This window comes from Quercus suber, unplaced genomic scaffold (genome assembly GCF_002906115.3).
Source record: "Quercus suber isolate HL8 unplaced genomic scaffold, Cork oak 2.0 scaffold_341, whole genome shotgun sequence".
Lineage (NCBI taxonomy): Eukaryota > Viridiplantae > Streptophyta > Magnoliopsida > Fagales > Fagaceae > Quercus > Quercus suber.
In genome coordinates this window covers 549,707-621,795 of record NW_027069793.1, presented here as the reverse complement: position 1 = coordinate 621,795, position 72,089 = coordinate 549,707, and the positions used below count along the sequence as shown (strand labels likewise).

General features: G+C 34.1%; 4 protein-coding genes across 7 annotated transcripts; 2 read left to right on the top strand and 2 right to left on the bottom strand.

Moving 5' to 3' along the window:
• The first annotated feature begins 15,279 nt into the window (after positions 1 to 15,279).
• Positions 15,280 to 16,328, top strand: LOC112011834 (indole-3-acetic acid-induced protein ARG7). Its single transcript, XM_024044173.2, has one exon. It carries the CDS (start codon positions 15,454 to 15,456, stop codon positions 15,808 to 15,810), a length of 357 nt encoding a protein of 118 aa, XP_023899941.1. The 5' UTR covers positions 15,280 to 15,453; the 3' UTR covers positions 15,811 to 16,328.
• Positions 16,329 to 21,586: 5,258 nt separating this feature from the next.
• On the bottom strand, positions 21,587 to 25,891 carry LOC112011856 (UDP-rhamnose/UDP-galactose transporter 2). Of its 2 annotated transcripts, none has more exons than XM_065759781.1 (7): positions 25,756 to 25,891; positions 25,146 to 25,655; positions 24,710 to 24,894; positions 24,332 to 24,532; positions 22,745 to 22,906; positions 22,266 to 22,608; positions 21,587 to 21,866 (listed from the first exon to the last, which is right to left on the bottom strand). In XM_065759781.1, exons 2-7 carry the CDS (start codon positions 25,273 to 25,275, stop codon positions 21,808 to 21,810), a joined length of 1,080 nt encoding a protein of 359 aa, XP_065615853.1. In that variant the 5' UTR covers positions 25,276 to 25,655; positions 25,756 to 25,891; the 3' UTR covers positions 21,587 to 21,807. The 2 variants fall into 2 exon arrangements, with proteins under 2 accessions (XP_065615853.1, XP_065615852.1); XM_065759780.1 differs by lacking the exon at positions 21,587 to 21,866 and adding an exon at positions 22,010 to 22,117.
• Positions 25,892 to 40,746: 14,855 nt separating this feature from the next.
• On the bottom strand, positions 40,747 to 51,607 carry LOC112011813 (chaperone protein dnaJ 10). The gene is made up of 10 exons (XM_024044150.2): positions 51,270 to 51,607; positions 50,384 to 50,443; positions 47,971 to 48,053; positions 47,648 to 47,807; positions 44,033 to 44,159; positions 43,268 to 43,426; positions 42,589 to 42,767; positions 42,413 to 42,493; positions 42,158 to 42,316; positions 40,747 to 41,266 (listed from the first exon to the last, which is right to left on the bottom strand). The coding sequence occupies exons 1-10, from the start codon at positions 51,354 to 51,356 to the stop codon at positions 41,168 to 41,170; spliced, it is 1,194 nt and encodes a 397-aa protein (XP_023899918.1). The 5' UTR covers positions 51,357 to 51,607; the 3' UTR covers positions 40,747 to 41,167.
• An 8,096-nt stretch (positions 51,608 to 59,703) lies between these two features.
• LOC112011829 (peroxisomal nicotinamide adenine dinucleotide carrier) lies at positions 59,704 to 71,346 on the top strand. 3 transcript variants are annotated; one of them, XM_065759786.1, is made up of 13 exons: positions 59,704 to 59,844; positions 59,956 to 60,106; positions 60,196 to 60,309; positions 60,384 to 60,458; positions 63,059 to 63,189; positions 63,459 to 63,513; positions 64,206 to 64,358; positions 68,172 to 68,240; positions 68,321 to 68,428; positions 68,629 to 68,697; positions 68,928 to 69,058; positions 69,218 to 69,249; positions 70,741 to 70,841. In XM_065759786.1, the coding sequence occupies exons 2-12, from the start codon at positions 60,017 to 60,019 to the stop codon at positions 69,234 to 69,236; spliced, it is 1,014 nt and encodes a 337-aa protein (XP_065615858.1). In that variant the 5' UTR covers positions 59,704 to 59,844; positions 59,956 to 60,016; the 3' UTR covers positions 69,237 to 69,249; positions 70,741 to 70,841. The 3 variants fall into 3 exon arrangements, with proteins under 3 accessions (XP_065615858.1, XP_065615859.1, XP_023899936.1); XM_065759787.1 differs by having other exon boundaries at positions 59,709 to 59,844; positions 69,004 to 69,058; positions 70,741 to 70,890; XM_024044168.2 differs by lacking the exon at positions 69,218 to 69,249 and having other exon boundaries at positions 59,715 to 59,844; positions 69,004 to 69,058; positions 70,741 to 71,346.
• Positions 71,347 to 72,089: the final 743 nt, after the last annotated feature.

The window sequence follows — 72,089 nt, the reverse complement described above, 5'->3', positions numbered from 1 at the left end:
ATTTCTTTTATAATTTCTTTTGCTTCTTTAGGGCTCAAACATCTTAAGGGGTCCCTATCGCACCCTTTTTTGAAAATGACTACATTGTGCAAAAAAGTAGCATGTTGCCAACCTCTTAGGCTTGTATCTTTTGCTGTGTTTTTGCAGCAGGACGCCTTCTGTCAGGTACAGCATGAATGAGCTTCTCCAGTCTTCGCTGATGAACATAGTGTAATTTTCCTCTCTGTCTGCCGCAAGCTGGCAGATCCCACACTGGGTTTGGACTTGATCTGCATCTTTATCCATACTTGGCCGATAAAAGTCTGCCCTCTGGAGTCTGCGGTAAAGGCTGACTTCCTCGCAAGATCCGTAAGTCTTGTCATATACTTCTTTTAACTTTCTTTGGGCTTCCGCCTGCTGCACGCACCTGGACAATACACCACCCGGCATCCTGCGGTACAATTCTTCTCTCACCAGGACATAGTCTTTCAATACTTTTAGTTTTGCGTCATTTCCTTCCTTCGTCAAAGCTTTTTTATGGGGATCTGCTAGTCCCCTTCGCACTGTTCTTCTTTGAATCTTTCTTTCAACCTCTCAATTATGGACTCTTTTCTCTTGCTGACCTTTACTCTGGTGCTATCCCCTTCAAACATTATTTGCAAACCTAGTGCGGCCAAAGTATTGGCAAACCGATTTGCATTCCTTGGAGCATGTTATATTTCAAGAGTTGAAAACTTTTCTTCCATCTTCTGGGCCATTAATGCACCAATGGCTCATCAATTGGTGGCTAGGTATAGTAACAATGGCTTTTTGTGGATTGGGGCTTGCACAGTAGGAAAGTTCATCATGATCTGCTGTAATCTTTCGAAGGCTGTCTGCTGTACTTCTTTCCTTAAAACTTTGCCCCTTCTATCTCAGCGTGGAATACCCTGGCAGACAGTGCGGAACGCCCTGGCAGGCAGTATGGAACGCCCTGGCAAGCTGTGTGGAATGCCCTGGTAGGCTGTGTGAAACGTCCTGGCAGGCTAGGCCACTGGCTTGGCCTTAGGGTCCACATTCAATGTATGCACTATTAACCCAGGATCCCATCCTGGCATTTTCGCTGTAACCCCAAGCAGAGACATCTTTGAATTCTTTCAGCAATAGTACCAATTTTGATTTCTCCTTTTCTAAAAGTCTTGAGCTAATTGAAATGGATCTTGGTTCCTGTGGGTCCGACCCCAGGTTAATTTCCTCCAATTTTTCTTCTGCCACAACCTATTCATCCTTTTCTGCCACAACTTCTTTGTTTTTTCCTTCATTACTCTCCTCCTCCAAGCTTTCTTGAACCACGCAATACACCAAGCTTTTGTAGAAGATGCATGATGTTGCTGCTTCATATAGATACTCTAAGCACTTTGCGGTAGGCTTTCTAAATTCTCTGTAGAATAGGCCTTAGCCCCCCAACATGTGAGACAACTGGATGAGTCTTTAGCTTTTTGAAGAAGACTTCCCTATTTTGTTGTAGAATGAGACAGCCCCCAGTATACGAGAATAAGCCCTTAGCTTTCAACAGGAGGCTTCTCATGTTTGCCACAGAATAAGCTTTAGGCCCCAGTATGTGAGACAACCGGATGAGTTTGATATCACCTTCTCTTGGTGTTGATGCTCCATCACGTGGTTCATGCATTTTTCAAGTATGCTTTGGCTTCATTCCACTGCAAGCACAATTGCTTCCCATGTATTTTCTGCTACATATGATTGTGGCTATAGCTCTTCCACAGATTCTTTCTAAAGACTTGTGATCATGGCTCCTTTGCGGGTTTGATTGAGTGTAGCCCCCATTATGGGCTTTTGCCAAGAACTCACAACCATGGTTCCTTTGTTGGCTTCTAGCTAAGAATTCATAACCACGACCCTTTTGCTGGCTATTGCTACCAAGACCCATATTTCATGGGTTTCTTCTTCGCTTGCTTTGAGTATGGGAATATTTAGATGGAGCTTGCTACGTCTCTTGCTTCATGGTTGGCTAGTAATGGCCAAAAGTCAGCGGCCTTTAATATAGAATTTTCCCATGACGTACCCACATCTTTCTAGGACATCATGCTTCTTTATTCTTGTGGCAGAATGCCCTTGCAGCAGAACACCTTCAATAAAAACTACGTAATAGTTTTCTGTGGCAATAAGACAAGCAACTTTATTTACGGCAGGATGTGAGTGAGTAATTGTTTCTGCACTTTGTTTCAGAGTTCTTCTAGGATGAGACATGGGCATCAATGAGCTTCATGACTTGAAAAGTGATGGTGGAGTTGCATAGTTCATAGAACAAGTAATCTGATACATTCTTTTTAGAAACATCATAAAGATAATGATCATTAATGCCACTCTAGGCATAAATCTTCTGAGGTGCTTCACAGAAAACTTCTCAACTCTTCAAGGTTGTTGAATCGATTTGCTAGACCCGATAATGGACAAAGAGCAGCTTGCAAGCAGCTTGTAGATTTGAGCTTCTTTATGGAGAGTACACAATTACTAAGTGGTTGGCTTCATCCCAAGGTCTGGATTTAATTTGGACACTTCACCACCATATCACATGCCTTCAATGTATGCTTTGGTTGAAAGCGGATGTTTCGATATCGCCGAATCGATTACTTCTCCCTCCTCCCTTCATTGATACTGATATATTTACAGATGTAGTAGCAAAAAATTGATTCGGCAAAAGTGAATATGAAAGGCTTTGTATGCACCTCTCTTACTTTGAGAACAAATCTCAAATTTGTTGTGCTGAATTTTGTGGTAGGATATTCTGTAAAAGGAACTGCTGGAATACAAAATTCTGTTGCAAAATATTCTGCTACAAAATATTCTGCCGTGAACAGTCTGCCGAAGAGCAATCTGCTGTGAACAGTCTGCCGAAGAACATTTTGGAATTCAACAAATTCTGCTGTAAATAATCTGCGGAGAGATCTACATTTTGGCTTCTGAAATTTTCTGCTATAAAATATTCAGCAGATGAACATTCTGCACTTCTGAAATTTAGCAGATTTTGCCGTGAACAGTCTGCTAAAGAACATTCTGGAATTCAGTAGATTCTGCTGTAAATAATCTGCGGAGAGATCTACATTCTGGCCTCTGAAATTTTCTGCTATAAAATATTCAGCAGATGAACATTCTGCACTTCTGAAATTTAGCAGATTCTGCCGTGAACAGTCTGCCGAAGAACATTCTGGAATTCAGCAGATTCTGCTGTAAATAATCTGCAGAGAGATCTACATTATGGCTTCTGAAATTTTCTGCTATAAAATATTCAGCAGATGAACATTCTGCACTTCTGAAATTTAGCAGATTCTGCCGTGAACAGTCTGCTGAAGAACATTCTGGAATTCAGCAGATTCTGCTGTAAATAATCTGCAGAGAGATCTACATTCTGGCTTCTGAAATTTTCTGCTATAAAATTTCTGCGGAGGGAAATTTTGCACTTCTAGAATTCATCAGACTTTGCTGTGAACAGTCTGCCGAAGGACCTGTACTTTCTGCTGCAAAATTTCTGCGAAGGGACATTTTGCACTTCTAGAAAAGTCTACTGGAAGATATTTCACGGAGGAAATAGTTATTTGCAACAGTATAGTAATGATGAAAATTTTCCTTTGACTGCTGTAGCTTCATTTTTTTTTTTTTTTTTTTTTTTTTTTCTAGCTTTTGGTTCTGTAAAATGTCTTCCCCCCTAGATCGAGGGTTTTACATGGAGTCGCCACTTATTTAATTTAAAAGGGAAAATAAGAAAACCTCTAATAAAAAATAATACTTCTTTTGTATTAATGTATATTGCAATTTACATCAAATTTGTAACAAAAATTTACAATGCTTTTTTGTCCTAGATACAATCTAAAAAAGTAAATTACATTGCTTTATTCCCTAGTTACAATCTAAAAAATGTAAAATTACAAGAGCATAGTCTATAACCCTTGATCTTGGTTCGGAGGCTAATTTACGAGATGGGAAGGGATTAAGCACCCATCTCGCCCGGTAAAACCGGTCTCCTAGGTTAAGGTGGCCAATGTCATGTCATGTCAAACAAATACAAACAATATGTCATATAAACATGGTAATTTGTAGAAATTGTAAACAAATATGTGCTAAAAGAATCAAACATAAAAAAAAAAAACACAAAAAATGAAACTTGTTAGATAACAATTTTAATGTAAAGAAAACATTAAAGTAATGGCATGTTCATCCAAGAAATCAATGTAAGCAAAGAATCCCTAGCCTAGACATGTTTATCTAAGCATGTGAGAAAAAGAAAACAATTTTGTCATGTTATTTGTAATCAACATAATTGCAGAGAGAACCAAATAAAAATAAAACATTTGAGCATATTTGATCGTCCAAACCATTATGAAGAGAAGTAAAGGAAAATCCCTAGACATGTTTATCTAGAGAGACTCAAAATACTTAGACATGTTCGTTCAAGCATTTTTTTAAAAAGGTAAACAATTACCTAGACATGTTCATCTAAGTGTTGAAGAGAAAGTTGTGTTTTTAGCCTAGAAGTGCTCATCTAAGCATTCAAGAGAAAAATTGTGTGCTAGCCTAGAAGTGTCCATCTAAGCATGTAAAAAGAATAACAATGAGACATATAGGCATATTCATCCAAGCTTATCATAAAAGAAACAAATAATGACTTGTTAAACACTTATTCAAGCATGTGTAGAAAGTTAAGAATATAATTAAATACTTACCAGCATAGAACATAAATTAAAAAAGAGGGGAAGTGATCACTTAAAGGGCTAGGGAGAAAGCAAGGAATTACTAAACTACAACCAAAGTAGGAACAATGGCTGCACAACAGTTTTTTCTTTTCTGCTCTCTCACTAGCTCTCTAGAGGGAATTCGGGGTCCAGAGAATGACAGAGGTCTTCTCTATTTATAGGGGAAGGGATGGCTTAGGTTTAAAGCTAAGTTTTTAGCTTTCTTCTGAAGCTAAGGAGGGAGATAGCCTGTTTAAATGAGCTGGGACGGAGCTGGTGTTGATCCCCTTTTGAATTTTGAAAAGGAAGTTGAAATGATGCTGCACCCGCTTCGTATTTTGGCTCTAACTTTCCGCTCAAAATTCCAATCGATTTAAGATTGGTGTTTTTTGAAAGGAAATTCAATTATCTACAACTTTTTCAGAGATAGATAAAACCAAATTCCAACGTTTTCCAGACCAAAAATGCATTTAAAATTGCTGCTAAAAAAAGTAACGTCTTTTGAGCGTTTTTGAAAATTTCACAGGATGTATCTGTTTCTATCCACTTTATTTTTCAAAAAACTTTCTTCTGGAACTAAGGGAAGGGATAAGCCTATTAGATGAGCCTGAAAAGATTTGAGTTTGATCCCCATTTGAAATTTCGAAAGATGATTGAAGATGATATTGAATTTATATTATCTTCTGCACCTGTTTCGTATTTTGGCCATAAATTTATGCTCAAAATTCCAATTGATTCGGAATTAATGTTTTTGGAAAGGAAATTTAATTCTCTACAACTTTTATAGAAATAGAGAAAACCGAATTTCAACTTTTTCTGGGCCAAAAATGCGATTCAATTTGCTGCTGAAGATAATGACGGTTTTTGAGCATTTTTCTCTTTTTTTTTTTCTTTCTTTTTTTGAATTTTTCATGGATCCTTTCTCCAATTCTTTTTTAAAAGAGCAGATAAGATGCCGTAAAAACATATATATATATATATATTTTAAATGAAATAAAATGAAATCCAATCAAAAATTACACTTAATTGATTTTAAATTAATTCTTGTGAGAACCAATCAAAATTAAGTGTTTAAAATAGGACGTGATCAGGCCCATCATGTAAGTGAACCATGATCATTGAAAATTGTTTGTATGATAACTTTTGATCAGGTGATCCGATCAAAACCCATGACATACCGTTATGATCATTAGAACATCAAGATTTGTTTTGTATCACAAATTTGAAGATCTACTGGTTGGTTAAATGCAAGTTGTAAAATGAGGTGTCTACAGGTTCTTGAAGGGAAGTAGAGCTAGAATTACTGGCATAAAAAAAATATTCAAACCTTGTGAGGGAATGAAGGGATTTTTTTTTTCTCCTCTAAGTGCTGGACCCAAATGTGAAGATGGAAAGAGTTTGGAAAGCTTCTAGTGTTTCCTTGAAAGAAATGAGAGCAAAAGGTGATAAGTGGCTTAGAAAGCTTTTTAGGAGAGCTGCATGTTTGAATGAGTGGCTTGCCACATGTCTCACATGCATGACAAGGAAAACAAGTGGCATTTAAAGGATAGGACCAAGTATTGTGAAGACCTTCTATTGTAGAGTTCTTAATATATTTCTACTCTGTTTTGACATTGCTGTGCAGAGTTCTGCCACGGCACTGTCCTGTTGTAACGTTGTTGTATTCTGTCACAGAATTCTGCTACGATACTGTCCTGCGGTAACGTTGCTGTATTCTACCGCAGGATTCTGCTATGGGACTGCTATGACATTTTGGATACTTCCCTGAAAGTACAGCTTGGAAGGTTTAAGAACATTTGCATGTCTTGCTTAGGTAAGGACTTGGAAACATGTTTATGAGGGAGAAATTTCTCACTCTCCCCATCTTGATCCCAACTCCCCAGTGGAGTCGCCATTTTAATGTAGGGGCCTTTTTTGTGTGTGTTGGGCTAGGATGCCTTCCGCGGTAGTAGGCCCGAGTGTTCTGAGTAAGGGAGTTGAGACCGGTCCAACTAGAACTCAACTTGGGCCGGCTTGTGCGCAAACGTTGAGTCCAAGTCCAAGGGAAGATGCTACAAAGTGGGCTTATCCCTTGTTTCTGCCGCAGGAATTTTTTTCCAGTTTCTGCCGCAGGATTGACTTTTCTGCTGCAGAATGAACTATTCTTCGGTTTCTGCCAAGGTCTAACTTTTCTGCTGTGCAGCAAAACTTTCTGCTGTGTAGTAAAACCATTTGCCGTGCAATAAAAGTTTCTGCTATGCAGTGAAGCTGCCTGCTGTGTGATAAAACTTTCTACTGTGTAGTAAAGCTTTCTGCTGTGCTTTAAAGCTTCCTGCCGTAAAGTCTTGTGCAATAGAGCTGTTTGCTGTGCATTAAAGCTGTCTGCTGTGCTTTAAAGCCGTCTGCCGTGCTTTAAAGCCTTCTACAACGTGAATGACCACTCTTCATTTTTACTGCAGAAACACTTTTTTACTTCCTACGCATAAACAAATCTAAAACCCAAAGAAAATACCCATCAAACAAATATTAGTTTAAATGGATTAGCATATTCTTAAATATATACATACATATATGAGTATATATACTTATACGTATTCACATATACATATATAAAATATATTTTTTCAGAACATGAGAAACAATGTATATGTATATATATACTTATGGCAGGATAATGATTAGCTTGTGTCAACAGTAAAATATGTAACAACAAATAAAGAAGAAAGCTACGGCAGGAAATGGTTTAGCTTGTATAATAGTTAACACGATAAATATAATAAAAAGGTACTACAGCAGAATAAATAATACAGCAAGTAAAGACACCACAACAGGACAACTGATGCGGCAGACGTGATAAAAACGTGCTACAGCAGGATGACTAAATACGGCAGATATAAGTTATAATGAGAGAAATCAAATATATTTGCAATCAAAATCAAGTATTGAATCAGCCCATAGAATAAGTAAACCAAGAAGGAACCCAAACTCCAACTTCAACAACCTTATCATGGGCTCCTGCTGCAAAAGTTGTTCATTTTGGAGAATAGGCCTAAATGGCTACTAGCTATTACTTTTAGAGATTTCAAAGAGTGGGTTTGCTAAGAGGGAGGGAAAAGATGGTCTATTGATGCATGCCCCTATTCCTGCCACGTTTTCTCTCTTCTTTTACTTTCTTTCTTTCTTTCTTTTTCTCCCCTCTGGGTGTTTTTCTTCTTCCCTTGTTTTTCACTCTTTCCCCTGTTTTTTCCTCTACCTCGGTCCTCCCTGTTTTGGTCCCCCTTTTTTCTGCCGTGGTTACCTTCCTTTTATAGTGAGCTAATTCAATGGGATTTCTCCCTTTTACCCCTAGGGTTTCACCAACTGTTTTTGGTTTGTTGTGGGCATCCTTTCAAGATTACCCATCCACCCATTGGTTGCCCCTGTCATTGTCATTTGCTCAGAACATGTTTGTTGCACGACAAAACTCTTTTTTGTTTGTTCCTGCCGTCTACCTCTACCTCACTACCTAGCTCTATGGCATGCATCAGTGGTCCCAACCATTTATTACTTCTTTTGTGTAAGATACCATCCCAGCAAGGTATATATCCCAAAAGAAATTATGGCAGGAAACCAAATATAGACCCCCTTTTCCCCCCACCACCAAACCACACCCTCTGAATCTCTTTGACCGTGGGCCCACCTCCCTTGTATTGGCTGGGTACAGGTTGGTGGTGCCCTAGCCTTTCTGTTCTTGCTCTACTATCTTTTGTTTTTGTCTCCCACGCCATTCCTGCCGCAGCAGATCAGTTCTGTTTCGTCTGCTGCGTGTTTTTGTCTTATTTCTTCACGCGTTTCTTGCTGCATTTGTCGTTTCCTTTAGTTTAACTCTTCCTTCACGCAATTCCGGCTGCTAACACTTCCTGCTGCTCCTTGTTTCTTTTCATCGTTCTTCTTCATATCAGTTTTCATGCCTATCTTTTTTATACAAAATGATTTGGGCCTTTGTGGGCCAAATAATGTTAACTGGATCAAAAGGGCATTGGGCCTAATTTATCTTCATCTGCCGAAGCTATCCTGCCAGAGAACTGTATTCTGCGGCAGACTTGTATTTTGCTGTAGATATGCGTTTTGCCGTAGATTGCTTTCACTTGCACTTCTTTCTTTGGACCCTTCTTGTTCTTTGATTTTCTTGGTGGGCCTTTGGGCCTTGCTCTTCATTGGACTTTCTTCCTCATAAGCCTTTGGATACAGATTTGTAAAAATGAGCATCAACAATTATTTAAGAAGATGATGAGATTACAATAATGTAATATATGTTGTAATTTTAAATTATGCTAATGTTAGAAAAAATAAAATAAACCAATAATTTTAATGTCACATTATTGTAATGTGCATCACATTAATGACACATCACAGTTAGGGCTGTCCACGGGTCGAGTCGGGTCGGTTTTGGACCTAACCCAGACCCGACCCGCCAGCGTCGGATGGAAGGTGGAGGGACCCGAAACCGACCGTCGGTGTTACTCGGTCAAGTCGGTTTTGGGTTCGGGTGGTGTTTGGGTCGGTTCGGTCGGTGGAGAGAGTTGTCGGATCCTGTAAACGTTGCTGGAATCTTCAAAATATTCTCCAGAATCTGCAAAAACCCAATAGATCTGCACCACAAATTGCCTAAATCAGCCTGTATCTCCTCGAAACTCGTCGGATCTCACCAAATATGGTCAAGATCTCTCTTGGATCTCCTCAAATGTCGCCGGATCTCACCAAATCTCGCTTGGATCTCCATGAAAATTGTCGGATTTGTATATAACGTTGGTCGGGTTGGGTGGCTCGGGTTTTGGAGAAGAAAACCCGCCACTTGACCCGCCAGAGTCGGGTCTTGGGCGTGGAAACCCGTCACCGACCGTCGAAGTGGTTGGTTCGGGCGGTTGCCAGTTCGGGTTTGGGCGGGTTGCTTGGTTTGGTCGGTTCCGGGTTGAATTGGACACTCCTAATCATAGTTAGGGATGACAATTTTGCCCTGTCCCTCCCTGCTTCGCCCTATGCAGGTTTTTTTTTGTCTCACAAAGGTGGTGGGGCAGGATGGGGCGAGATTTTAGCTCCACACCACAGGGTGGGGTGGGGATGAGTTTAGACTTTTTAAACCCAACCTGCCCCGCTCCGCATTGATAAGAGTTAAATTGTAAATTTTTCATAACCCTACTATTTAAGCAAGCATATCATTAGCTTATTTTATTCTACCTAACAAGGCCTTTTGCCTTTTTTTTCTTCTCTAGAAAGGTTGGAAATAAGCTACTAATTTTAACATTTTCTTGTCTTTATTATAAACAAATTTATATACTATTAAATTATTGATTTTGTATTATGAGATTTTTGTTTCTATTGTGATATTGTTTTGTTAAACACTTTAATAATATTTTTCAGTTTTTGCTAAAAATTAGTTTGATTTGATGAGATAAATTTATTTGTAATTTCAAGTATATTTTTATTAATAAAACATGTTTTATTAAAAACAATTATAATAGTTGGGGCAAATTAGCAAGAAGAAGAATTTTACGGGATGGGGCGGGACTTTACAGAGTCCAAAGGGGCGGGGATGGGAGAAGAAAATTTTTCCCATCATGCGGGGTGGAGTGGGAATAGGATAAGACAAAACCATACGGGGCGGGGGCGCAGGCCCCATCTTTCGGACTTGTCCCGCCCCATTGTCATTCCTAATCACAGCACGTTGGTTCATTTCCCTTTTATAGGGATGTTAAGATTAGTTTAAAACATGTTGGATGAGTGGGAGAACAGCAAGGGCCACTGGGTTGGTTTGTTGTTGAGTAGGTGGAGTTCCTCCTCAAAAGGGGATACTGTCACTGTTTTTCCTAAAGAGGAAAGATCCTCATTGAAATTTGCTGGAGCTTTTAGCTCTAGTAACCCCTCATTAAATGTCATTTGATTTTTGACTTTAAGAGAGAAAAAGATGATGTAGGGTGGATTTTGTTATCCAGTAGGAGATATTATGTTTTTATGAGTACATTGTTTACACATGACACCAACAAGGATTCATTGGACTCTCAATTGTCCCAAGCTCTTTTGTAAGACTTTGAACAAGTCCAAATTGATGTAGAATAATCTTTATTCCTTCCAATCCACCCCTCCTTACCATTTTCCCTTGGCTGGTTAAAAGACTTGGATTTGAACTTGATGCTTGTCTTAATCACAAGCTTTGATCAACTTCTTGTTGATTTATTTCAGCTTTAACAAGCCCAGCAAGTAGTTCTGTCAATTTTCACAGGATCCATTTTTTGCTTCTCATATGTTGGTACAACCAGCCACACACGTAGGATTCACCTCACGGGCTGGGCTTGACTCATACTGTTCCTCTATCTCTTTTCTTTTGGGCCAACCACAAAAGCAACCCATGGGTATTTTGTCTAAGCACTTGTGGCCTAACTTACTTGAGTGTCAACCCAGGTATGAACTAAATCAAGTTCGGAAGCTTGTTTAGGCCATCGGCATGGGCTATAGGGCCTTGAACAACTTGTGGGCTTTATTTTATTGATAAGTTCTCGGGCTGAAATTTGGGTTTTTTATTAGTAAAATTCTTGGGCCTCAGAGATGAATTTAGTGGAACCTATTTGAACAAGATGTGGTGTTTATTTTCATGGACGTTGGGCTGAAAAGATGGGCTTTGAATTGACTGTGGGTTTTTAGTCTTGCTGGTCTGTTGTGAAAAAAAAAATAAATAAAATAAAATCTATAAACACTCTCTACCCTTTCCATTATCTCGTTGTACTCTCATGAGTCTCATCTACAATCCTAGAGATCTTTGCGTGTCGAAATTGTAGATTCGCTGGAAGTAGTGATAAAAATCACAAAATTGATTCTTGATAGCTGGTCCGAATTGATCTATTTTTTTATTTTATCGAATCAAGTAAGAAATTATTAAGTAAACTTTATTTCAGACTCTGTCGTACTAGAAGGAATGGAGCAGGATCGCCGAAGGCTGTTCCTTTCCATGGGCTAATTCCAAATACTAAAGCCCTGTTTGGTATAGTGGTTCAAACTCACATTTTCAGTTTTTAAATAGTTTTACACATATTTTCACACACATTTTCACTTACACGTATTTCAAAAAATTACAAACAACATTACTTAAACTTCTCTGCTAAACTGCCCTAAATAGTTAGCTCATAAACCTAAAGGTCTCTGTTTCCAGCCCTGTAGGCCCAATTTAAAGCCCAGCCACCTTAAGAAGAATTGTACGTTTGTTTGTTTTTTACCCGTACAAGATCAAAACGATGGAGTGAAAAAAAGAATTAAAGCCCCTTTCCCCCAAAAGAGAGATTTAATTACGAGAGAGAGGAGAGACATAATAGAAGGACAAGTCATCCATTAGCAAATTTCCTCCATCTATTTATTGGTATCCCTTTTTCGAGTTACAATTGGTTTTCTTCATGATAATTGATAATTCTTGCTTGTACAGAAAGTTGACTCTCAGTTACAGTTACCACCTGCTTTGCTAGTTGTTTTATGACCAAGAATTGACTGACTTGCTCATTTACAACAATAAGCCAAGGACATAATAATTTTCATAATTGCTGTGCTGAAGTGGCGATTAGTGTATTGTAAAGCACATAAACTGATGTAAGTGATAATCGAAGTGATATTACACTTACATGCCACCTAATATTGGAAAAAAAAATGTTATGAAATTTGTTGTGTAAGTCATTACAATTACGAATGATGATAGGGATACTACAATTTTATAATGTAGATATAAAGTATAATAAACTAATATGTTACCAATCATAAGAAATAATTCAAATACTCATTTATTATCTCATTGAGGTGGCACCAATTACATTCATATCAAGTAAGTTTGTGAGCTTAATAACTTTAGCATTTCCCTAACTGTGCTTTGGTGTGTCTTCCCCTTTTGGTGACTGATTCAGTTCAAGGTGAAACCAACCAATTGATGGCAATCACCATATATGTATTATACATGGTAATAAATATTACTCCAAACAAGTAAATAGATTAAGAGTCTGATTAACAAGTGTGGAAGTGTATTGACTAAGGTTAAGTTTTTTATTACAATCAATCAATTTTTTTTAGAGAATCTCATAATATTTAGTTAAAAATGTATTTATTTATGTATTCATTTATTTGTTTTTATTACTTCTCAATCCAATGAAATTTCATTATTGAGTGTAATGATAACAAATCAAACGGATCTAACTTCTAACTGACCACACAAATGATTGTAGGGGGAGTTTCTTTTAAACTATGTAATAATCAATTAAGGAACTTTAGATCACATGGGTGATGAATCACAACTTTTGACTTATGAACTGATCAATGATGATGATATTGCCTTTTTGACAATGGTATTATTTATTTAAGCAACTTATACACACAAACACATGTATTCCTTTCATACAGTGTAGTTAGTATAGAAATGATGATCAGAGCCTTTAATGTGGCCTCACCGCCTTGCTGAGTTGACCGTTGAGTACTGAAGCTGAAATAGTGCGGTGATAATAATTGAGGTTCCCGCTTCATACGCGGTTTATTATAGCTGGCTCTGACTTCCGTATCAAGTTTCTTGCCCCTCCATAGCAAGTTCTGTACTTTGAAAAGTTCACACCTTGTGCCTGCTTCCTCGTTGCCAAATTGTTATAATAATATTATCTTATCAGGCATGGATCTAATATGCGAATAATGACAGCACATCAATTCAGCTCCATACTCTGTTCTGCCCTCATCAGCTTGGCTCCTTCCTTTCTTGCCTCGTGCATTTTCAATGTCTCCTTTGTCTATGAAAAGTCAAGAGTAAAATTTGCGCCTCAAAAGTGAATGTACATTATATACAAATAAGTGAGACATGGCTTGTTTATTGAAGGCTAAATCTTGTTATATACTCTTTATTGCATTTTCTATACACACTTTATGAAATTGTGATTTAAAAATACAATTTCATTTATAGGGGCGGCTTAATGCATTTGGGGGCCTAAGGAGAAAATTGGTTATCTTGTTTCATATATAAAATTACTATTAGTCAACATGAACTACGTAGAATTTTTTTATTTATTTTTATTTATTTTTAAGTTTATAAACACAAAAAAATTTGACAAAAATTTTTACATTTGTTGATGTGGCAGATTGTTAGTAGTGAGTAAAAGAGTGATGTCAGTGGTGAATCTAATTGAAAACTAATAAAAGTTTGCTAACTTGACTATTATGAAAAATGTTGTGAATTTTTTTGTGAATTGCTTTTTTTCTTTTCTTTTTTCTTTTAGAAGTGCTACATTCAGAATATTTTTTATGACAAATCTTAGGTGTTAAGTTGCTTATTGTTTTCTAGTTGAACCTACCACTAAAATTATTTTTTTTGCTGTCAATAACAACCTTTAACAATATGCTATTAAGATTTTTTGTAAAAAAGTTGTGAAAAATGTTGTGGACATAACATTTTTTTTTCTCTTTTTTATTTGTTTTTCATTTGATAAGAAAATATTATTTTATTTATTGGTTAATATTTTGGCTTAATTAATACTATTGGTTAAAATTTAGGGGCATTTTTTTCACTTGGGGCTTTAGGCGTTTGCATCAATGGCTTATACCATTGAGCCGGCCCTGTTCATTTATAATTGCAAAATGGTGAAGTAGTTTGAAAACACAAATTCACAATTTTAATTGAAATCATGTTTTTTGATGTGATATTGTGTGTCTCATATACATAGTGTATAATTAACTAACTATCACAATTTTTTTTATCGAAAATGTTATTCTTTTGACAAAAAGAAATGTTAAGATCAGAATTTTTTTTATATAACTTTTTTAATAACTTGGCCGCTCACCTCATTTTGACATAATACAAAGAAAACTCAAATCATGTCTAACACACTATTGATACTAACCTATTAATTATGTTTAACATAAACACACCATCGAAAATATTTTTACTATATACTAATCACAATATATTATATTTAACTGTTATTAAAAAAAATTATGAAAAATATTGTGACATTAGATTTTTGGACTGAACTAAAGGTAAAGGTAGTATAATTATAAAGCTGCAATAGGATGTCGGTTAATTTCACCCAAAAAAAAAAATGTGAACCAGATTCAGATTGTCTTAAAACGAACAACTTCAATCGGCTTGTCCCCCATTTTCCCGATAGCCAAGCCAAGTCAGCCAGCCAGCCAGCCAGCCAGCCAAACGCGTCCGCAGGCCCCACCTCTAATTCCATATTTCCTTCCCGTTTACTTAACAGCACACCATGCACGCAGCTCATTAATTGCTTCTTGCTCTATATATGTAAGCTCGTTATGTATTAGAGATATCTCATATCTGTTACATTAAGGAACAAAGCACAAGGTACATAACCAAAGACAAAGCAAGAGGATAAGAGATTTTGTGAACCAGATTCAGATTGTCTTAAAACGAACAACTTCAATCGGCTTGTCCCCCATTTTCCCGATAGCCAAGCCAAGTCAGCCAGCCAGCCAGCCAGCCAGCCAAACGCGTCCGCAGGCCCCACCTCTAATTCCATATTTCCTTCCCGTTTACTTAACAGCACACCATGCACGCAGCTCATTAATTGCTTCTTGCTCTATATATGTAAGCTCGTTATGTATTAGAGATATCTCATATCTGTTACATTAAGGAACAAAGCACAAGGTACATAACCAAAGACAAAGCAAGAGGATAAGAGATTGCTCCTCCAAGTTGATTTATAATTAAAGAAGATCAACAAGAAGCACGAGAAGAGGCTTATCAAGAGATAGAAGAAACATGAGGAGCAGCATTGTGAAGAAGCTGCTGTGCTGTGGAGCTAAAAGCTTCCCATCAGACGACGCTGTCCCAGAGGGTCATGTTCGCGTCAACGTTGGAAAAGACATTGTTTGCAAATTCGAGATGGAAGCAAACTACCTCAACCATCCTCTGTTCGAGAACTTGCTTCGGCTCTCCGAGGAAGAATTCGGGTATTCCTACGATGGAGCACTGAGGATAGTCTGCGATATCGATCTCTTCCAATACCTTTTACACCTCCTCAAGACCAGTAATCCCTCTGCCCATTACATGGAACTTCCTGATCTCATTTCCAAGTTCTATAGCTCCAATGCCACGCATTTACCTGCTGATAAATAACATACATATATATATATACTCACACTAAGTATATTCATGTTTCTCTCTACTTTTTTCTGGGGGGTCATCAATTTTTGTTTCATTTTTTGGACTTTCTTTTTAGATAGGGAATTATATTCTGTCTTGGATACACATTCTTGGTATGTTCTTTGACATTACTTTGATGTAATTAATGCTCGAAATACAATGAGCTAACAAACAACACCAGCATTCCCTTCGAATTTCGGGCTAAGGCATGAATAATAAATTACCTCAAAATATCTGTTGTCCCATGTCAAAGACACGAGGATGCGCGTGAGCCCGGCCTGGTGCTCGCAATGCAAGAGGTAAGTTTCTGATGCTGCAAATGATGCAATCTTTGGCACCCCTTCAAGAGGAATGGATGAACAAAGGCGAGGTTTTAGCAGTTAAAAAAGAAAAGAAGGAAAATACTATAGTCATTATAAATTTTTTGTAAAATGTTTATAAACTGATGTAACAATAAATGTGATTTGTGAATTTCTTAACATCATAATGAATGAATGTTGGAATTTTTTTTTTTAATTTTTTTTTTTTGTGTGTGTGTGTGTGATAAATGTCACATATGCTTATAAGTCTTATGCAGTTAAAATTATAGTAACTCAAAAATTGATAAAATGATTATATAAAATAGTTATAGTTACTTAGGGGCTTATAAATTCTTCAATTAAATTTAACCATACGATTGTATTGGTCAATAAATCATGGTTGAATTTAATTGTCTTTTGGGAAAGATTCCTAATTTGAGTATTTTCACTTTATGTTCTATTAATCACAAATTGTGGTATCTTATTATATGTTATTTTTTCTTTCCTTATAAAATAACCAATATTTAAAATGAAAAAAAAAATAAAAAATAAAACAAACACATGAGATATTGCAGTTGATGTAGTATAAAGTAGAACACAAAGAGTGAAACTAATGATTTTTATACATATTTTGACGATGGTTTAATTTAACTGGCAACCTAAGTTACAACTTCAAAAAAAAAATGTAATTAAGTTTTATCTTATAATAAATAAATTAAATAATGAAAACAATTACATGGAATAATTAAAAAGATGATTCTTTATGATAAGGGGTTGCCCTACCAACCTACTTAATTTATCACTCTATTATTTAGATTTTAATTTAGATAATGGGATGAATATTTATAATTGTTCTTTTATGAGTACAATAAAATCACACAACATTTTCACAATAACTGACAATAGATCAAAATAAAATAAAATAAGATTATATTAGGGCCCACCACAACTCAAAATAAGGGTATTGTGAAAATGTTGTGAGATTTTGTTGTTTCCCTTAAGCTTTTTCTATTTCAAATCAATGTCATATTAAAAATTTATACAAAACCAAAAGTCTTGTAAGTCAATTGGCACTTTCTAGTATTTTCTAACGAAAATATTTAGGATTTAAATTTCCTTTCTCTCATTGTAATTTTTGAATTAAAAATATATATACACACATACACACACATATACAAAATTTTAAAATGTAAGTTGTATATTACAAATGCCTCTATAATTTTGATAAACTACTAACAATCTCTTAAATTTGCTCCCAAAAAAATCCAAATTGATTGTTGGTTCGATTGAATAAATTTTGTATGAGGATTCCTTTTTTATTGTATTTGTGGTATAGCTTTAGAAGAGGTACTTATTAAGGATGGGAACGTGACGAGGTGAGGTCAAATTAAGGGCCCGACATTTTCTTTTGAGGGTAGGGAAAACTCGCGTAAGGAAGGAGCAGTGTGAGTCAAGTTTAGGCCAGGTAGGAGATATTTTGCCACCCTAATGGGCCATTTTCAACATTAATGAAATTGAGATTAGTATGTGTTTGGATTCCACATCCACGGCTACGTTTTGCGTTTCACGCATTTTCTCTCTCTCTCTCTCTCTCTCTCTCTCTCTCTCTCTCTCTCTCTCTGTTTTTTTTTTGTTCAGCTCGCAATTGTTGACGAGTCAACTGTGAACAGTGCTCCCGTGCACTGTTCACGGGTCCCACAAATTACACTTTTCAGCAACTTTTTCATTAAAAATAGATCTCACAGCACTATTCACACATTTGAAAATTATTTCGCTACAATGTTTTCAGTTTTCAATTTTCAGTTTTAGAAAAATAAGTTCTATCCAAATGGATCCTAAATAAAAATGGAGGGGATAATCATGAAAGTGTTAAGAAAGAGAGAAAACTAGTGTTTTGGGGGGATAATAATTGAATATGTCAAAAAAAATAGTAAATAGGATATTTATAAAAATAAAATTACACAATTTACACATACACACATATATATAGACACACACATTTGGGTGGGGGAAAATTTGCGTAGAACAGAGTGGGGCAAGAAGAGTCAGGCGAGATGAGGAATTTTTTCCATATGTACTCACTATACATATATTATTTAATGAATTTCTCAATTGCTATTTTGCTATGCCTACCGTTATCCTCAATCACATAGGAGTATATAAAGTTTTTATCCTAATCATCTTAAGAAAAAGGAAAACTACTTTAACAATATCAAATATACACAAATGTATAATTGAGATTGATATATTTCGAAATCAGATTTAATGAGGATGGGGTGTGTGTGTGTATATATATATATATATATTGGAAGCTAAAAGGATTTTACAGCAAGAAATTAAACAACAATAGCATTGCTAAAGTTATGGTTGTTAGAATCTTGATTTCGTATCTTAGAATTCCAAGATCCTATGATCCTATCCCATAAAAAATCTAGATTAGTGTAGAATTTTTCATGGGTTAGGATCAACATGAAATCGTAATCTTGGATGATGAAATGTAAAATCCTACAATCCTATTCTATAGAATCTTTACGATCCTACCCCATAGAATCAGTTTCGATTGGTGTAGGATCATTCATATAGCCTTTAAACAACATAATTGACATCCATTAAAAGTTATAATAATCATTTGTAATTATGTCTCTTTATGGTGAGATTAGGATTGTCCAACTATATCAATCAAGTTGTAATGGGTTTTGTAGGGTTTGGCGATGCAAAATCTTTGTAACTTTGGAAGCTGGATGATTTTTTTTTTTTTGGATGAGTTGTGACCTATAAGTTTGAAATTTGAAGTTTATTATATATTCATGTATTGGTAATTTAGTACTAAGTGCCTGTTTGGCAAAATTTATTTTTGCCAACTTATTTTACTATTTAGCTTATTTTACTATTTATGAGTCTCACTACACTTTTTGGTACTATTTATGGGTCTCACTGTACTATTTTAGCTAACTTTTACTTTTATTTATAGTACTTTCAACAAAAAATTTTCAATTTTAGCAAAATAAACAGATCCTAAACGAACATTACGTAATTAGTACCATTTATGAGTAATTTGTGTCAAATTTACTTCTTCTTCTTTTTTTTTTTTTCCCCCTTACGATCCTATAACATATATATAATCATTTCTAATGATTTTTCATTATGTTTTTTTTTTTTTTTTTTTTTTTTTACGGAAAGTAAAATTTTTCGATTCTTGATCTAATCCACAAAACCCTCTCACCAATCCCACCAATCCCATATATGATACCTTGGCTAGAGCAATGTCTAATAGTATAAACTACGCCAATAGCATCTTAGATTTAGGTGTATTATTGCATTAATACATCAAAAGGAGGAAAATTAAAAAGAACAAATCCTACTTTAATTTTTCGCCCCACTTTACCCATGTTTGAGGGATCCTGCTGAGAAGTTCCCTTCAATCATCAATCAATGGAGAGTTACAACTCACAACTAGAGGTTTGGGAGTTTTGTGCAAAAAAATCCACAACTTTTTTTCTTTTTTAATGAACTTAATATCTAGTTCTACTTCCACATTCATTATTTACTGCAAATTTTTTTTTTTATTATCAATTAATTAGATTAAATGCCCACAAGGGGTTACAAGTTCACTAAAATTAAATTCAATTAAGGCATTGCTTGTACATGTTACATTAATGTTACACTATGATATTCAAGAACGGAAATATTTCGACAGTACATCTCATTTGGTCGGTGAAAAAAATATCCCTATCGTATATTCGAATGCATGTGAAAAATTTCAAAACATTGATTGAGAAAAAGCACCGTTCGACAAGATTTAGCAAGAAATCAAGATGTCAAAGGTTAATACACAGATGAAGAAAATGTGAAATACCAAAATCTAGAAACAATTAAAGTTCACAACAGTTAATGTACGGAAAATGTTCCATGGTGGGCGGGGGCGCGGGCGCGGGGCCCGGGACCCGGGACCATTCGATTTTTAAATACCAGATAGGTGCTTTTTTCTATTTTTTTTTTTTTTTTCTACTGTTTTGACAGGTAATGACACAGGAATCCAGATGGATACTCGTTGATTAGCAAAGTTTAGCCCTTTAATTTAGCCATCATCATGACAAGGATATATATTATCCTCTTTTAATTTTTATCAAAAAAAAAAATTATCCTTTTCTAAAAAATAAAAAAAGTATATCGCTTTAGGCCAGTGTGCCTTAGCTTATTTTGGTGAGATCAAAATAAGGAGGATGACTCCCTTCTTTTTTTTTCTTTTTTTTTTCTTTATATATATATATATTTTTTTTAAAGAAGAAGATGACTTCTAGACGATCTAAGAAAAAGTTAAGACATTCAAAACTATAACTAATTTTTTTTTAAACTAGATTATTTATAAATTAACTCATAACAAATGGAGCCAGTCACTCCATTTGTTTTAATGAAAAACCTTATGTGAAAATAGGTTTTTGGTATTTTCCTATAAATAATTTATTTTTTAGAAAATGTTAATATATTTTTTTTGAAAAAGAGTTTTAACTTATGGTGTCCATTCTTGAAGATAACTTTTTATCATCAGGCTAATACATCAATCAGTTTTTGGTGTAGGCGAGGATTGAACCCCAGATCTCTTATACAACTATCAAAGACTTTACTAATTAAACTAACTGGTAAAATCCAATCTATATAAGATAAAATCCACTCTATATTTTCTGTCTTTCGTCATATAAAAAACATGGGTCAATGATCTCATAACCTCCTTTATTTAGCTTGACATGAGATAAAAAAAAAAAAAAAATTCACTAAAATTTTATGAAAAACAATACAATTGCATATAAAGTTAAATAAGGAAAATTAAGAAATAGATTTTCAACTTATTTTAAGGTCATTTTCAAATATAGGAAAATGAGATAATTTTCTTTAAAAAAAATTGGAAAATAATTTATTTTCTAGAAAAGGTTAATGTATAAGCAAAGTATAAGTGTGTTTATTTAAGATAAAATTAAATTTATATTTTCTTTAAAACTTCACTTTCTTTAGGTATTGTGCTTTTATCTAGTTTATTTTGTAAGTTAAAAAAAAAAAAAAAAAAAAAAAACGACGACAACAACAACAACAACAACTTTTTCAAACAGATTCGATTTTATGAGGCTTTGATGGATGTGTACAGACTGGCTGTGCTCTTTATTGCGCCTAGGCCCTTACGTTTGGTTTAAAAAAAAAAAAAAAAAGAGGCCCAGTTGTGGGGCCGCTCTGCTTTTCCTCTTTTCTTATGTGACGCCGTCGAAAGACTGGTAATTTTTTTTTTGAAACTGTAATTTTTTTTTAATATATATTATATGTCGTAAAAAATAACTTTAAGAAGCAAAATGTTATTCGTGTCGTGTATATAAGTTGTCATCTTTTATTTATTTATTTTTGGGTAAGTTATTATGTTGTCGTTTATGTTGTCTTTCGTCGGTGATAATGACAAATTAATATTCTATCAAAAAAATATTATTTATATTAATATTAAATAAAATAAAGACAAACTAATACATTTATTTGGAGATCTTTTTTTTTTCTTGTTGTTTGGGTGAATATTAATTTGGAGATCCAATAATTCCAAGAGCATCAAGCTCACCGATTACGAATGTTGCTCTTTTGTGGGTCGCATCCTCTTTAATACTCTTCTTTTGTATTGAACAAGCTCTTGTCTGCGTCAGAAATCAACCTTGTAGGCCCGGATTTTCCTAAGAATCCACTCACTTCGGGAGAGTACTAAACTTGCCAAATGGAATGAGAATTAACATACTGGATTAAAAAGGCTATGAGCTTTTAACTAGCATATGGATCTTACATTTTCAATTGTCTCATCATGATTTCATGTCCTGATCTTAACACATACAAGAGTACAACAAATATAATTTAAACAGAGCATAAGAATAAAATTAAAACTTATAAATTAAACATAAACACAATTTCTAAGATGGATGTGTATGGTCGGCGGACAAACTCCCGAGTCTTGCCGCCTGATGAGGTAAGAATAAATACAAAATAAAATGAATTGAAACTCATAAAAATACATGAAATTTCTAGCCACAAATAAGCTTTTCCCCCAAACCAACCCCCCCAAATGCTGGCCAAAAATATGTTTTTTAACCTATGCTTTAGACTCACCAAGTTCAACATCCTTGACAGGACCAGTTTCAACACCTTCCTTCAAAAGTCTGATTTCCTCCTCAGTTAGGCTGTTTTTCGTGTGGGGAAGCGTCTTGTTATTTGAATGCTTTTCAGACTCCACAGCCCAACTATAGATTACCATGCCAAGAACGGCAAGAAACATCCCCATGATGTTCTTGAAAGTTAGCTCCGAATCGAAGAGGAGCCACCCCAATGTGAGGACACACACTGTTTTCATGTGACCTAAAACCTGGAAGGAAACGGCTGAAAAGCGTCCAATGCAAAGGTACTGGCTCATGTTGCAGAATACTGCTAGGGAGCACGAAAGAAGTATGAATAACTGCACATAATCACAACTTGTCATTAGATACCAAATTAAAAAAAAAAAATCTGACATACGCATTAATGCGTAAGATAGCAATTAACAGATGTAAATGGGTTAAAAAAAAAGAAAAAAAAAAAGAATGATTGCTTACAATGGCACCAGTAGACATTTTATAGTTTGTTACAAATTTGCCACTAAGGAAATAATCAACAAATGGCCCAAGAATAAGGAGAGACATGGCTTGAATTGGAGCCGTCTTACTCAACAATTCAAAAGATCCAATTGAGTACTTCTTCTGCAGGGAACCTATTGTCTGTTCCACAAAGAAACATAGTCAGACATAGCAAATAATAATTTATTTTCCACAAAAAGTATGAATATATGTATATGTGATTCCAAAAATAAAAAATAAAAGAAATCACCAAAAAGAAATCATTATAATGGATTCCTTAACTTCATGCCCTCACAGAACAAATGATACAAATCCCACCATATTGCAACCAGAAACGGGGGCATCACTCGTGTCCCCAGTATAATAAAGTTTGGTTTCATACTAGATTTATGTTGAATTACAGATTGATCATTTTCAATATTAGAGGATATGTCACGGTTCTAACAAGTCAAAATGTTTCCACTAGAACTATTAAAAAATTTCTGTTTCCAAGTCCTAATTTTTTTTTTTTTTGGTTGGAAATGTCAATACCTAAAAAATATAAATGTTGCAGTTGAAATTTTAAAAGTATAGTTAGTCCAACAAATTTCTTTATGTTCTTACCCATCTATAATTGTATGAACCACCTATAAAATTACTAGCTGATGAAAACTGACCAACATCTTCATTTCCTAGATTAAAGATTTAATTTATACGGGAAGAAACCCATATTAAATGGTCTATAACCTTAATTGATAATTTGATACCTATTCCCATACCCAAGGCAAACTATTTGTTCATTTAGTATTAAAAATGAAGATCATTCAGTCTGAACCATAACCTAGTTGATATTGTAGTCCACCAACAATTTTTTTGTTAGTTACACAAGCACCTAGTGAGCCTTAAAAGAGGAATCTCACCTAAAGTCTCTCAAGAAACCCCCCATTAGACCATCATAGTATATCTCAATAATATTAAAAACACATATGTATCTATACACAGCTTCTGCATTAGATTCCATATTTGTTGCCTGAACCATCGATTTTTAAACATAAGTAGTTGCCAGGCCATACTAAATTATCTACCGCATGCCCTAGGCCCTGGTATGTAACATCTGTCAAAATGGCTAAGCAATGCTGAAGTATCACCAATGCAGCAAAAAGATAGGCTCTCAGCCAGTCATGTAGATGCACTGCTTGGAGACATATGTCAAGGACAATGATCATAACACATATCACAAATCTTACATTTCCAGGTGTGTAGCCAGAGTTATGTACTTCTTGCACGACAGAATGTACTCCTATGACCAATTTGTCATGTCTAGGGAGTCTAATTATTATAGTTCAGAGATTAAGTACACAGATCCAAAGCTTCTAACAATTAACTAAATAAATTCATTATGAATTATCTAATCAAGATGCAGAATGAACAAGAAATACTTGAAGGAAAATGAGACAACAGAAGAGAACAGATTTAACAATACTACAGAAACAATAAGAACTGCAAGAAAGTTCATGTTCCCATCCACATTGGAAGAACTTTCAAGAGCCAATGCAAAAATGAGTAATAGATCACATAAATACTCACAATTTGCTGCAAAGATGTGGACAAAACCGCCACGCAGGCACATACAAAACCTTTGACATTAACTTTCACATCGGTGACAGTGCAAACACCCACACCAAGGACCACAACCACAACAGCCATCTTGACTTCCCTTGAATACTGCTTGCTGTGAAGTATCCACTCCATGACGCATACCACCGGAATCATGCTAAGCTTTGAAATCTGTGGGCAAGAACAGCATGGTAGAGTTAGAGAAACATGGCTTCTAGAGAAAATAAACACCGACAGAAAAGTACAATATACAATTGGGTAGAACAATTTCTGCCCAATATTTATACAAGAGCCAAAAAGACAAGGCATACATAGAAAATGAAAACCTTAAATTAAGTCAAATCATACTTGGTAGAATCCAACAGAGTTGAGCATGAGACTGAAGTTCATCCCAGTGATGGACATGTTCGCAACAATTGAGAACCAGAAAAGCTCCCAAAAAGGAACATGCTTTGATACAGAAAAACCAGTCGCATTTGAGACCAGACCCACCAGCGCAGTCACCGCGAAGTGAAACCCAGTTAAGGTTGTAGCTGGTAAAAAAAAAAACCAAACAAAACCTTTATTAAACTCAACGAAATCTTAAGGATTTACGAAAGAGATCGGACATGAATTATAGAGAATTTCAAGAATAAAAATGTCAAATCAATCAAAATTGCATTAGCAAAAAAATGTGCACAGATCTAACAAAAAAAGTGAGATTAGGTGAGGGGTTGAAGATCTGAGATGAGATCTACAATATATAATTAAATTTTTTTTTTTAAATTTAAAGAAAGAGACTAACCGAAACTGAAAGCATAACCGCTGGACGACATAAGCTGTTTGTTAGCCATGATAATTCCGACGGAGCTGACAACGTTCATGGCCCACGCTCCCACATCGGAAACTGACGAACTCTTCTTTTCACTTTCCATTTCTTCTCTTCTCTCTCTCTCTCTCTCTCTCACACACACACACAAATTACAATTTACAGCTATATGTGTATATATATATATATATATAATTTGAGTGTGTGTGTGTGTGTATATATATATATAGAAAGAGAAAGAAAAGGCAAGGAATTGAAGATCCACTAATTAGATAGCAGATCTCAGAAAGACCCAACACCAAAACGAGGGAGGAAGAAGATGAGAAGGGATTATATTGATATATGATATGATACCAAATTGAATAATAACAATAATAATAATAATATTATTATTATTATTATTATTATATGAAAATGGACCTTTCCTTTTTCTGCTTATACCTTCTTGGTTGGCCTCTTTTTCTTTCTTCCTCTTCCTCCTTCTCTCTACAATTTAAAATTTTTGAATTAGATAAACAAAAAGAAATACAAAAAGTGTGTTGTTTTTTTGTGGTTTACACAATTTATGTATGAAATTGCCACTTACTGTTTCTAATTGCACATGAAATGTAATGAAAGGAAGGAAGGAAGGAAGGATGGAAAAAAAGTGAGATGTTTCCACGCCTAGTTCGTAAGGTATATGCCTCTTCTCACCTTAGCTCTCTAGTTTTTATTGTTGTTCCTAGTTCCTATCTCTCTATATTGTACTAAAAAAAAAAATGTAAAAAAATGTCAATGCTAAAAATTTGGTTAACTGACTTAACTCCAATGCAGCTCGCGTCGTATTCACTCGCCGTCGGTCAATATCTTTTAATATTCTTTCATGCCCTGGGGGCTGGGGGGAATAATAAACGTGTATACCTTCCTTGATCTCAGTACTAAAGTCTGTCTCTTTTTTTAATTTGCTACTTCTTCGGTTCTTCCTTATTCTTTATATTTAAATGATAAATTAAAAAAGAAAACGTATTCCTGTTTTTTTGGTAACTTTTAGTAAACGTCTCCCCCAGTAATAATGAAAATTAATTTTTCAATAGCATGGCGTTCCACTAAGTCAGTCAGGTTTTTTTTTTTTGATTAAGTCTTAACACTCTTTTTTGATTAAGTCTTAATACTCTTTTTTGATTAAGTCTTAACACTAAGTCAGTCAGGTTATTTACTCAAAGAAGAAGGGGGAAAAAAAAAGTTAATCAGGCTATGATTATAGAGAAATTAAAATATTATATATATATATAATAATTATAATTATAAAAAGGCGTCTGTTTGTCTGGTCATCCTAAGTCCCAAATCCTAAGTCCTAATTATTTATTTATTTATTAATTTTTAAACAAACACATGCAAGGAATAAAGTTCTAGCACAAAACACATCCCGAATTTAGTTGATTTAAAAAAAAAAAAACCCTTTTATTTGTAAGTTGTACCGGTGAAATAGGTACTAGAAAAGCTCCTTATCAATATAACTCTAGTTAATTTCTTTTGTAAAAATTGACAGTAGTCAGTTATAATTTCTCTATTACTCAAGTGATTTTTTTTTTTTTATAGAAAGTATTAATCAAGTGATATTAAATTGATCCTTTTAGGAATATTTGTATGAAAAATACTAACAAGTGTCCTTAGATATTTGTTATAATTAGTTTTTATTTTATGTTTAAAAGACAACATGTTAATTTTTATAATTAGTTTAACTTTTACCTAAAGTTTATCTTCTCTTAGTATCAATATATATATATATATATATTTTTTTTTTATATAAGAAAGTGGAATCCCCACCTTTAGCTACACTGTTGAATATATGGCTATAAAGGACTTTAAAAATCTCATTGATTGATCTAATGATAGATGGAATGTAGGACTTCCGAATTCATAAAACAAGTTTATTGAACCTATATACAAGTAGGGTTGTGCTAACGGGTGTCCTAAGGGCATTCATTAACAATCTATTTTAGAAAAATTTTGATATTACTTTTATGAGAAATGAAAAAGACTGTCAAAACATTAATTTTTTTTTTCCATAAAAACTTTCTTTAACTGGATTTTTAACCAATACCTTAAGGGCACTCGTTAGCATTTTCCAATATTTATTATATTTTTAATGCAATACCAATAATAAATATGACAATATTTGAAACATATGATGTTTGTTACGTGATTATCAAGTCAATACATCAATCAATTTCCTTTTTGTAAAGGTGTTTTCTAATGAAAATCTCTTATTAGACAATACATTACTTTACTCTCTTTTTTTTTGAAAGAAAAATACTTTACTAACTAGAACCAATAATGTAGTACTAATTTTGTCAAGAGCCTTATAATTTGATTGGCATGTCCTCATGCACAAAGTGCTTCGGGGCTTAGGAAGGAAAGAGTTCAAGTTGCGGTATTAGCAACATATTGTAACTATCTAAAAAAAAAAAGTAGTATTAATACTAATTATATTCATTGTTATGGTAAACTTAATATAGTAAAATTGATTAGTAGCTTGATCTTAAAAAAAAAAAATTAACATTAGCTTTAACATTTTATGATGATTCCACTTTAATTAACAAACATTTTCTAATTTATTAATTATATAATAAGAAAAATATGGTTTTTTTTTATAATATTAGAATATATTAACCTAATTGGAGTGGATAAAGGTGAAGATCAAAAGTTATTATTTATCTTAATTGTGTTTTTTTTAACGAATGGTTACTTTTATACTTTTCCATAAATTTACACAAATACAAAATTAGAATTTGTAGAGATGCCCTTGTTATTATAAACTCTTTATTATAAACCCATATCAAAATAATATTATTAATTAGCAATGCATATATTAGTCATAAATCATTTTTAAAAAAATGGTAAAATGCAAAAATGACTCTCTAAGTTTCTTCAGATTTTATTTTAGTTTTCTAATTTTACTTTCGTTTATTTCAGTCTTCTAAGTTTCAGATTTATTCAACTAAGGCATTTCTGTCAACTTTTGTTAAAAAAATTTGAAAAAAAAAAATCTAGAAAATATTTTTCAATTATGAATTGAATTTTTTTAATTAAAAAGATTTGAAGAAAAGTTTAAAAATTTGAAAAATTAACCACAACATATAACAAAAGTTAATGGAAAAACCTTAATTGAATAAATTTAAAAAGTTAGAGGACTAAAATAAATAAAAACAAAGTAGAGAACTGAAATGAAATCTGAATAAACTTGAAGGGTCAATTTTGCATTTTAACTTAAAAAAAAATTATGAATTTGTGTATATCTGTAAACTTTTTTTTAGAGAGTTTTAATCTATAGCATCCGTTCTTTATAATAGCTATTTATTATCAGACTAAAATATCAATTAGTTTTTTGGTATATATCTGTAAACTGATTTGTTTTCTTAGCATATTATATATATTCAACTTAACGGGAATTGAAGCAGGAAATAGAAAAAGAAGAACAAATCTCATTCTCCTTGATATATGGCGATGATTCACATGATCGCATCTACCATGGCAATAAATATTAACATTTTATTTTTATTATGCTGAGTGAAATGTGAATATATAATTACCAAGAAATTTATGTCAGCATGTCATTCATGCCACGCTCGCTTCTTATTTATTTATTTATTTTATAGAACAGTCGCTTTTCTATAATAAATAGACACATTTAAAAATAAAATGTGTCTATTTATTATTATATGTCTTTTGTCAAAATATAAATACGACAAATTAACCCCATCTCATTGATTTGTCTCTTGCCGATGCAGTCCCAATCCCAAATTCTAATTTCTCTGGCGTCGTCGCTCGTCAATTGATTCAATTCTCCTAAATTGTTTTCCTGATTCCTCGTTGGTGCACTCGACCTTGTTCTAGGAAAGAGGAAGATGAATAAATGGATCAGAATTAAACAAATTGATTAAAAATTAAAAATTCAGATTCCAAGAAACTATAAACACTTCATAGAAATTAAAAAGGAGGGGGTGACTGCTTTTAAAGTCAAAGTCCGAGTTATATTTTTGAAAATTTTACAAAAAATAAATAAAAAATTAAGACAATTGACCCAATTTCATGCCTTGTTAGGATTAAACAATAAACACCCTAATTTAGAGAAATGATATGTTTATAATATTTTTACAACAAATTTTAAGTGGCAAGTTGTTATTGGTTGTTATTGTTAGGGCAAAAAAGTAATCTTAATGTTAGGTTCAAATTTAAACCAATAACAACTAACCACTTATGATTTGTTGTAAAAATGTTGTAGACGTAGCATCTCTTCTCTAATTTATTAGGGGTGACAAAATGTTGTATTATTTTAATAAAAATTGTTATCGTGCCTAATGTCTAATGCCATAAAAAATACATGTGGCAGCTACAAACTCTAGCTCTACGTGGAAAAGGATAGTGAGAAAGGGAGCAAGCACCACCTGTATAGTTCCTCCTTTGAAAAAATTGAAACGCACAAGTGCTGAACTCTTTGATTTTGAGTTATCTAGGAAGAAGAAACAGGTTTCTTAGGATGATCAAGACACAACAATTGAATTGGCAGTGGCTGACAATCAGCCCCGCCAGATGCAATGAATATACTATGTTGGAACTGTCATGGGTTTAGGAACCCACAGACAGATCGGGAGCTTGGAGATTTGATTCGGGCACAAGATTCCTTAGTCATGTTCTTAGTTGAAACATGGGTTGACAAAGTTAGGCTAGAGGAAATTAAGGTTCGGTATAAATTTGAAGGTTTGATCAAAGTATCAAGAGCAAGAAGAGGAGGCGGGGTAGCTATTTATTGGAAGGAGGAGTGTGATTTTTCCATTGATACATACTCCTCCAACCATATTGATGCTATAGTGAATAAGGAGAAGGAAGACGAATGGAGATTCACCGGTTTTTATGGTGAGCCAAACACAAGGAATCGACATGAATCTTGGGCAAAGTTGAAAAGATTAAAAAGTAAGTTCACTCTTCCATGGTTGTGTGCGGGAGACTTTAACGAGATCATGAAGACAGATGAAAAATTGGGAGGAAGGTTCAGACCAAGAAGACAAATGGAACTTTTCGGGATGTGCTTGACGAATGTGAGTTTAAAGACTTGGGTTTTATGGGAGGAAAATACACTTGGTAAAGGGGGACAGGAGGGGGTAACACCATAAGGGAAAGGCTAGATCGTGCAGTTGCCACCATTGATTGGACAGACATGTTCCCTGCAAAAAAGTTTGTGCACTTAGAATGTGGGTCTTTAGATCATAAGCCCTTAATCATTCGGCTAAAAGGGATTCAAATTAAGCAGCGGAAACCATGGAGATTCGAATAGATGTGGCTTAAGGATGCTAGATGCAGTGAAGTCGTTGATCTAGCTTGGGGACGGAATTTTCCAGGCAACCCGATTGTTCAAGTGGAAGGTAAAATAAAGGAGTGTCAAGCAAAATTAAAGTAGTGGAGATGGGTTTCTTCTGGGAGTATTACTCGTGCCTTGAAAAAAAAAAAAAAAAAAAAAAAAAAACAACAACAACAACAACTAAGGCAAGCGGAACAGAGGGCAATTAGGGGAGAAACAATGGAAGCAATGAACCGATTAAAATGGGAGATAAATGGACTGTTGATCAAGGAGGAAAAGATGTGGAAACAAAGGTCAAAGGCTTTGTGGCTAAAAGAGGGGGACAAAAACACAAAATTCTTTCATAATCAAGCATCTCACAAATACAAGAGAAATAGAATTGAGGAGTTGAAAAATGAAGCAAGAATAGTATGCATCGATGAAGGGGAGATCTCGAGCATCCTGATTGACTATTATCAACATCTATTCACTTCGGCCTTACCATCACATGTGGAGGAAGTTCTAAGGGTCGTACCTACTATTATTACCGAGGACCAAAATGCCATGCTAGCTACGGAGTTTGTCAAGTCCAAGGTAGATGAAGCACTAATGCAAATGGAACCGTTAAAGGCACAAGGATACGATGGATTACCTCCTTTGTTCTACCAAAAATTTTGGCCATCTACTGGGGAAGATGTTTCGTGTGCAATCCTAAACTGCCTAAACTCATGTTCTATCCCTCTCTCAATTAATCGCACTTTTATTACTTTAATCCACAAAGTAAAATGCCCTATTGTAGTTTCAGAATTTCATCCTATAGTTCTTTGTAATGTCATATATAAACTTGCATCAAAGGTTGTTGCTAACAGGCTTAAAAAAGTTTTGCCAAATCTTATTTCTGAGTCACAAAGTGCTTTTCAATCTAATAAAGCAATTTAAGATAATATTTTGGTGGCCTTTGAATTATTACACCATATGAAAACATAAAAATCAAAGAAAGTAGATTTCATAACCCTAAAGCTAGACATGAGTAAGGTGTATGACAGAGTGGAGTGGCGATTTTTGATTGAAATTATGAAAAAAAAGGGTTTTTGTGATACTTGGTTGACCCTTATTCATGAATGCACCAGCATTGTCCTACTCAATCTTAGTAAATGGGGAACCCAAAGGTGAAATCTCTCCTACTAAGGAATCTGCCAAGGGGACCCATTGTCACCATATCTTTTCTTATTGTGTTCGGAATGATTGAATAGAATGCTTTAACAGGTTGCAAGGGATGACCTTATTTGGGGTTTTTCCTTATGCAAAAATGGACAAAAGATTACTCACCTATTTTTTGCAGATGATAGCCTACTATTTTGCCGAGCAAGGGTGGAGGATTTGCAAGCTATCCAACACATTCTATCATTATATGAGGGGGCACTCGGTCAACAAATAAACCGAGAGAAGACAACTCTCTTTTTTAGCAAAGCAGTGTTTGAAGATAAGAAGNTCATGTTTGGTCGGAGAAACATCACCTGACAGATCCTGATCACTTGTTTGTTCCCTGGTTATGACCACAATACCTGATCCCGGGGAAGCTCCCATGCTACCAATTTTGGAATGCTGCTCTGGGCCTACGTGAGTTGCAATCGTTACTTCCCTCATACCACACCTCTCAGCTACAGGTTGGGAAAGCCGTTTGCAGTGAAGTGTCACTAACCTTCAATGCTCAGAATTGTTCGTCAAGATTTTTGAAAGCTTCCCGAAACATTTCGCAATCCTTAGATTCCTCTTCGACGGGTTGAGCACACTCCTTCCAATTTTTCCTGTTTTCCAGACCTAGCAGCTCCGCCATCGTCGTACGACCGAATTGGATATCGAACTTGAACGTGCCGTCTAAGGGTAGTACCATGATTGTGGTCTTCGACTCGCACCACATCGTCAGCTTGAAGAAATCGCCTTGTTCGACTTGGGCAAGTTTTTCATCTTCCTTAACAAACTTAGGGTACCTAAGTAGTTCGGCCTTTGAATCAAAGGCAGCCTCGACGAGACGATCGAGCACCCAATCGGCTTTGACTGGGAGAAACTGCCAGTGGATGTGCACTCCGCTCGCACGAGAGACTTCCCACGTCACGGCACCTAGCTCGGCCGTCGTCTCAGGAGTTGGACGTGACTTGTCAGCCACCATGGTCTGTAACGCGTTGCGATACTGTGTCATTTCTGCAATAGCCGGGTCGCGGTATGATTTGCCGTCGTCCCGTTCTTGAAGCAAACTGAGAGTGGGAGCATGATTCTGTGGCATGATCAGCATGTGGCCTGGGAATCCGAGCTGTGGGTAGGTGTTGCGTTCTGGCAGCGGGCCTTTCGCAACTGTAACATAGCAGGTGTTGCCGACCGAGCCGATCATGTGGACTGCGTTGCTGGGATTCACAAAACAGAAGTAGCAATCTTGTGGGCCAGGTGGAGGACGATGTTGATCGATACCTCCTCTGCGACGCTTCGATTCACGTTGCGAACCATGATATGACGGCTGGTCTCGATCGTGATAACCATTCCCGTTCCTGAAGCGAAGATTCGCGCCAGTATCGTCAACCTCTCGCTTGCGCTTGGGTGAACTCGGGGAAGGAATGCCGAAAGGCGACAAAGTGAATCCTTCTCTGTTATCGGGAACTGGTGCGGCGGGGTAAAGCTGGAAGGCCTTGATCCACTTTTTGCCAGGTGTGGTTGACGCGGGTCTGAAAGGTGCCAGACTGATGAACCGAGTCACCGGTGGTGGCGGAGCCCCTTGTCGAGGTCTAGCATGGTAGAATGGCTCACGGTCGTAAGACGTCGATGACGTCGAGAAATGGTACCGAGGCTTGATTGCTTTGCATAGATCGGCGACACTGCGGACTGTGTCTGGGTCTTTGTCGTTGTATGGAATCTTGGACAATTGTCGCACTCGTTCCGGCCAGTCACTGGTGATCAAAAAGTCAACTTCGCCCTGGGTCTTAGATAATGCAGCAACATCTGAATCCGTATACGTAGCACCGAAGTCTGCCGCTGGGGTATTTTCGATTGGCACATAAGTCCCACCGAGTGCCACGATTCGAAAACCCTCTGTTGTCTTGAATGAGATCTTACGACCTAGGGCTGTGAGGTTAGCACAGAGCTCGCCTGAATTGGTTTCCAGCTTCTGCACTACCACATCTGGTAGCTCATTATGACCGAGAGCGAAGTACGTGGGAAGTGGGACCTGAAGTCCTCCGTTTAAAAGCTGAGTCAAATCTTTCTGCTCCTCGGCCGTGGCTTTATCTTTGTCAGCGAAGAGGTTGCCAGCAATTATCGCAAAAGCAAATTTCTGTGTAGAATGGAGTTTCGCGAGCTTTGTGAACAAAGCCGTAAATTGCCCGTTCACGTCGCCAATAACGGCACTGTAGGTGGGCGACATATTAGCAAGTGTCGTAGGATATACTATGAGAGACGGGATGATTGTGTTAAAGGATAGAGTAGATGACAAAGAGATATGGGGTCTGTCAATGACAAGACCAGCATTCGAAAAATCTTGAGGCAGTGTTGAAGGACCAAGTAAGTGGCCAGTGAACGCCATGGTCACGAGAGCATCGATTGAACACTGCTCGGTGAGTTTAATGAAGTAAACAAGATGAGCTCATTGAAATGAAGAAAACGTACAGCTTTGATGCCATACCTGATCAGCATGCACTGAAGAATCACAAGGATACGTCAGTGAGTGTGATTTAGCGTAATGGTGATTGAAAAGAATCTGATGATATGCCGTTTCGATCTTTCTAAGGGCATGGCAAGCTGGCTTGTGACAGGCGGTGCACAGGCGGAGGCACTTTTGATGAACAGTGCTGTCCTCAGAGATGTTGGTGTTGTAGCATGCCAGTCTGGATCTCATTCGGCATTGGACTTGAATAAAAAAAAAAAAAAAAAAAAAAAAAAAAAACACTCCTACAAGAAATTGGTAACTCACTTCTTGTACCCGATGTCATAAACACCTATAAAAAGTGATAATTCGGTTTTTTTTTTTTTTTTCATTTTATTAAGCGTTGATTATCTTGTCTTATACTTAAGTTGTTAAGGAGTGTGAGTTAATGGGGGTTGATTTTAGTGTGTTTCTATAGGTTTATTTCTTTCCTAGTCGGCTAGTCCTAGAATGGAAGGCTTGACCTACAAAGAGCACCCCCTATGGGATCTATTCTTACCAATGAAAGAGCAAGTTTCTTTCTTTCTCTCCTAGTCCTTCCATCACCACCTACTCTCTTACATCATTCCACTCATTAAACAAAAGAAAATAAAATCCTTCATATTTTCTAGGTAAAACGAGAGGTGTTAATTTTGAGGAGCTTCTACCCTATAAATTTGGGCAAGTTTGTATGGTGTTTAGTGGATGGTTAGGTTTATTATACCATAAGAATGGCGAGCCAATAACCTCTTTGTACTTGTAATACTACTGAGAGGGCGCAAATCATCTCAAAAAAGCAGCTTGATCAGCATTTCAATTTATGTCTCTCACCTAATTGTAACTTATTATTTGTGGTATAACTTTTCATCTTTTTCAATACAAAATACAATTTAAACTTGAGAAGACTTTGTTTAAAAAAAAAAAAAAAAACCTTGAGAAGACTTTATTAAGATTTGAACCTTTAGAATTATTTAAAGAAAAAATATCTGTATTAGAATGAAAATAAGGGTCAAATATAATTATTCATCTTTTTTTTTGGGATGGTATTCATCTTTAAACCATATGGGTATTTGTAATGTGTATCAAACTTTGCAATTAATATCCTAATTTGAGATAAATTTATGATGTCCCACATTTCAAATTAGTGCATAAACTGATGTATTAGTGAGCAAATTAATCTTGAATTAAGTCATTGATTATGAGAATTTTGTAGTTTATGGCATAGTTTGCAAATGCTTCTATAGTTATGAGTCAATAATTGCCCCTTAACATGTTGATGTGGACAATGATTTGAATAATGTTATACAGACATTTTAAGGGTGCATTTGTTTCGACATAAAATGTTTTTTCAAATGAAGTTGGACATATTTTTGAGAAAATAATTTATTTTATGGTGTTTGGTTACACATTGGAAAAATATTTTCATGTGTTCATTGGTGGTGAAATGCACTAGAAACAAAGCTAGAAAACGCCACTATCATAACCCAAATTCATCATACATAGAAACAATTACACATAATAACCTTGTTTAAAAATTTAAATAGATCAAAATATATCAAAATTTGATTTTTAATGGGTGGGTTGCGTGGCAGAGGTGAATCGGTATGTGACAAAGGTAGCTTGATCTGAGAGGTGAGGAGTAGCAATAGGGTTAGGTGGATTTGCAACAAGGGTGGCTTGCAGGGCGGAGGTGGGTTGATCTGCCCATCCATGAGGTGAGAAGTAGTGACGAGGCAATCAATGACGGTGAGGATCAACGATGAGGTAATATGCAATAGTGGAGCAGCAATGAAGATGTTTTTGGGTTATTTAGGGATGACTAGCGACAATGTGTGATTGGGCTGTGTGTGTGGAGAGCGACAACGGTGACTTGGTCAGGTTCTATGGTCATGGCAGATTGCGTGACTAGGTTCTATTTAGGTTGTATATTGTTTTACACCCTAAACATAAAGCAATTTACGCCTTTATGGCTTATATCTTACAAATATTCAATTGGGCCAGACATCTTAAAATGAAGAAAATAATATTTTCACCCGAAACTAATGTAGCCAAAATGAATATAAAAATAGTGTAATTGTAGTTTATGATGCACATCACAAACACTCTTATAGTTTAAATGAAACAGCCTACAGTTAGAACTATAAATGAATTGAGTTATTCATGAATGACTCGGGCTTAGGTCCAAAAAAGATTTGTTTGGGTTCATTTATTTAATAAACCAACCAATCTCAAGCCTTGATTTAACCTCAACTATTTAATGAGTTCAACTCAAATATAAGGGATAATTACACTTTACCACCCTAAACTATACACTAGATTACATTTTGCACTCGAAACTATTCAAATACATGCTTTGCATCCTAAACTATTCGAATACACGCTTTGCACCCTAAACTATAACCATTGTTACACTTTGCATCCTGTCATTAGTTTTATTGTTAAATTAGACAAAAATTAATAGCACGCACATAATTTTTGCTTAGATAGCCCAATGTTTAAAGACCAAAACACTCTTTTCACAAACAATTAAAAACGAAAGTTTTTTTTCTTCTATTTTTCCAGTTTTTTATCTTTTCCTAGTGCGTACAAGACCACAGGTACACAACTCTCTCTCTCTCTCTTTCCCAAGGTCTTTTCCTCTTTTTGGACTGCAACCTTTGAATGGTTTTTTCCAAGCACTGCCACACATTGACTATTATCACCACCACCATATCCTGTTGCAGCAGTTGAAGTTCTAACAGCAGAGAACTTGCAGCAATAGTTGAAGTTCTTGTGCCTCCAGCCCAAGAATTTTCAGTAGTTCTCGCTCCTCTAGCCCAAGAATTTGGAGACCAATTGATGACACAACATTCAATACAACAATTCAAACAAAAAATACTACTATGTAGTCTGTACAATATTCCACAAACAATTATCGTTTCTTCTATATAAAAATTAAAATTTTAAAAAAATTCATAATTTAACAATTCCAAAAAGCTGCAAAACAATAAAGCTCTACCTACCCAACCCACGTTTTGACAATAATACACCCATCAAAAATTCCAACTATTATCATGTCCAAGCAGTCATTTTTGAGGTTCTAAGGATATTTTGGTAATTTTAGAGAGAATTAGGGGTATTTTGTATTTTGATCATTTTTTAGGTTTTAAGGGTATTTCAATAATTTTTAAAGTTTTTGGAGTTATTTTGGTAACATGTAATGTTGGTACTGACCAATGTGACGATGAAACTATCAAATGTGAGTAAAAATTAAAGTACAACTGAATGTGAGAAAAGTACAGTCAAAAGTATAGTTACATGTGATGTTAGTATTGCATAATGTGAGAATAGTATTATCAAATGTGAGGAAAAATAAGGGAACCACCGAATATGACAAAAGTACATTCACATGTGATGTTGGTACTATACAATGTGAGGATGATACCATTAAATGTGAGAAAAAATAAGGGAACCATCGAATATAACAAAAATACAATACATGTGATGTTAGTACTGCACAATGTGAAAATGGTACCATCAAATATGAAGAAAAAAAAAAAAGGGAACTACCGAATGTGACAAAAGTACAGTCGCATGTGATGTTGGTACTGCACATTGTGAGAATGGTACCATCAAATGTGAAAAAAATAAGGGAACCATTGAATGTGACAAAAGTACAGTCACATGTGATGTTGGTACTGCACAATGTGAGAATAGTACCATTGAATGTGAGAAAAAATAAGGAAACCACCGAATGTGACAAAAGTACAGTCACATGTGATGTTAGTACTATACAATGTAAGGATGGTACCATCAAATGTGATGTTTTGATAATCTAATATAGCAAGTTGCCTACTAGTGGGTATTGTACCCCAAAAAAAAAAAAGGTATAGTAGAATTACCCTTATGATGCATATCACAAACACTCTTATAGTTTAAATGGAACTGCCTACAATTAGAACTATAAATGAACTGAGTTATTTATGAATAACTTGGGTTCGGGTCCAAAAAAGATTTGATTGTGTTCATTTATTTAATAAACCAACCAATCTCAAGCCTCGATTTAACCTCAACTATTTAATGAGTCCAACTCCAATATAAGGGACAATTACACTTTACCACCTTAAACTATACACTAGATTTCATTTTGCACCATAAACTATTCGAATGTACGTTTTACACCCTAAACTATAACTATTGTTACACTATGCACATTGTCATTAGTTTTACTATTAAATTAGACATAAATTAATAGAACATAATTTGCACATAATTTTTACTCAGGTGGCATTAGGTTTAAAGACCAAAACACTCTTTTCACAAACAATTGAAAACAAAAGTTTATATATATATATATATATTTTTTTTTTATCTCTTCCTAGTGCGTACAGGTACACAGCTCTCTCTCTTTCCCAAGGTTTTTTTTTCCTCTTTTTGGACTGCATCCTTTGAATGGCTTTTTCTAAGCACCACCACACATTGATTGTTATCACCACCACCACCATATCCTGTTGCAGCAGTTGGAGTTCTTACAGCAGAGAACTTGTAGCAACAGTTGAAGTTCTTTCGCCTCCAGCCCGAGAATTTTCAGCAGTTCTCGCACCTCCAGCCCAAGAATTTGGAGACCAATTGATGACACAACATTCAATACAACAATTCAAACAAAAAAAAAAATACTACCCTATACAATATTCCACAAACAATCATCGTTTCTTCTATATAAAAATTAAAAAGAAGAAGTCATAATTTAACAATTCCAAAAAGCTGCAAAACAATAAAGCTCTACTTACCCAACCCACCTCAAGCTAGTATAGGCAAAGATTTGAGGACTAAATTCGTACTTGAAGAATAGAATTCTTGAGATTCGTAGCTCTTACTTTGTCAAAACAAATAATTTAAGACTGCTCAAGTTTCCTATTTGATTTTCAACAATGGCCTTTGCAAGGCTTTGCTTACTTGGCATCTATTGTCCTGTTTTCTTCAACATCTTTTGCTGTTGTAGGATTATTACTTGTGTCAAATGAAATTTGTTTCAACAGAGTTGGTGTTTCGACTGAGTGAGACCTAATAAAAAAACTTTTTCTTACTCAAAAGACAGAGATTGAGTTGAGGCTTCAATTTGGAATTTACGGTTTCTTTTGTGAAAAGCGAGAGAGTAAGAGAGTGATTTAAGAAGTTGCAATTTGGGGCTTTCATCGAGGTGGTGGAGCAGTGGTGTCGTGGTGGAGCCGAAAATATTTTTAATTTGGGGATTTAGGGTTACAGACTAAGGGTTTTGATTTGGGGAAAGAGAGAAATCTGAACCTGTACACATGCAAGAGAGATGAAGAGTTGAAAAAAAAAAAAAACTTTTGTTTTAATTGTTTGTGAAAAAGCGTGTTTTGGTCTTTAAAAGTGTGTTGTCTAAGCAAAAGTCATGTTCTATTCATTTTTGTTTAACTCCACCCTAAAATTAATATTAGGGTGCAAAGTATAATAAATGTCATAGTTTAGAATGCAAAGTATGCATTTAAATAGTTTAAATTGCAAAGTATAATTTAGTGTATAGTTAAGAATGGTAAAGTGTAATTTCTCCCAAACATAATAATGTGTTTATATACAAAATTTTAAAGATGTACCTTTTAGGTATAATTATATTTTATTAAATATTTCATCAGTCTCAAATTGTTAAAGCCTCTGTTCTATTTTGAGATATCCCAAAAATGAAGTCCTTATAAAGCCAATACATCTCTTTAAAAAAATTTAATTTAAAGAGGGTAATTTTGAAAACTTGTACCTTTGTATGTAAAAAATCATATTTTCTAAATAAACCCAATAAAATGGGACAGAGAGAGTAATATAATAAAAAGGAAAAAAAATTTATCTATAAAATTAGTAATAACCTAAGGTTACAACCTTACTTAATATTTTTTTATTGAAGGTAAATTTTAGCAAGTCCACAATTAGATTACATCTTCATATTATATTCTCTATACTTACCAAATTTCTAGAAAATTGAAGATCAATAACTATATTATCAATAAATTTTTAAATTGCAATTTTTTGTAGTTTAAAGTTATGCATAATATAAGATTATAAATCATATAATAAATAATATTATTGACACAAAATTTTACATATATTAAGTGTAATGAACATGCAATTCAACTATTAGATTTTTAAAATATATAATAATGTCTATTTTATTGAGGAAGACTATACTACAACTAATTTTATAACTAAACTTTGTCTTTTAAAAATATTTAAAAAAAAAAGAAAAAAAAAAAAAAACTTTTCTACAAAGATACTAATCAAGCCCATGCAAAAAAAAAGAAAAAAAAAAAAACCTACCCGATCCAATACCAAACGAAAGCAGGAAAAGATTTTGTGGTGGAAACCCCATCTCGTCAGGAGTTCCTATTTGATTAGTTTATTTTCGGTTGAAAGTGTGTGAAAAGAGAGACGCATGTACAATGTTGTCCTCTTCTTCTCACTGCAATTTGCTATTTGAGGTGGCCGTGGCACAGCCATTCGTCTGGTCTCGTCTACCTCCACGTTGGGCTTTCCTGCAACCTCTTGTTTTCTCAGCCTTCAATTTTAGAAAAGCAAGACAACTTTAAGCACCACATTGATTTATAAAAAGGCAAGAGTCGTTTATGATTTCTTAATTTCTTTGTCTAAATTGTCAGGTAATACATTGATCTACAAATGACTAAAATAAATATTAAGCAAAGCAACATCTTTGAAACTAAAATTGAAACTGTGACACCAAAATACAAGAATGCCAGTCCATCAAAAAACATCATTCACATTAAAGTGGCAGCCAATCGCAGCCAGCGGTGACAATGAAAAACACTACCTTCTACAACCATCTCCTCCCTCACGTCCTTAATTATTTGTCTTCAATAGATACATGACAGCACGCCTGCTCAGCCAGAAGCGGGATGTGCTTTTTGGCACAATCATCTACTCATACAATCACAACATTGATACACATGATAGGGTATTTATACACGGCAAGCACTTCAAACGAGATATCAAACCTTTCCATCCTCAATCCTTGCCAGTTGAAGGGTGTCTTAGCGCACCAGGTGGTGCTGCTGGCATTGGGAACCGTGAGTCTCCAACATTGGGGGTCTGCACATAGGGGCTCTAGCACGTCCAATTGTTTCAAAAGCAAAAGAGACGATAATTAGGTGATACAGATTAAGACAAAAGTGGATGAACAAGGGTTTTAATCTTAAAGAATAAGTTAATTGACACCATCTTTGACAAAATTATGATATTGTGTGTTCAATCATGATCTAAAATCATCATCATTTTCAATTTGTTTATTGTGTGTTCAATCATGATCTAAAATCACCATCATTTTCAATTTGTTTAGCTTTGGCAATCATTATGTTCCTAATAAACAAAAAGATCTTTGTTTCTTGTTGTAGTCTCCATGACTTCAGAGCATAGAGTTTTTTTTTTTTTTCTTTTTTTTTTGGGAAAATTACACACAGCAAGGGTTTTAAACCCACAGCCTCACCCTCCATCTTGATCTTGCAAAAGGAGGAGATGTCATTTGAGCTAGAACTCATTGGCGTAGAGTCTATATTTTCTACCATAGAGAGCTTATCAATTGCCTGAGTTCAATTTCTTTTTCTCTTGGTAGTCTCATTAAGAAACAAATTGGACAGCTAACTACTAAAATAACAGAAGTTTATGCACCAAGAATTCTTCCTACTTGATGGGGAGCAATATCAGATTCTGTAATCTTCTAAATTCCTGAAATTCTATCCTCTCGATTTTGCATCAGAATCAGGTTAACCTTGATTACAACTTCTCATTTATTTGTTTTCTCATATGCTGCACAAGTTAACATCCTCTGATATTCAAAAGTTGAAAAGATATTTCATGAAATTCTACAAGAAAAACCATAGAATTTTTTTTTTTTCCCCATAGTAACTATAAGTCAGTCTTATTTGGCACTGAGCCTGAATTGTATTGTATTAATTAAAAAAATTTGAATGAGCTTAGTTGTGGGAGAAAGAAAGATACCGGTAATGATATTGTGGAATAAGATGACTCTTCAGCATTTGAAGATTTTGGTGATGTACTAGGAGAAGTAGCATCATAACTTGTTTCGCTTCCATTCAATTTATGTACTGTACCATGTGGCACATTTTCACTCTCATTCCCATTGGTTAATTTAACCCTCTATAAATGATACCACAGCTTCTGTTAGCCATCTAATATAAGAATTGTGATAATAACCACATGAAAATATGGAAAAAGGCACCTCAAAAAAAATACCTGGAAGATTTTACCAAGAGTTTTCAACCCCTTAGCTCGTGCACGGAGCTCCTCCTTCTTGGCATTGCTGTCTTGAAGAACCTAAGATAAAAAATGTACAGATTACACAAAACAAACTTCGACCCAGTATCTCAGTGTCAGCCAACTGCCAAAAATAACATGGGTAGAAAAACAACCATCTGACAAACGCGGGAAAGAGTGGCCTCAATATCAGCTACATTCAGCTTCCACAGGGAATCAATCATCAATTTTTTGTGTGACTGTAGGTATTCTTCAAGCTCTTCCTCAGAATAGTTTCCTTCTGTACTGAGTTGCTTTTTCATGTCCTCCTGCAGCTGAATTAAAGCAATTGCACCTAGAGCCACCAGCAAGAAACAACAATTCATCAGCATATACAAATATTTCCCTAGGTATAGTGATCCTAATGCACAATCAAGCACGTACACACAGACAAATAGAGTTACCAAGGCATTCTAACAAGGCTCAGATGTAGGGTTTTTCAAGAACAAATAGTAATCATAAGTAAAAATAATGCTAATCTAATGGTTCAACCTTTAGCCTATGTCCACAGAAGGAAAATTTAATGGATTTCAATTGATCAGCTAATATATTTCTGAAAAGTCGAAAAACTAAGTGATTGGGGTTTTGTGAAACCTTCTAAAATATTAATGGTTTACTAAGACCCGCATAGAAATATGCTATGGATTGGGCCACATACATTCAGGTCAGATTAGATTTGCCCAGGCTCCCCAGTGAGTATGACAGAAGGATCAGGTCAAAGGGTAGAACTCAAGACTCCATCACACGACATTTAGACATGGCTATTGGCTATAAAAGCCAGCAATATATACTAACCTGTTGCTGCTGTTACTTGGGACTTAATAAAATGCCCTTTGTTTCTAAACCATTCAGCAATAAATGGCACACCCAAATATATAGCTTTCTTCCCTAGCTCTTTAGCTCCCTGCCTTGCATATATATAGCCAATTGTACTCAACATATCAACACCATAAGCTGTAGGAAACAGAAAATACAATGAATCAGGAAGAACCCTTTTTAGTTGTAACAAAAAAGATTAAAAAAATGCTATATAACAACTTGTAGAAACCAGACAACAAAATGAATCAGAAAGAACCCTATGCAATTGCATCAATAAAGATATAAAAATTAAATACAATGAACAAGGAAGTATATCCTCAAATTGATCTTATCCATATGTATCCTATGCCAATGCGAGAATTGCTTGCTGATATTAAAAGCATGCAGAAAAACCTCCTTTCAAAGATAACCAACAGGCCAACAATCTAGCATATATATAGATTAATTATGAAGAAACTCAAATACATGACAGATGTAATTTTCTTTTAATGGCACCTCTTCGCCTTGCAAGTCCTAGGAGGAGGTTGAGGTTGTGGATTCAAGACACATTAGGTGCGAAACTTTAATGTGTGTGTGTGTGTGTATTCACAATGAATGCACACCTGACTTAACCTATGGATTAAATTACCCAATATACCTAGTTGACTTGCAAGTTATCAAATAGCATTATGTAGCATCATAAATAAAGGCCAGCACTTGCACTAACAAAGTACCCATCAGAAGAATAAAGGCAAGGATTACCTGCATTGGATAGCCTCGTCACTTCAGCTTCAGCATGTCTGATAAACTCCACTTTGTCTTCTTCATATTTTTTTAGTCGATCTTTCAGTATTTGTGCAAGCTTTTCTTCTCTTTCTTTCTGAACAACCTATAGAAATGAAAATTTTGGGGAAATAATCCATATGAAGATCAGGCTTTGTAATTTGCATATCTAAAATTGAACAGCCATAAAACAAACAGCTCTTTAAGTGTTTTTTCTTTGGGGGGGAAAGAGAAGGGGGTGGGGGGTGTGTGGGGTAAGAAAATTCACACACACATTGGACTAGAACCCATGACCTCACCGACAACCTCTGATAAATTACCAGTTATCCCAAATTTTTTTTTTTTTACCAAATGGTGAATTTAATCATTTAATCTAACATTCCCCTCCTTCACATGTGGGCCTAAACTTCCCTTATTAAGTGGGGCTTAACATATGAAAAAATTTTAAAATGGAAGGTAAGGTGGAGACAGGGTGTGAACCTAGGACCTTCTGCTCTAATACCACGATAAATTAAAGGTTGTCCCAAAAGTTTAAGTTGTTAGAAAATGGTAAATTTAATCATTTAATCTAACAACACCCGTTATAATGAAGGGTGCAAGTGTTGTATGGTAGAAGGCCCTCGGCCTCTAGATGTGCAAATTTCAAGAAACCAAATGAAAACCTGCAATGAACATATATCATATACCAACACATAAGGGAAACAAGGGTTCCAAACATTTTACTTTTTAGGAAGTTTTTTTTGGGTGGGGGTGGGGTTGAACCTTTTAGGAGACCTGTTGCATTGTTCTCCACAAAACCCTTACTCTAATGCAAACATCAAAGGAAGTCGTCAGCTCTAACATGTTCCCCGGGCATGTGATTACACATACACATTAATTAAAGGAGAACATACAAGGAAAGGAATCATGTAACTGCATGTCTCTAAACCAATTACCATTTAACAAAAACTAAATGAAAAAACACATTGAAGAAAGAAAAAAAATATTAAAACTTATACATACATATATATATATATTCATGCCACCAATTTGATAGAGTTCTTTTACAGAAATCTAAAAGGTACAAAATTGAGAGTTCCAATACTATCCAACAGACATTGAAGGACTTTAATAGAGAAAATTGCCTTACTTTATTACCTGTTGAGGACAAGGAAGCGCTCAAGGAAAAAAAAAAGATTAAATATACAAAGATTCAAGAATTGTGGTCTAGTTTTGATGTCGGACCTTCTTAGCACAATCCCCAAAAGTCATTTTAGTTATTAGTATTGAGTCTTTTAGGTTGAGAAGCTGTTGGATCAGTTTTAATTAAGTTCTATTAGAATAAGGGCAACTTGGTAATTTTCAGAAATTTGGAATGGGCTGTCCTTGACAGTACCAAAGGCCCATGAGTCTTATTTTATGTTTACGCATTATTAAGTCTTTTATTTAATTATTATTAGTATTCCTATTAATTCTAGGAATAGGTTATTTAGAGGAAAAGGATAACTATAGCCTCTATATAAAGGCTCTTTTGTAGTCATGTTATTTCAGAATATATTGTGATTGATTAATAAAATTCAGCAGCTTATTTTAAGCTTTGTTTGTGTGATGCAAACTTCTCCGAGGTGTGTGATGCCAAGGAACCCTAGGTGTGATGCTTAGGAAGACCTAGGTGTGATTGCCTAGTGTTTTATTTATGTTATTTTCCGTTTATTCCTGTTTCAGCCCCAAACAGCAGTCAACATTCATTCTTTTCTAAACTAAACTCTAAAACATCAAGAAACCTAGTATAGTGCTGAACTTCTTAACGGTCCTGCATCATTACCCCAACCAAACCCATGTGTTTCTTCTCTATCCTTTTTTATGTTAAGCAGCAATTAGCATAATCCCCAAAAGGAACAAGAAGATGCTAGAAGAGGACAATAATTATTGGGATCATCAATGCATGGCAGCCTTACTACCTATATAGGGACATAATGGCATATGTTTGCTGCTACAGCAACCTCAATTGAGTATTGGTTCAAATCCTCAGGGTGTTTTATTAAAGAGAGAAACCCAGCCTTACGATTCACCACAAGTCCAACTTCAAGAACAGCCAAAGGAATCCATTATGGACAATGGAGACCACAAAGGAGAAAAATGAGCATAAGGTTAATCATTTTAATGTTACTACTATAGATAAATTCAAGAAGGATTTCAAGTTGAAAATTCCTCTTGTCATTGATTTCATCATTCCAGATGAATTTAATAATAGGGTGGGAAAGAAAACTTTGTCATCCTTAATGTTTCTGACTGTGATTGAAGAGTTGGCGCAATTTTCAAGTTTGAAGGTTCTTATACTCTAAGCAATTTAAAAATCGAGGTCTAGTTTTTTTCCAAATGAGGGAGAATGATGCAGCCATGAAAGATTGATGATTTGATATTACTTTGCAAATTCGCCCATTCAAGAATTATTTTATGGAGTCTACATGTGAAGTCCAATTGAAGTAAAAGTTGTTTGGTTTTAAAGGTGTATGAGTCTTTTAGGGTTAAAACAGTTTTTTATTTGTGTTTATATTATTAGTATGGTCGGTATTGTAGTCAAGGGCAAATCAGTAATTTCAAAAATTATTGAGAATTATAGATATCATGATGGTTTAATTGAGTCACTAGATCTTAGGTTTTATTTTCTTTGAGTCCAAATTAGTCTTTTATTAGGTTTTAGTTTACTAGTTAAATTAACAGCCCTAATACTACTAGTACAAAAAAGTGTATCATACCTATTTGTGTTCAATGCAATCAAAGAGAAGTTGATTAATAAAATTATTGAGAGTTTTGAACATAGAAGCATGTTGATGTTTGTGTGTTCCTTCCTCCATTTCTCTTCTTTCTTTTCTTCTTCTTCTTCTCTTTCTTGAGCGATTGTTCACGGTACTGTTCCTACAGCCCCTGAACACAATAAATTCCTCTCTTTTTCTTCTTCCTTACAACCCCAAATCAGGCCTTTTCTTTTACCCATCAAAACCGTAAACCCCACACACTTTCTTCTTCCAAATAGCCATCAAATAACTCATCAAACCACCTTTTAATTCCTAACAAAACTCCATAGCCCTTTTTTCACCATCTCTAAATCCAATTTCCATATATTTCCTAATCCTAATCCCATTACAACCACACCTAGACAAATTCTCCCAATTTATCCTACATCAACTACCCTTGAATAACATAAAATATACCATATTAATACCACCATATGGTGTGAATGAATAGTACTTAAGCTTTTTTCCCCTCTCCAGATCTTATCTTGCATCAATCACCTTCGTGATGCATAACTAATGGGGTTGATCACAAGCACAAAACAAATTTAACCATATTTTATTCGTAGATTTATGTCAAACACCATCAGTTTTGAAAGTAAATCACTGTTACTAGCTTTCAAACTCTCTTTCCCTTCTTTTTGTTAAACCATTTTCAAGCCAGTTGCTATTATAGACCCAACTTTATGCTTCTGAAAGAGTAACAAGATCTTGGAAACAGGCACAAAATAGAAAAGAAGTGCATAAAGTCCTGTAAAAAAAAGTTAAAGAGTTTTAGTATCAAACTGTTCACAAGCACAAGATCTTAGTGAAATCATACTCTCATTTTCTCTTGCAATTTTTTAGTATCTAACTGTTCCCCTTCCGTGAATATGTCTTGTGAAGCCATTGATGCCATGGCAAGCTGACCTATGTATTCCTCAAAAAGCTCACTGCCAAAAAGCATTGCAAAGATTGCAGCAGGATCGATAATTGTGTCACTGCAATAAGAAGGAAGCATGCGATTCATATCAGGAAAAAATATATATATAATAAATTTTGACAAGAACTTCTATTCAAATCTACATGTATATAGTACAAAGAGTCAGACACCCTATCAACCTTGAAATTTATCTATTCATAAATTAAGAACAAGAAACTAACGTTGAGATTCCTGATTTCCCATAAGTGTCATATGCTTGCCGTTGGCTGGGATCACTCAGGACTTGGTATGCCTCACCCAATACCTGAATCCAAATGAATGACATACAAAATATAACTAATGGTTCAAAATAATAACTAAAAACATACTCAGATTGTAATAATTCCATTTCTTAATGTTCATTATGCTTGCTTCCACAAATCTGTCCATGCAATTGACTACTTAAAGGGGGTTTTTCTTTTGATAGCAACATTTGTGGAATACAGCCATAATAATGTAACTCTTTTAAACTTTAGTCATATGAAGATTGAGAAAGTCCAATTGAGCTAAACAAAACTCCAAAGGTCCAAGGCCTAATATAGCATTCTTACCAAACTTTAAGTTTTTCTTTTTATATACATGTGAGCATGGAACCTTAAGAAATGCATGTATTGACAGTCCCAAATGCCAAGAAGTTGAATGACATTTCCCAAGATGCTAACAAATATTTAAAATTAATTTCTGTGATTAAGGAGACATTAAGTTGTAGCATTCCACAACAATGGTAGAGACCTAAAACACACCCTAAACTTTACACAAGCATAAAAACAAGGTCTCAATTCCAAATTTTCATATTCTCTTCCCATGATAGTTGAAAACACACATAGTAAATACCTAAAATTCTACGATACTTGACTGATGCTAAATTGAAGGCAATTTAAAATGCCTAGAGGCATTAATATATATATATATATATATAGACACGCATATACAAAATGGTGCTTTCTTGTTTGGCATAGAAAACATGAGCCCAGGCAGTTTGTTAGACATGCATCCACATGCCAAGGCAGTCAAATTTGTGCTTTAGCTTGTGAGACATAAGCCTAATTGGAATAAAATTTTCAATTCTCTTTGATTTCAAAATGTTGGGTCTGTGCACAATTCTCATATAAATTACTTAAGAATGATATATTGATAATCACTTTATTAATGGTAAGCATCCTCTTAGCAGAAGTTTCAGAAATATGAAAAGTTAACATGATATATATATATATATATATAAAAGTCCAAATGATTTATACTAAATTAAGCAATGCTGATTATCTTTCTTCTGATTTAACTTTACAAAATTCAAATTAAAAGTCTCATACAGAAAATATGCCTCACATTTCACTTCTAACTTTAGAAACACTAGGGATAAGGGGACCAACATGCATGATGATCTTAGGAGACTTTTTTTTAGTAACAATAACAACAACAAAATAAAAGATAATAATACTGTATTAAAAGGCTACAAAACTCATGTCCTTAACTACCAACCATACAAGTAGGGGGAAGAAATCAAGACTATTCATTGAAGTGACAATCTTTATGCTATTTATATTAGTGTATGCTCTTGATTTTTATAGTTAATTTGTTCGTCTATTTAAAACTAGACTTTTGATTTCAGAGAGATTGAGCTTATGATTGTCCGATGGTGCAGACCAAAAAAAGTAACTTGGCTTATTTGGAGAGCATGGCATAACTAACATTAGGTCAGTGACAACACCAAGTTGTACCAAAATATGTTTAAACTTCACTATAGTATGCTCTTGATTTCAATAGTTAATTTATTTGTTTCTTTAAAAGTAGACTTGATCTCAGCAAGGTTGAGCTTATGATTGTTTGATGGTGCTGACTAAACGAAAGTAACTCGGCTTATTTTACAGAGGTTGGCATAACTAACATTAGGTCAATGCCAACACCAAGATGTTCTAAAATATGTTTAAACTTCACTATGCTTGTTATATGAAAAGAGATAAAGATGTTCTAATTGATGTACTTTGCTTTGTGGGATGATCATTGTCAAAGTTTGAAAGCTGTAGCATTCAAACTCCACAACATAGTACACTTTCTAGTTCTTGTTAATCTTTTTTTGTAAGTACAAAAATCATTCTAAAACGATAGTAACTCTCTTACACACACCCTTTGGATCATGAACCCATGACCTTACCCTTCTTCCCCTTATTGGGACGAGAAAGTGCTAGTTCAGATAGAGATCATTGGTGAAATCATTTGCGCTCTACAGAACATTCATGTCATCAAATGATTTGGACCCTTTATTTTATTATATGTCATTTTATTGGAGAAATGGGTATTTCAACACCCCCTCCCGCCTTCTACCTGAATCAATACTTACAAATAATAAGAAGAAGAATTATTTGGATTGAAAGAAAGGAATAAAAGAAGAAACTGATGTTGCTGAGGATTATTTGTTTGCTCAGGAGAGGCTGAGATTATGAATAAAAAGAACCATGTTTGGTTTGATAAGAAATCATTAAATTTTAGAATCTGTTCAGACACAAGCTTTTGTTTCTTGCAGGCATAAGTAACACCACTTGCATCAAACATTTTTGATAAAATACAATATTCAATAACAAGTTAGTAAAATCTTGCCTGAAAATTTTGCGCTGCTTGAGGATCATTAGGGTTTTTATCAGGATGAACCTGTCGTGCCTGCAAGCAAGAAAGAAATATGATCCACAAGAGGTACAGAATCCATCCATTTCCAGCTAGTGATCTTTAACCGTTTAACATAGCATGTCATGACTCAATTATCCGCATGCATGCATATGGAGCAAGTAATTCATGATGAGATAATTAGTCTAGAGTCGCGGCATATGAAAACATCAGATAACACGCTCTTCCAAATGCTTTTTTTTTTTGCAACTCTTATACACTTCAACAGTTATGGCCAAATTAATGAAAAGATCCCTATCAAGTAAATCGAACATTTTGAACGCATATACATTCCTTTTTCTGCTTTTTGAAACTTGCTGCTGACATATCAATCCATTTTACCAATCAAGCAAGGATGAAAAATTTCAGGCCAAGAAACAAAATAAAATAGAAAAAAAAAAAAAAAAAAAAAAAAGGGAAGAAGAAGTTAATTAAGCTATTAAATTAAATTGCGGTGTTTCACAAGAAAATTAATGAGTCATTAGATCAGATAGTTTAACTGCCACTCCAAGTAATTAAGAAAGCAGGGAAAGAAAATACTTAAAGAACAAGACTTAAAAGGGGAAAGTCAACTCTGGGAAACGTTCAAGGAAAACAACTGAGAAATTTTTGGAATACGAAACACCATAGAAGCGTGGATCCATTAAACTTTCAAAAAAAAAAAAAAAATCAAGATTACTTAGACAGCCCTAAAAATTCTATCTGAGAAAAATCGCCGATCGGTAAAAAAGAAATTGGTAAGTGTAAATTGAAATAGCATTATAAAATATGTTAACACTGAAAAAAACAAGAGGAAGAAGAAGAAATGAAGAAATGATTTGACCTTAATGTAATAGGCTTTCTTGATTTCGGTCTCGGTAGCGGTTGGACTGACTCCAAGCACGTCGTAGTATTCTGTCTCCTTCACCATCTCCGACTTTCTCTCTATTTTTTTTTTTCCCGATCCGATCAGATCAGTTTTGTTTTTGGCTATGTAGTATGGACTAGTATCAAATTTCAATTTCAATTCAAATTTCTTTCTGTGTCCTCTGAACTGAGGAACACGGAGTTTCACACAAACCCGAACAGAACGTATCTGCGGATAATTTTATATTATTTAAAAATATATAGTAACTGAAAAAGAATTAGAGAGAGAGAGAGAGAGAGAGAGAGAGAGCGACTGTGAGAATGAGAACAGGAGAAAAATAAATACGCTCCCCCTCACGCTTTTCACGTCCGTAATGTTTCTCTTCACTCCTACAGACTTGTTTTTACTGCTGATAAAAAAAGACATTTTCAGGAGAAAAAAAGTTGAATTTGTTTAAAATTTTGAATGGCTAAACTAGTACTGTACTCCAAATTTTTAACAACAAAACGACCTGATTTTCAGGTGGTGTCATTATTAATAGGAATGTACGTAATAATTCAAATTCCATAAAAAAATAAAAATAAAAATAAGTTTTTTTTTTTAAAAGTGTTCTATTCTATAGCGTTCACTTCTGATGATAATGATAGCTCATTATCATCAGACCAAGATAGTAATAAGTTTTTGGCGATAAAAACAAGTTTTATCATCATTCATAAAAGCATCCACATTAGTGGAGGCCTAGGGATGTGCATAGGTCAAATTGGGCAGTGAAGACCAATATTTCTATCCAATCCGGTATTAGCAGGTTGGAAAAATTCCAATCCGCCACCAACCCACTGAAATCTAAATCCGACAGATTGGTTACAAATTTTGGCAATTTCAACTTAACAAGTTGGGCGAGTTGATATTATTCTTTTGACAAACTAATCAAATTACAAAATATAAGAAGTTAAGAACCACTAAGAGTATTACGCATGTAAAACTAACTCTATTATTAGAAACTAAATGACCTTTAGCTTTTCAATTTAATGTTATATGTCGTTTTATATTTGTTTGCATCTTCAATGGATTGATTTGAGTTTGTAGGTATAGCTGGCTTTATATGTAATACCATAACATTTTTTATAATATATAGAATAGATCAAAAGACATATCATGTTGTAGATTTACAAGAATATATGGAGCCCAAATCAAAAAGACAAGCAACATACTCAATAAAAATATAGATACAAACATTAAACAATACAAGACAAAAAAAACAATTACCTTTGTGGTTGTCTAGGGCTAATGGAAGGTGAAGAATTGAAGGGATAGAAAAAGAGAGGCTTCAATGTTGGCTGAAGGTGAATGCTAAATATAGAGTGTATGTAGTATACAAGTAAAGTGAGTTTAGAGTTTCAATGTTGACTTTTTATATTTTGTTTATGGAATTATTACTGATTAGTTGTAAAAATTGACTAGGTGAATTAATTAACTTTAAATACAAAATATACGGTTAAAAATTTTGAACTAACATATCCTTTTCTATTTATTTATAAATAAGAGAACGGATCAGGTTGTACCAAGTTAGCAATGTTTCAATCCATTACCCAACCCAATCCGCTATTTTGGGGGCCTAAACTACCAATCCAAACCGCCTAACTTAAAGTGGGTGGGTTTGTTGCGGTTCAAGTAAGTTGGCGAGTCAAGCAGATATTTTGCACACCCCTAGGTGGAGCTAAAAAATTTAGCATTTAACACCTTAACAAATTACTTTATCTATTTTAACACACAATTTCATAACACACCTTACATCAATGGTCTTATTTTTACCATCATCCAAACACTATTCATTTTTTTATTAATTTATTTCTCACTTCTTCTCTATCACAAACCCAACTAAGTGATAAAATACTTCTTCTTTTTATAGCATTCTTGCTATTGGCAATTCACTGTAGCAAGGAGGCAAAAAAAAAAAAAAAAAAAAAAAAGCCTTTGGCTCCACCAATGTTAAAGCATCAGCATTGGTGGTGCCTAAAATTTAACAATTTGACACCATAAAAAACTACTTTATCTATTTTACCATTTCACTTTACAAAACACCTAACATCATTAGTTTTATTTTAGCATTCAACACAAAAAAATAATATATCTATTACAATAATCAACAACCACCACCGCCAACACAATACAATAATATATCTTTTAATAAAACTAAAGTGCGTGCTTAGATATTTTTCTATTTTTTTGGGTAAATATTTAAGGAATTACTACATTTTTGAGGTAAAAGTTTATTTTTGTGTGTTTCTTTTACACTATTTGATACTTATCCAAACTGCAAAGTTTGTGTTCTAAATTCAATCTATGTTCTACTATAACAATAATCAAAGAAAAGCAATGTACTATCGTAATCAAAGAAATGCAATGAGTAAGCTTTAACCCAAAAACGCATATTAAAAAAAAAAGGATAATCATAAGAAAATAAAGAAATGAAGAAGATTGAAAGTCCAAATAACTAGAAGGCTGTTGATTTCTTTATAAAAACAAAATAGAAAAGAGCAATGTACATTGACATATCTATTGAACCGAAACAATTATAACTGCACTTTTGTTTTTGTAAGTAAAGTTTTCCCTTTTTTGGGTTTTGAATTTAGAAAAGATGATGATAATAGTGTAGAGAAAAAGAACACAGAACTGAAAGGAATTGAGGAAGAAATGAATTGAAGAAGTTGAGTAACTAATGTGATAGTTGTCCTATTTTGTAGGCAGTGTTTTACATGAGAGTTAGAGATTATTTTTTGCATGTTATCCTTAAGTTTTATCTCTACCTTTTAGTATTTTTTTTCCTTCAAAATCAAAATAAAGAGATTTGAGGGGGGGGGGGGGAACCAAACGTGAGATGAGATTAAGGAGCAAGGGAAACTGGGTATTCGAAAAAGAAAGTATTTTGTTATGCAAAAAAAAAAAGAGAGTTAAGTCTTGATAAAGGAAAAAGGGAAAGAAAAGAAAAAAAGAAAAAAGAAGAAAGAAAAGTGAAAACGTGAAGTAATGCTTAGTTTGAAAATCAACTGGAGTTCAACGTGGGAGTTAAACATTGCTTATTTTGTAGGCAATGTTACACGTGGGAGTTAAAGATATATTTTTATTATGTTATCCTCAAGCTTTATCTCTACTTAAATTTAGGCTGTAAGAGTATTTTGGAACAAAACAAATATCTAGTTCAAACAGGGAGAGCTCCTTAAGTAGTAGTATAGATATTATTTTTTCTTTTACCATCTTAGCTATAGTGCACAACCATCTTAGGCTATGCACTATAGCTCAAAAGCCAAAAAATTTGGCTTTGCCTCCACTTATGCAGCCTACTTTTAATATATCTTGATGGTAAATTTAGTATTTTTGTAAAATGCCTACACCAATACTAATGCTCTTAAATTAGAGTTTGAGGTGGTAAAATAGTTAAAAGACTATTTTACCACCACCAATAAAGATGCTATGTTCTACAACCTTCAAGTTATTTACTTATCAATTTTTACGAGAGATGGTTTCAACCTACAGCCTCCAAGGTAATTTGTGATATATGCATATATTGAGATTTAGTATGCATTTGTCAAATCACATAAATAATTTTAAATGAAACTAGATTTAGTATAAAAATAAATGTACACACCTACACATGAAATAGGCCCTTTAATAACATTTTGGTGTTCCAAGTTCGATTCTTTTATTCTTTAAGTGGTATGGGATGCTCTTTCTCAAAAAAAAAAAAAGAAAAAAAAAAAAGTGGTATGGGATGCTTGCGCGTAATATATGTGTTCTCTTCTAGTGATGGTTTCACACCCGCACATGAAATAATACCTTTAATACTATATTAGTGTTTATTTTGTGTGTTAGGCCTGTCTCGTCACATTTTTAGTTATTTCAATAATGGCAAATGCATAAATCTCACTTAACAAACTTATAAACCATAAAGCCATAAGAATGAAATTTTTTAAGATATATATATATATGTGTGTGTGTATGAAATGAAATGTAGAAAATAATTATTATGGAAAAATGTTGACGGGTACTAGAAGATGTCTGTTAAAGATTATTTATTATGGGGTCTACTTAATAAAAAATTGGTATAAATTAATAAAATGATTGAAAATGTAACTAAAGTGGCAAATAAAACTTAAAAAGTTAGTTTTATTAGCTTTACATCCTATACAATTAATAAAAATTCTAACATAAAGTATAACAATGTGATATAAAGTAGTTTTGCCATTATTATATTATCGACATTATTCTTTTTAGTATGTGCAAAATGAAATGATACTTTCAAAGAACAATGACGTCCAAAATAAAAATAACGTGTTATTATTAGTTCTTGAATATGGATTTTGGACTTTTGGATTAAACAAAACTTGACAGATACGAGATTCTCTTGTTGTTCCAATGTTCCCAAGTAGCGTAGGCCGTTTCCATTTAGGACGGCGTTACTTTACGCGCAAAGAAAATATTATATACTAATAGAAAGACCTGGCGTTGACTACGAATTACACGTGGCGTTGTTTTATTGGTTGATATGGTCAACCTCATTTTCTTAAAGCAGAAGTCACCTTGTTCCTTCCCAGCAAGAGCAAGATATACTATGGTAATGTAAGATGATGTTGAAGACGTTGGAATGTTCACCTTTTGACTTTTCGAGGTGCCCCAGCCCGATGGGGAGGGAAATTCGTTTCGTTTTGTATGAGAAGTTACGTCGATTTTTGTCTTTAAAGTGTTCGTTTCCAACTTGCTTAAGCTGAACCGCAGATGAGTGACGCCAATTTGGAAAAATTCATTTGGACAAAAGAAAATGAAAATAAAAAGTCACTTACTTTTTTCTTCTTGATATATGCTTAGCATATATGTGGGTGCAATATTTAAAGTGATATTCCTATCGTTTTGACAGGACAAACCGACAAACACCAAAAATTGACATATTAGGGAGGTGTTTGACAAAACATAAACCCCGTTTTTCTTAGTTTTGAATCAATATTGAAAAATAAATCAATTCAATTTTGAAGTAGTTTAAGTTTAATTGCAATTTGTCTAAACTAAATTTTAAATTTTGCTTCTTATCTCTTTACATATAATTGGAATTATGGCTCTTTTTTATCCTTTTTTTTTTTTTTTTCCAAAACCATTCTTATTATTTAGTTCAAATTGATTTTCTCAAAACACAGATTAAGAAAAAAGATTTACAAGTTTTTAAAGACAATTCGGAATCAAATAAAAAGGTGAGAGATAAAATAGACAAAATGGAACATACTTTCTTTCTTCTTTTTTGTTTTCCCACCTCACTAGTTAGCTTTGGCGGTTCTAAAAAAGAGACTTTGGATAAAAGAGGAATCAAGAGGAGAACATTTCAAAAGTTGATATACACACAATATATAAAAATCTCATCAACGAGTGAATGTTTCCAATATCCTAATTCCTAAAGGTCAGATTAATAAATGTCCTCACCTTTGCATCTCCAGGTAGAACCTCCTTAAGTGTTTGAACCTATGTATGTTTTATTGGTGAAGGGAGCCATTTGTATTGTCAAATGCAAACGTTATTTCCTGACTCCACACTCCATCTAGAGCCTAGCTTATTAAGCTTAATAACCTTCCTTATCCCTAAGAGGCATAGGAATAGGATGCATTTGATGAGATTGGTGCTTCAAGAAAAGTAGTTCGGAAGTACCTAGCTTTTTAGGACCCGAAATAGCAGTAACGAGTTTTGATTGTGGATAATCCTCCAACATTGTCATCATAAAAATGTTAGATTAAAATAACTCCAAATCTTGAAGGCCCATTCCTCCTTCATTTTCAAACCAACACAACTTAGACCAACCCATCTAATCAATCTTCATTTTCATGATTTTTTTTACCCCACCAAAAGTTATTAATCAATAGAATTTTTAGTTCATAATACAACAGAGAGCTTAAAGCAGCCAGTGGCATATGTGGAACAGCCTGTGCCACTGCCTAAATTAACAATTCTGTACTTGCTTTATATAACAATTTCACTTTCCAACCATGAATCTTTATCCACGTACTCCTGAGTTTTGATATCCTCAAAAGGGTTTTTTTTTTTTTTTTCAAAATAACACTAGTTTTCAAATAATTTCGTTAGTTAGCATGCTTTCAAAACTATTTAGGAGACTAACATCTTGAGTGTAATAAACTTGATTTTGGTATGCTAAATTGAGTACAATGAACTCAATTTTGGTATGCTAAATCAAGTTCAATGAACTTGATTTCAACATACTCGTTTTCTGTCATATTGAATTCGAGTCATGCGAACTCGATTTCTTTTAAATTCCTAGCATGCTTTTTCCCCTCTATCTCTCTGTCTCTCTCACTCCATCATAGTAGCAACTACACTTCTTCCGTCTTCACTCACTCCATCACAGAGCCTATCTCTCTACGTCTCTTAATCGAAACATCAACAAACCCAAAGACCCAGAGAAGTAATTGAGGGAACAAACCTAAAGACCTAGAGAAGAAAATGAAGGAATTAGAGGAAAACCTTCACCTAGAGCCTTCGTCGCCTTATCGCCTGGGTTCAAACACCACCGCCACCTAGAGCCTTTGTCGTCGCCACATGGGTACGATCTCTCTAGTTTGTTGTTTCTGTCTTTGTGGTTTGGGTTTATTCTTCTTAGTTTCTATCTTCGTGGGTTTCTGTCTTGGTGAGTGAAAGACGTAGAGAGATAGACTCTGTGATGGAGTGAGTGAAGAGGGAAGAAGTGTAGTTGTTGTTGTGATGGAGTGAGTGACACTGAGTGAGAGAGACAGAGAGATAGAGGGCTGGGAATTTAAAAGAAATTAAGTCTGTAGAACTCGATTTCAATATGACAGAAAACGAGTCTAATGGACTCATTAGACTTGAGTTTCATGCTGTTGAAATCGAGTTCAGTGTACTCAATTTAGCATACCAAAATGGAGTTTATTACACTCAAAATATTAGTTTCCTAAATAGTTTTGAAAATGTGCTAACTAACGAAATTGTTAAAAAACTAGTGTTATTTTGGGGGAAAAAAAAAATCCTCCTCAAAAGCTTTCTCTTTTGCCATGCCTATTACAGTTGGTAAACTCATATTACTTCTCAAAATTAGTAGTTCTCATAACATCCATGGTATAGGTAATCTTCTTCTTGATTATTTACCCAACATTTTGACTAAAGATCAAAGTGATTTTGTTTGTTTGTTTGTCTCTTTTTTTTTTTCTTCAGTTTTTGACCTGAAGCTTCCTTGTAATATATTGAGAGGGAGGGAGAATATTCATAAAACACTATAAAGAAGGGAATATGTTTTGAAAACATTATTTAAAATGCTCATTATCGTTAATTATGGGCTATTGTCTAAGAAAAATTAAAGAGATTTGTAAATCGTTCGGTTAATGGGTTAATAGACTATTTTAGAAAAGTTTTGATATAACTTTTATGAAAAATATAAAAAGTTTTCAAAGATATTAATGATTTTTTTCTTTTTCAATAATAAATTTCTAAAAATATTTCCTAAACTAATGTTTTTAGGGCATCCATTAATCTTTTCCATAAATAAAATATAAGTTATTAATTAAACTAATTAAGATAGACCTACCCTATATGATCTACTTTAGCAAAAAAAAAAAAAAAAAGGAAATAAGGAGAAGAAGAACTACCCCATATAACCATTCTACAAATTATAGGATTTTTGGGAAAAATAATATTACTTTATTTATAATTATTAAAAATAGCGTAGTGGGGAAATTATTTTGGAGAATAGCTTTTATTTGAAAATTGACACGATTTTAAGTATTGAAATTAATTTTTTTATTGAAATTATGTTTCCATAACACAATTTTATACTGAAGTTGTGTTTTTAAAACACAATTTTCAAAGAAAAGAGAGACTATTGTCCGAGATAAATTTATCACAATGCTACTTTTATCTTTATCTTTAATAATTACTAATAAAAAATATTATTTCCCCAACCCTTCCCTTACAAATTATATTATAAATAAATTAATATCATACTTGGCCATTTGAAAATAACGTATTTAACTTTTTATTAATTTTTTTTGGTTAAAAGTGTATTAAAATATATTTCTAATTTAAAAAAAAAATTAAAAAGTAAGAAAAGACAAGAAAAATGATATTTTAAAAAATTGTATATAAAAATTAAAAGCTAAAAGCTAAAAGCTTAGCTTATAAGATGACATAGACTCACCCTTAAAATTTTTAAGTTTAATGAATTTTATGTTTAAAGAAAACAGTCAAAAGATATAACATTACTTTTACAACCCCTTTTCCATCCGCTTGTATTTGTTTCTTAAAAAAAAAAAAAAAAACAATTTCCTAATAAAATGGCTTTAAAAAATCCCATTAAAAAAAAAGAAGAAAAAAAGAACGTAGTAAATGTAAATTATGTAATCCATATTGTCAGGATTTGTTATCTACTCCTGGCAGTGGAGTTAAACAACGATGCATTATTAGTTGGCTTTTTACAAACTCAGCTTTATTTGTCCTTCCTTCCCTCCGAGCTCCGACTCGGAATTCGGAAATTCTGTACTGTTTGCCGGTTGGTATAACTGTCCTTAAGTCAGTTAAAATCCTAACCAATAGTAATAGTAGTAAGCAAGAGTAGTACTAACTACTAAGAACTAAGAACATAGCTATGTTTTTTATGCAGGCAAAGAATATATCGGTTGGGCAAGCAGTAGAAGTATAGATAGATAGATAGTGATATTATTATGTCGAACAACTCAAACGCCGTTGCGAATGGGCTGGCGGGAGCAGGAGGTGGTATCATTGCTCAGATTATCACTTATCCCCTTCAAACGGTACACACTACACACTCTAGAAGATTAAATTCAAAATTCAAAATTCAAAATTCAAAATTCAAAATTCAAAGTAGTAATTGGAATTGCAGGTGAATACGCGTCAACAAACAGAGAGAGTAGCCAAAAAAGGGTTACGTAATTCCCATGGGAACTTGCCCACTTCCAAACAACCTCCACCTGGCACGCTTCGTCAAATCCTCCAGGTTTCTTTTTTATTTTTTACTTTTAATTATTTTTAGTATTTATTTAATAATAAAAGAAATGTATTTGATGTCAGGTCATTAGAACTGAAGGTTGGGGAGGACTTTATAGTGGCCTTAAGCCTTCTCTGTTCGGAACTGCTGCTTCACAGGTTTCCCCCTTTTTTTTTTTTTTTTTTTTTTTTTTTTTTTAAATTTTTAAAATCAACTATTCAATACTTTTTTTTTTTATAAATTGTATATTGAATGTTTAAATGATGAAAAGTGTGTGCCACTGTAGTTATTCACTAATTCTTATTAGTTTTATTTATTGTCAGAAGATAATATAGTACACAGTACACACTCAGGCAACTGTAACAATAATTATTAATTATTTCATGTAGCCGCTACATATATAGAAGATACCTTCTCGAGGCTGTGGGTGTTAGAACCCACCACCTAATAACTCAGTACTACCATATGTCATTTGAGCTAGAGAGCTCCTTAATTGCCTCTTCATTTAGTTACAATAGTAATTTGAAAAAGTTTCTTGATTCTTGATATCAGGACTAAATCTCGACAACAAAGTTGGAACTATTTAATTTCACGGTGGTTACGAATAATGAATGCTTTTGCAGAATAATGTAACTAGGATCATTGAGCATCTCCAGCAGATTCTCCAAATTTTTGTATTGTTTAGAGAATGAATAGTGACTTTTACCTTTTAATTATCCACTTTTTCAAATACACTTTCTAATAGATTCTTTATCTCATTTAAATATTATTTCTTCATTCATTCTTTATTCTTTTTTTAGCAACTGCACATTTTTCAATATTTTTTTATTCAATACCTAATTATTATAATAGAAAAAAAACATTTGAAAAATGAATAGTAGCCCATCAGATTTGATGAGCTACTGTTCATGAGCCAAAAAAGAATTTAGGGTTTAGAGCATCTATTAGAGACCTTTTTTTGGTCTCATTCTCTATTATAGAGAATATTTTTATTTTAGCTACACCATTGGAGATGCTCTTATCTTTCGGGACAGAGAAGGGTGTTCAGATGTCAGGGGATGGCACTTTCAATTAGAGTGTTGTCTATTACACACACACACGCTAACACACAGGCAAGATCTTAAATTGAAATCATGAAATGGCTATTTTCCTTTGTTTAAATTCCTTAGTAAAATGAATTATGGAGTAAGACTGAGCATTTTCAACAAGAGGATATTGGCCTAACTCCCAAGATGGGATCACAAAGATGGATAAACAAAAAAGACTAATGGTGACCTTTTATTTTCATTTGAAGGCAGGCCATTGGGCTTTAGCTCAAATGGCACCTCCTCCCCTGCATAGGAAAAGTGGAGGGTAACGTTATGGGTTCAAAACCCAGGATGCATGTGTAAACTTACCAATAAAAAAATTCATGTGAAACTAGCAACTGATATTTTTCAAAAAGTTGGATATAAGAAGATGGGAACACAAATTGAGGAGGAGGGAGTAATGCAATCTTCAGGTGAAAAACAAGACTAATTGATGATTACAATTGATTTCTAAAGCGAATTCAAGAGCTCAATGTAAGGGCTTAGTAATATAATCATCATGATGCTTCCAAGGATGACAAAATATCACTATTGAAGAAGACACTACTCAGTGGCTTTTCATTTTACCAAACACGTGCGCACACACACACACACCCTGCCACATCCACACGCACATATCTACGACCTGGATCATGATAACTATAGGGTAGTCATGTGGTATTCAAGTAGTAATAATGGTGTTAGATTTATAGCTCCAGAAGGTATTCAGTACTGCTGGTCAAAAATAGAGCTGGGCCTGATCTTTGACTTTGATTCAGGACAGCCTAGAGCTTATGTTTAGTGATGTCTCCTGTCTGTCAAGGTTGGTTTGATGGTAGTATCTTGGTTAGGACTGAAAGCACTATGGTTTGAGTTGATCGTATGGATTAAGATGTGATTCAGCCCAACTGGTTTAAGATTCCAAAAGAAAGTAGTCCATGGAGTCATTTAATTAGAATATTAGATACATTTCTATCATTACAAGCTCGTGGATTTTCATGTGCAGAATGGGAACTTAACATACTATCAATATCATTCAGTATTATCTTGATTTAGATACTTAAGATTACTAAGCTTTAACTGCCTAGGAACATATGAGAAAAGTTATTATCTGTCTAGAACCTGTAAGCATCATTAAATCTGAATTATATGAATGGAAAATCTGAGGTGAATACTTCTTTTGGTTACCAAAAACTTCTATTTGCTGTGAACACTCCTTATAACAGCCTACGTAGTCTCTGCATATTGTTCAACGAGTTAACTAGTTTTGCTCATTTCTTGGCTGCATAAAGCTGGCTGATGTAGGTAGGAAAGCATTATGGTTGAAGAAAGTGAGGAGGTTCCTTAAGGATGAACTACCCTAACTCCTAAGGCCTAAGCAATCTACTCAATGAGCAGCAAGCAGCAGGCTGTTTTAGAGCCAATTCTAGAAGTTAAAAATGTCAAGAAATCCACATTTTATGACAATATAAATATTCCTGTGTAACCCAGTACATATACATCCGACCCTAGCTAATTTTTTGTGGATCCATAGCCATCCCCAAATTTTTGGGATTAAGGCTTTGTTGTTGTTGTTGTACCCCAGTATACATACCTATTAATGAAGAATTAAGATTGTATCCATCTCTGTGACCTTATCAGTTTGCCTATTCTTTTGCCTTGATCTAACTATTTTCTCCTTATGCTGCCAGGGAATCTATTACTATTTTTATCAGGTTTTCAAAAACAAGGCAGTGGCCATTGCAGCTGCCCGTAGAGATAAAGGACGTGGGGATGGTACTGTTGGCATGTTCTCTTGGCTTGTTGTGGCAGCTATTGCTGGGTATAGAATCCTTTCTTATGGCATTGAAACAGAAGTAGTCCCTTACTTTACTTTCTCTTCATAGTAATTATATATTGAGGGAGTTGGAGGTTTATGTGATAGCTTTGTTGAGTCAAGACTGGGAGTTAATCAGTGCCTGTCTGGCTATAACATGAGTGATAGTTGAAGTCAGGATTTAGTTTGAATGGGTAGAGGTAGTCCTACCTTCTTATTTATGATGACTAGGTTTTTCTTTGAATAATAACTTCTCAAAATGTCTTATCTTGCAGCTCCTTGAATGTGTTGTTCACAAATCCTATCTGGGTTCTTGTGACTCGTATGCAGGTGCCTTCAAATTTTTGAGTGCTTATATATACTACTGGTTTAAAAAACTTCAATTTTAGACTAATGCTTTAAGTTAAAACCTTGAATATGGTGTTTGCATTGATTTATTCATAGATTCTACTCCAGGGTACATTGCTGCTCATTTAGTAATTAAAATCTTATAAGAGCAATTAAATTGTTAGCCAAGGTCTCTAACTCATATGGCACACTTTTGACCTTTCCCTCCATAACATTGGGATGGAGGATTGGTTTGAGACCCACTAGGTGCATGTGTAACTTACCGATAGAAAAAGAAAAAGAAAAAAGAGAGCAATTAATAGTTAAATCATGGTCATGCTGCAAACAGCCATTTGCATTTATCTATCATTATTTTATTGTAAGTATCATTATGGAATTTCAAGTACATTGTCAGCCTGCTTCATAACTACTGAAAACAAAGACACAGACAGACACATGAACACACACACACACACACACACACACACTGTGTTTTGATGGATATGAGAAGGATAATTTTTCTGAAATTGAGTGCTTCTATAGAATCCGTTATAACCTTTAATTGATTTAATTAGATTATGGACTCCTCAACACAAGCACTTTAATATGCTTTACAATGCTATAAAGACTCAATGCATGACTCTCTCTCTCTCCCCTGTATCTTTTATATTTATCCTCCTTTAATATGGTTTTAGACACACACTCAAGCTGAAAGAAAGATTATGGAGGCAAGAAGGGAGGCCATATTGATGGAAGGTTCTGAAAGTGGTTTGATAGACTCAACTTTGCAAGAAAAATTGGCTGAACTTGATTCAGAAAAACCTTGTCCATATGGAACTCTACATGCGGTTGGTTCTTCCTTCCCATTTTATTCTTTTGGTTTTTTGGTTGCAAGATGACCTATCTTTTTGAATTTATGGTTGCTTCTACATCGATTCCATTAGTGATTCAACCTCTAAGAACAAACTTCAAATATTTCAAAGGTGCAAAATGGTACATAATAATATCTCTGCCAGTGCTGAAATAATTCTGTTTTCAGTTAGTTAAAGTTGCAGTAATGAGGCTAAGCAGACTTGTTGCAGGATATGGTAAACAGGAAGAGTAGTTGCATCTTGAGATATATTTTGAAAGATATCATCTCAGGGAATGGAGTCCTCTGACAATCTTGCTTTGCTTGCAAGCTTAACTGTCACGTTTAAGCTCTCAGCCTGAAATCTATGAGTTCTAACTTTATTCACCTAAATAGATCATTGATAGATATAGACTCATAGACAACTCTCTGATTGATATTCAGATAACTCTGTGGTGCTGTTAACTCTTCTGCTTGGATTAATTGAACATCAGTGTGGGCCAAGGCCTAAATTTTCAATAATTGAGATAATAATCTCTCCCAAGTAAGATACACATGCTGGTCTTTGAAAATTACAACTTACTATTGACAATTAGAAAATTGAAAGATTGATATTCACAAGCTGATACTGGTGTTGATTCGAAGATTAAATTATTTAAATTGCATGACATTGGTTACAGTTTTACAAAGTTGAAGCAACTGTAATATTCCTAGTACCATTTACGTTGAAGCATGAAGGTTTCGATATCTAGTAGAGTAAAACCAATATGTTAAAAAGTTTGCATGTCCATATTTGGAGCTTAGGTTAGCATGGCTTGGGATGTGTCAGATCATGAGAGTTGTCATATAAAGCAGAAGGTTGTCAGCTTGCTATTGATTATACCATTTGACACAAAAATGTTCTGGAGAGCATTTAAATTTTTAAATAATGAGTTCTTTGAAGTCTAAATATTACTTGATAATCTTTTCCATTTATGATTTGAATTATTTAATGGGTCTAATGAAGTGGTGGTTGGATATATTGTTTAGGTTTGTTTTCCTAGTGTCTGAGGAATCTCTCATTGTCTCTCTTGTGTGCCACTTATTTAGGCTATAAACTCCAAAATTTTAACATCATATCAACCGAACAAACCTCATGATATTTGTCAATGACACGTCATTAGAGTTTTTTTAGAAATAGTTTTTGCTAAATTAAGTTTCTTGGAACCATTAAATTTCCCTGTATGCTGTAAAATGAAAATTAGAGTTCAACATTCATCAATAATATTTATATAAGGATTTCTCTTTCTTCTTGTGGATTATAAAGTTTTTTGGGTGAATTCCAGGTTTTTCTAGAGTTTAGTCAGGTTCCTTCCTCCATTTTCATGATTTTTTAGGTAATTTCAGACCTTGGTTAGCATGGACTGGTAGCCAAACAGCAAAGTTGATGACAACTAATTTGTTGAAGATAATCAAGGATATAGGCTATTTAAGCTTTTATGAAAGTTTAAAAGGTAGCATTACGATCAATTGGATGGCCAGATTTGTTTATTGGTCAAGAATTATGCAAATAGGAATAGTAGAAGCAATGGAAGCAATGGGAAAAGTCGTACTGAAGATTTCACTCAGTCAACTTCGTGACTTGTTCCTAGACATGACAAAATTTCATTCTTTGATGGGATACAACAAAAAGCCTTAGTCCCAATACTTTGGGTCAGTTATGAATCCTCAACAGACTAATCAAAGACAGCCATATGTATTCTTCTCTGCCAATATATCCTATCCAAAATTATACCCTCTATTACTCCCTTAAGATAGTATGTTATTTTTACTCCTCTTACTTGTGTTATTTAGGTCATCCTCTCTCTCTCTCTCTCTCTCTCTCTCTCTTCATTTCCTTAACTTGAATCGAATCATTCTCCCTGATTTGTGTATTAATTGTTCTTCTTCGCAAATGACCATATCATCTGAACAACTCTTCATCATTTTTTCATCAATAGGAGCTACCATTATCTTTAAACAAATTTATTCATTTTGTACCCTATCTTTCCTTGTATTTCCACTTATCCACAATGACTATCCCCATTTACTGCTGTGAGAATTTTCCTTAGAGATGCAATACATCCAAAATTGCTACCTTTATTCTTCAGATAGCTTTCCACTAAGGAAAATCAGAACTAGTAGTCCTTCCCAAGACCTTACATGTAGATGGTAAAATTACCGTTTCTATTTTGTTTCCAACACTCCTTATCTTCCTTCAGAATATGGATCCTAACCATATAAAATAAATAAAAAAGGGCATTGACCGACTCCAATTCCCAATCTTGAATTGGCCTCACAAAATAGGATTCCAATGCATTGCTCCACCTATAACATCTATATAATAATCACACACCTTTGCAGTTTTATCCATTAGAATCTGAAAATGTTTATAAAAGAGAATTTTGACACCTCATCTGCACATCATATTATCATGCTGAAAACTCACTCTTTCGCTGTCACCAATGATAAATCTAACAAATTTGGAGAAATAATCCCATAGTTTTAATCCATTTCCACTCCCACCCCATGCATAGTACGTGAAGAGGTGTATTGAGAGATCCATGAAGAGGATAAAGTTAATCTTGTGTGCAATACATTAAAGAGTGTTATGGCAGAATGGTGTTATGAAATATAAGGTGATTCAAGTACAAAATTCATTTTTAGAAAAGAATGAAAAAGAAAAAAGTCTTTTCAATTTCTTTTTCCATATATTATTATTTAAATATTATATAAAAAACACGTGGGGATTATGGGCAAGTGAATTCATATAAAGGGGATTATATTGGAAATCTTCACTCACGCACCAAATCAAGATTATTGACCAAAAGATTTGTATGTAAATGAGTTATGCATTCAACAATCAAAATAAAATATTATAGAAGATCAAGTCTTACCAAAGTCTGAAGAAGCCTTGTCATAAATGGAAGGTTGTAAATTATAATTACATCATAGAGAAAAAGATGGAGGTTATTGAGAAGATTCATGAAGATTTTGCTATAGAAAAAGATCATGATATTGAGATTGTTGAGAAAATTGCAAGATTTTATTGAAATCAAGTCCTTAGGTACGCCTATAACCCTACAAGCCCAAGGATCTGATTGATTTTGCTAACATAGTATCACATCATATTGATTCTGTCAGGGTTGAAAGACTGATTTGGTTGTTGAATCCAATTTGATGGATCTTCTCAATTTAGAATTCTAGTTTAGCTCAACTGGTGGATTGTAAGTTTGGCAAGAAGATGAAAGGATTAGGATGCAGCTCAAAATGTTTATTTTGTTGGTTAGGACAAATTCAACTGTCACTTTTGAATGATAACTCGAGGACAGGTTCGTTTCAAGTGGAAGGGTGTGAGGAAAGATGTATGCATCATTGGAAGCTTTTTCCTTTTACTTTTAAAATATGTAATTTTTGGAATAAGTTTTATTTTCTTGATTTTAGTTGTTTTTAGGTTTCCCTATTTAAAGCCAGAGTCCTTTTATGATATTGTATTAATTGGGGGCTGTTTAGATATACTTTTACTTAGAAACTAAGTTTTCTTGTCCTATGTTAAAATAAAAATTGCGGCATATTCATCAATAATATTTCTTTGTTCCAGAGTTTTTCTTGTGGATTCAAGGATTTTATAGTGTTTAGCTGTGTATTTGCGCTTACTCTTCTTTCAAGCTTTGTCATTAACCTCTTACCCTTCATTGCACTAGTGCTTTTGGTTTTTATATATATTTTTTTATCCTTTTATTGATTTTTATATTGCTTCTTCTTACTGTTCTAAATGTGCATTACTGGCTAGGCACGTGAGGTTTATAACGAAGCAGGAATTACTGGATTCTGGAAAGGAATTGTTCCAACACTTATTATGGTAAGCCTTTATGGATAATTGAATAAACTCAACATGCACAATTGAATTACTTCAGGTGTAACAAGTAATCTTGTTTTCAGGTGTGCAATCCTTCGATTCAGTTCATGATTTATGAGAGCTCGTTAAAACATCTAAGGGCAAAGCATGCTACAAACAAGCAGGGATCAACAAATGTAGCTGCATGGGAGGTATAAGATCCCTTTCAAATGTTTGAGTTGGAAGATGCAAAGTACCGTCTTTTGCTAATTGGTCTCATTTTTTTGTCATTTTATGGAATTAAGGCCCCCCCCCCCCCCAAAAAAACCCCACACCAAAAAAAAAAAAAAAAAAAAAAAAAAAAAAAAAACTCTCTATATCTCTCTGTTAATTTTAATTCTCTTGTGAAAAGGTTTTTCTATTAGGGGCCATTGCAAAGCTGGGAGCAACTGTCTCAACGTACCCCTTGTTAGTTGTCAAGGTGAAGTCCACTAGTCTGCTTTGTAATATTACTCTGCTGAGCAAGATAAAGAAAAAAGTTCTTCATGTAAAGTTGGCTTGGCTGAAAAGTCTTCTGTAACATATTATCTTATATCAGATTGAAATAAAACTCTCAACATGTTCATTTCTCTCATTTCAATTTGTATTACTTACCTTTCCATTAGGCTTGTCAATCAAAACATTGAATTTTTTTCATTACTTGGCATCCAGACTGCCATAGTATGCTTTTGCAATAACTTCCCCCATTTGAAGCTTCTTGATTGTGTCACTTCAAATGCCTATGCAGTCGAGGCTGCAAGCAAAGCAGGAGATTGGTGGGAATACCTCATTAAGATACTCAGGTTTGCATTTCAATGAAGAGCCATATTGTTTTTTTTAATTTCCCTCCAAAAATTTCAGTATCTGGTCTTCATTCTCGTTGTTATCTTCAGACTGCTAGCTTGGTCCATATATAAAATAATTCACCAAAATTGAATGATGGATTGAACTTTTTCTGTCAGGTGGTACACACGTTTCTAATTTTGCCAGAGATGTTAGTATGACAATTGGCTGACTTTAATTTTTTTCATTAGATATATATATATCTTGTCTGGGGCATTACTTATATTATGGATGGGCTTGTTGGGTTTCAGTTTTGAAGAGGCGAGGCAAGATGATTTTTCTCATTAATATTTGGTTTTTACCTCCTTTTCTCGGATGTAGGCACACAAAACCTCATAATTTGTTTGTCCAATTAGTTTTCTTAATTGATATCTCCTCATGCCTGCATCAAGAAATAATTTGGATCATAATGGTCTGTCCAAGTTAATAAATGGATTGCACAAGATTTGCTTAATCGATTGGTTTGACCTTTCTTTTGTCCTTGGTTGTCCAAAAATTTGATGTGTTTTTTAAAATATTCTACAAAATTGATCAATTAGAATATAAATTATAGTAAGATAACAAAGCACTACCTACTCTTACATTACGAGAGTAAAAATTGTTGCAATATCACAAACCAGGGAGGGGTTGTTGTAAGATCATCAAACATAAGGGAGGATGCTGTAATTTTCTTTGGTCAGGCACTAGATGCTTGAAACACTTCTATTATAAAAATTAAAATTTACTATTCATTGAAAGTTATATATATATATATATAACTTCAAAATTGATTCTGGTAAAGTAATATTGGCTATGCTGGTATTTATTAGGCTTAGGCTACATTCTGAATCATTTTAATAAGAAATATTAAATTGTAATGTTAAGTAAGATTTATACACAACAACAAACCCTTATGAGTCTCAAAACTTTGAGGTCAATTATGGATTCTTAGTATACTAATCGAGGTTGGTCACATGTATTTCCTCTGCTATTCTGTCCTATCCAAAACCATACTCTATGTTACCTCTTTAATTAATATGTATTATTTGGTAATAGCTATGATATATTTTGGCTGAAATGGTATGGTATTTATAGCTTTGGTATACACACAAATCTAAGTATTCAAGGATGTGAAGATAGAGGAAGATGACAGGTGAAGGAAATACTATGGGAACAACTCTGTACTTGATAATGAGCTGTAAATTACAACTGTGTACTTGTGTAGGTAAGAATTATCATGGTTTTGTATTCTCAAGATTTTTCCCCTAAAATTATTGGGATTTGAGTTCCCCCACTGTCTTTCTACTTCTATTAAATTTCTCAAGTGGGGATAATCATATAAAAATGGCTGACCAACCCTTGTACTGATTAGACATACCATTTTTTACTAGTATTATTATTTGCAAAATATTTCCTGGTTCACTGTGATTCCATTCAAGTCCTTATGTGTTCAGCTTCTTGTTGGTGTTCTAATTTATTCAACGATAGGTGACCTTGATTCTTGGGGGAACAAAAGAGAATAAAATTACCTAGCAGACAAAGAGAGAGAATTTAAATTTCAGCTTTAAGAAGCACAATTTTTGCTATTCTCTATATTTTAAATGTAAAGTGACCATTAGTTCTTATGGTATACAGAATTTTAACTGATATCTTTGTAGCACAGGTACTCTTGATGCAATCATTAAAATGATCCGCTATGAAGGATTGCCTGGCTTTTACAAGGGAATGAGCACTAAGATAGTACAGAGTGTTTTTGCAGCTTCTGTACTTTTCATGGTCAAGGAGGAACTTGTCAAGGCATACATGCTGCTAGCACATAAAAGCCAGAAAGTAATATATAGCTTAAAGAAATGACCACTTCACTGAGGGATAGCTCTTGTCCTTGTGGTTTTCCTCTTTGTTTACAAGTTGCTCCAAATAGTGACAGAGGGTTTTATTTTTTAAATATTATTTTTTGAATAGGAAAAAGTGAAACAAAAAATAGTGATGGAGGTTATTATAAATCCATGATGCACAAATTGGCACTAAAGGCCTGTCTGAAGATGGTGCACCTAATGACACTTCATATTTTTCTCTTTTTGTATTATTTTTCCTTTTTCTCCTTTCACCCTTTTTTTTAAATGATGTCTAGTAATGTAGTCTGGTTACTATGTTACTTGGGACAAATTGATTTTGAAGTTAAACTATGGAACAAGTGAAATTAGTTATGGACAATGGGATTTAATGATATTCAATTTTAGGGATGATTCAACCATGAGAATTTGAGAAATGGATCTGATGGTATTATTTATGTAATCTTGCACAGCCCTAGTTATTTTCAGAGAATTTTTATGAATTATTGAGAATGACCTTAAGTCTCCTTGGTGCATAGCATTTAGAAACAGGAATAATGGGGGGTTTTTCCCCCTTTATGCCTTCATGGTGCATGCCTGAGCTTGAAGGGTCTGTCTTAAAGAACAGATTATTTGAGAATAGAATTTTACTTGTCTGCATTTGCTTCCTGATTTTATTATGATGTTATCAACTTAAAGTATTCATTTGAAAAAAAAAAAAAAAAACTTATATGAGGGAACTTCTTGATAAATGAACTTAAAGAGTCTCAAAGAATTATTTTGATGATGATCTGGTAAACAAACTTGATGTTAAGAACCTCTTAACTTAGTGACATTGTTTGTTTTCCTTCATGAGGAGAAGCAAGATTTAAATCCTCTCTTTCTCATTATTGTAACTATTGAATTATCATTATTATTTTTTTTTTATTTTTTTTTAAGAAGAGAGCAAACAAACTTGATGGTTGACTGTAAAAGAGCATTGTCCCAAGATAGAACTTTTGAGAGCTTTGATGGCTTTTTATTTATGACTTGAGTTACTTTCAAGATTTTGTTTTTATTTTATTTTGGACTTTTTATTATTTTCGGGGGTTTAATAATTTTATTTGCTAATTGGTCATGTAGTTAAATTCATAATATACGGGTTTTAATTGTGACATCCATCCTCATTAAAAAAAATTAA

Coding starts and splice junctions, on each gene's coding strand:
- LOC112011856 (XM_065759780.1), bottom strand. CDS start 25,275: ATGGAAAGTGAAAAGAAGAGTTCGTCAGTTTCCGATGTGGGAGCGTGG. Junction 22,907..24,331: donor CCACATCTTTGCAGCAAATT/GTGAGTATTTAT, acceptor TTTGTGGAACAG/ACAATAGGTTCCCTGCAGAA. Junction 22,118..22,265: donor TGTCAAGGATGTTGAACTTG/GTGAGTCTAAAG, acceptor TTACCTCATCAG/GCGGCAAGACTCGGGAGTTT.
- LOC112011829 (XM_024044168.2), top strand. CDS start 60,017: ATGTCGAACAACTCAAACGCCGTTGCGAATGGGCTGGCGGGAGCAGGA. Junction 60,107..60,195: donor TCACTTATCCCCTTCAAACG/GTACACACTACA, acceptor TTGGAATTGCAG/GTGAATACGCGTCAACAAAC. Junction 68,429..68,628: donor CAAATGTAGCTGCATGGGAG/GTATAAGATCCC, acceptor TCTTGTGAAAAG/GTTTTTCTATTAGGGGCCAT.
- LOC112011834 (XM_024044173.2), top strand. CDS start 15,454: ATGAGGAGCAGCATTGTGAAGAAGCTGCTGTGCTGTGGAGCTAAAAGC.
- LOC112011813 (XM_024044150.2), bottom strand. CDS start 51,356: ATGGTGAAGGAGACAGAATACTACGACGTGCTTGGAGTCAGTCCAACC. Junction 50,444..51,269: donor AGAAAGCCTATTACATTAAG/GTCAAATCATTT, acceptor TCTTGCTTGCAG/GCACGACAGGTTCATCCTGA. Junction 42,768..43,267: donor CCAAGTAACAGCAGCAACAG/GTTAGTATATAT, acceptor TGGTGGCTCTAG/GTGCAATTGCTTTAATTCAG.